Source organism: Prosopis cineraria, unplaced genomic scaffold (genome assembly GCF_029017545.1).
Source record: "Prosopis cineraria cultivar Desert tree isolate PC_DT_omini unplaced genomic scaffold, ASM2901754v1 PC3, whole genome shotgun sequence".
Taxonomy (NCBI): Eukaryota; Viridiplantae; Streptophyta; class Magnoliopsida; order Fabales; family Fabaceae; genus Prosopis; species Prosopis cineraria.
In genome coordinates this window covers 31506387-31571412 of record NW_026555334.1, presented here as the reverse complement: position 1 = coordinate 31571412, position 65026 = coordinate 31506387, and the positions used below count along the sequence as shown (strand labels likewise).

Here is a 65026-nt window from a genome sequence, read left to right as displayed (position 1 = left end):
TTACCATAGGTTTATCCATCATTATGCACATCTGGTATAATGTCCTCCTTCTTGACATTATTAAACTCATTCACACTCATCAACTAAGGAAATTAGAAGTTCTTAAACCTCTAACTTACCATAAAACACCATTATTAAAAATATATAAATTTATTCTTTAAAAAGGTTGACATCTCAAAAATATTTTGAAAAACATGCAAAAATATGTATTTATACACAACAGAAGCGCTTAAGAATGCATAAATACCAAATATTGCAAAAACAGGGGCAAAATAATCATGTTGGCCAAATTGAGCCATTTATCATGGCATGTAATAGAGCCACAAGCTCATGTTCTGTACCATGCATTGTAGCACATACACCATACACTGTGATGTACATGATAGTTTTTGCTACCATGACAATTTGTTTGATATCAACTTCCAATATGCATCATTTCCTTGTATGATATTTAATTAGAGTTATTCAAGCATCTATACAAAGTTTATTTTATTATCTAACTAATGACATAGGTTTTCACCTCAATCTAATTTTTCTTTTAAAAATTAGATACTCAAATGTAAAATATCTATTTTATATCATTTACACTCACCCGAGCATCCTAAGTCTAAACCTTGTGTCATTAGCCAATTTTAAGGGCTTGACCACATCTAATAGGATATTTTTCACTTGATTGACTAATCAAAACATCAAACATACAATTATACACAACTTTGGCCACTCAATTTCCCCTTTTCACCATAAGACCCTTTTCACACTCATACACACATATATTCACATATTTGGCCAAAAATGCCCACTCAATATTTCAAAAAAATATAATCATACACTTGCACTACTATTAACCTTTAGAATTTCATATTATTTCATCACATTTTCCTTAGATTTTAATCTATTTTGCCTCATTTGTAGATATTTTTATTACTCAAATTAAGAAAATGTGCATTTTACTTTGGATTTACATTCTTATCTTTAATTTAATATTTTCGGCCTAATTTTGTATTATTTTAATTTAAGATTTAATTAGATGCATTTCTAGAGCTTTGTTGATATTTTTAAAAGGCTTTTGGATGAAGAAATTATGTGCAAAAAGAATAAATTTTATTAATTGCGAAAACAGTTCAAAACTACCAAAGTCGTCAAAAAGTTGCGACTTTTGCCACTGTTAGAAAAATACTACATTTTATTTATTAGAAATTGATTGGCTAGAACATAAATATGCTGAAAACTCAACTCAAAATGCATTCTTCAAACTTTGAGCAACCATTGTGTGCTAGGGTTTGGGCATTGAAAGAGTTGAGTTTAAGAGAATAGGGTTTTAAAGATATTTGGAGCTATTATTCTTCGGTTTTTTTGTTCTTCTTTCCTTTCCTCTCTTATATTCTAATATGAGTTCAAATATTTTGTGTATTTGTTTCTTTTGGATGATTATGAGTAGCTAAACGCTTTCTTTTAGGGTTATTTGGAATCCTTGTATGGATTAATACTATATTCCTTCTCTATTTTTGTAATTAATGATGTATATGTGTTTATTTTACTCTTTTCTTAATACTTCTAAGTGATTGGCCAATATTTAGATGTTGGGTTCACTTAATTGATACTTGAGAGGACTAAGTTAAGTGTAGAAATTGGGTAAAATAGTGCAAAAACTTGATATTTGCATGTTGAATAAATAGTTTTACTAGTAAGATAGAGATATACTTGCTAACCTTGCATAGCCACATTAGCGTTGGGGTTAAAAATTGAGTTTTATTAATTGTAACAAGAGATTGAGAAATTAATTTAACTAAACGCTTGTTCATGACTTAAAAGAGCTTATCCAAATATTTTTAGAACTTTAAATTAATACTTATTTTCATTAAAAGCATTTAGAAGAGGAGATGATTTTGGTATTATGAGACACAAGGGAGATAAATAATCTTAGGTCCAAATTTATACTTAAAGTCTATGAATCAATTTGTTTTCTTTATTTTCTAATGTTAATTTAGTTCTTAAAATCATGTTCACCTAATTATATTTAGTTCAACTTGATTGAACTCGCTTATTTTTTTATCATTGTTTTTAAACAAATTCTCAAGAAAATGATACTTTACTCTTATTATATTACTTGCTACGACCCGTGTACTTGCAGTGAGTAATAACTAGTATCTCAACCCTTCTGATCACAGATCATATCATTTTACACATTTTCACACCCCAAGGATAAGATACGCATACAATCACACAAGTGCATCAAACATTATATATATATATATATATATATATGCATGCCTATGGCAGCTTATAAACATAATTATATTTAAAACAATTCAAATTCGTTACACAAGTCTCAAGGGCTATCAGTAGTCCCACTACTCTTGGCTTGATTATTTCCTTTTCTTGCTTTCAATCTGTAAAATAATAATCACAAGGTAAGACAAAATCTTAGTAACTAAAATAATTCGCATCTATCTATTAACAAGAATAACTATAAATAAGTAATTAAAGAAATAAAGTTCTCTAATTTATAATTTATTTTTATATATACTATCTATTAAATCATATTCCCATGCATGATCATCCTCTCCAACCAAACCTCCATATCATCCTGACTGAACCCACAAGCTCCACTAGATCAATTATATGCTCATTGATCCGAGTGTAACCTCAATGAGGTTAAATCACAATTGACTCTAAATTATGATAATTCAGGCTTTAGCCCTTATAGGATTACCAAATTATAAAGTTTATAAAAGAAATTTCTCAAAATTCTTTCAAAAGAATCCCAATCTCGACAATTCAAATTTCAAACATGATTTAATAAATTTAAATTAGAGTTTTGAAAATAAAGTGAAAGCTTGAAAATCAATTAGGACCCAAATAATGAGTTTTAAAACTCAAAAATAGATTTTGTGCAGAAAGTGTCATATGCGCCGTAGTGTAAGGCATCGTGCACCGCGACACATTGCACATAATTTGACAGCATTATTGCTGTCATTTGATAGCATGAGAAGCAAACTTTCGACGCATCTCAAATCTCCATCTGACGTCCAATTAAGGTGGTTTTGATGTCTACATGGAGCTTTCTCCTAGCTCTAGTTAATGGCACCAATTTCACATTTAAACTCATTTTCTATAAAAAGTTGGACATCAAAACCCATTATGACCACTTTTTCACAAAATCTCACAAATAATGTGTCCCAACTCAACCACACGTGTCAATAGCTTACACCAACCATCTGATCACACTCAATGGACTCTTGCAGACTCGTGCAACACACCACACACAATAAAAAAATGCTTACCTCATAAAATCACTACTCAACCCCGATTTTTACAATACATAAAGAAGGAGGAAATGTTGCACAAAATCAATAATTTCATTTCAAATTTTTTAAAATACATATGTTTCTACTTGCACAACTATTTTAGCCCTATCCACAGGTTTGCAACCAAAATTCACTAATCCAGGGCACAAAATACACTAATTATATACAAAATCATGCAAATAGTGCATCAAGCATGTCAAATAATCCTAATTGGCAAATACATTAACAAATACACATGAAAGTAACAAAAAAGAGGCATATAAAGGATTACTCCACAAATCTTAGGCCTCTGTATGTTTTCTCCGAGTCGAATCTGATGAGCTAAGTCTTGAAAGTATTACAAATTGAGAAGTGAGTACAACCACTCAGTAGCCAAGTTTCACTTAACTCATATAGTTGCATATCAATTGTAAATAGATGCAGTTAGGTAATTAAGCACAAATAACATACAACACTCGGCCATAGTTTACAAAACTAACAACTATGTGACCAGGCTTGCTAAAAAACACTTTATCAGGTTATTTGGCAAAACATAACACAAGGTTATAAAAATTACAACCATGTACCCTCAACACATGCCAGATCACAAAACTAATAACCATGTGGCCAGATTTATAAGCATGATCATATGCCAACCTTGTATCCTCTTATTACCTCCGACACAAAATCGGTGGCTATCACATGGCTACGCCCTTCACGTACTAACCCAGCCTTTCACTTGTGAGGAGCTATAAAGTTAGGGTAAACTCACTCACTTATGTAATCAAGTTTTCCCTAATACTAACATCCATGAGGTGTCATACCCCTAATCTAGCCTCCTCATAAATCGATAGAGACTAGTTAGGTTTGAGTCCCTCATATAACAAGTGGGATAGTCCTAAATTAACCATGAGACAAGGGCTACCTCTTGATTCCAATAGTCGATGCCAAGGTTAGTTTCCGATTCCAACAGTCACTACCAATACCATGTGAATTTTCAACCAATGATCATGTTATGCACATTTCTCACATAATATGCATTTTAACTATCAATTCAAAATACATGAACTCACATAACTCAATACCCCACAATTCAACACATAATATATCACAATTCTTCACCTATAGTAATAAATCATAATCAATCTTATAAAACACCAAGGGTGGTAAAATCAAGGTTTTTTTTTCCAAACACCATTTCACAAATCAAATACTTTACCAATATATATCATTAATTTAACTCATAATTTATATTTCACAAACACAATTAACATTCAACTATAAAGATTAAGTTTTTCCCGATTACCTCAAACCTTTAAGAGGTTAAAGGTTTACCCCTCACTATACCAACTTTCCAAAGCTTCAACAAGCTCGAATGGTGCCAAAAATGAACCTCTCTACATCTATACCTCAAGAATATCATTATTGTCTAACTCTTGAAGCTTTATCAACATATAACTCCACATACTCTATTTTTATCAACTCATAATCACTACACATTCATACTCAATGAGTTTATTAAATTTCGTAAATACACATTATCATTAACAAGACTTCAAACTATCATTAATGCACATTAACCTCTCCCAACTACCATATTTATGTTAATTTTTAGACATTAAATGCTTCCATGAACCAACTGCTTCCAAAATCATCAATGTGGTGTCCCATTACATTAAACAACTCCTATTATACTTATTTTAACCAATAGAATTGGACCCATACTCCTATGGACCGAGAATCTATCTTCCAACTCAAACCCTACCGTAAATCATCATAAATGAGGGAGAGAAAGAAAGAATGAGGCACCATAAACTTACCTTGGATGTTTGGGAGCTTCAAAACATCAACAATAAAAGCCAATGAGTGTGCCCTAGCAAAGCTCCAATGTTCTCTTCATTTTCTTCCTCTTCTATTTTTTGCACAGATATGATTTGATTTATTAAAAATTTTGCCCGTGCACCACGACGCATGCTGCCCTCCACCGCAGCGCATGGCATAGAGGAGGCTGTTGCATTTAAATTTGTCTATGTGCGGTATAACAAACTAATGATGCATCGTAACGTGTGGCACAGAGAACAATTCTTCCTCTTTCCTCACCTGGGTGGCCTGCCATCAATCTGGACCCACTTCTAGGTTAAAATCACAACAATTATGCCAAGTTAAGCCCCTCTAGCCATACATCTCATTAACTCACTAATTACCCTTATCAAGTTAATAAACCAAGGTTAAATTTTTTTGGATGTTACACCGAGCACACTTTTGATGGTAGAATCACCTAGTTAAAGACATTCTATCTCATTTTCAGACTATGAATTCTCCCTATTGCACACACGATCGAAGTATTATTACTCCAACACCACACCCTAATGGACACTAAGGAGCTTAAATCGTGTAATAAGTGCTCGAATGTCCTATGGAAACAGTCCCTTACATGTCACTGCACTGGATGTCTAGTATTAGCCTGATCATATGAATTTTTCTCACTCCATCAACTAAGGTAAACTCTCACCATTATGATCATGCCTTTTCACACGCATAATCACATTTCTCATATTTTAATCATATATTCACATATATATAAAATACATCACATTTACCTTTTCAGTTTTTCAAAACAATTTCCTTTAGTAATGTACTTTATAAAACAAATCCCTCTTTAAATCAAAATCATGCAAGGTTCTAAAACATGCTAGTAAATAAAATCATATATTAGTATACATATTTACTTGTAAATAGTTAATAGCTAATAGATAGAATGAATTATTTAATTTCACCTCAACCCTTCTATTTTTAGAAAGGGTTACTGATGGTACTCTTCAACAGCTTTCAATCATCCAAAGCAACTTGTGACCCACATTAATCTACACAACTTAACACTGTAAGTCAATTATCAAATTGACCACAAGTATTAATTATCATAATTAACCATGTCACACCCGAAAATGCGACGCGAACGGTGCGAGAGTGGAGGTTCCGGCCTTCGAAAGGAAGACCGGAGAAATAGGAGTTGCCACTAAAATTTTGAGGTAAATCTCAAAAAACTATTTAAAGGTGGATAAGGGTGGTCTGCGAAAATAAAAAATAAATTCAGGAGTCGGTTGAGTGTGGGGAAGGTGGTAGGCACCCTACAACACCCGTTCGTCAGAACGGTTACCTTAAGTTTGTTGTGCTATATTGATATGGTTTTAAAATTATTCTAATTATCTCTTTTACATTCATGTGTTTGATATAAAAATGCTAAAAATTAAGTGAGAAATATTTATTTATTTATTGGGAGGACTTGACTCAGAATCTGACTCTGAGGCCTATGTACCCTGCTGTGGGGATCAAAATCCACGTAGTTCAGGCTTGGAAGTTGGTGAAAATATTTTTTAAAGAGAAATTAATTAGAATAATTCACTAATTTGTAAATAAAATAATTTTTAAAATTTTGATGTGTGTTTTAAATTACAAAAAATGATTTAATTTTAATTATTTCCTCTATTTTTAAATTTTTGGAACAAAGAAAAGAGAAGAGTTTAAGAATTATTTTTTTTATATTTTATGATTGAAAATTTAATTGCAGTTCCTGTAGAGCCTTATTGGCTCATACAATAATGTAATCATTCTAAATATCTGCGAAGATTTCAAAATCTCTCATAATAAAAGAATTAAATTTATTTATATGTTAGTAATAATTTATTCAAGCATGCATATATACGTTTTTAGAGAATTTTAATTATCATACCTGTAAAGCCTTATTGACTTTTACGGTAATACCATTATCCTAAATATTTGCGGAGATTCAAAATCCTCACACCATAAAGGATTAAATATTATATATTTTAATGTATTTTAATACGTAATTGTATAATTCATATTTAAATAGAAATCTTAATTGCTATACCTGTGAAGTTTTATTGACTTTCACAGTAAGATAATTATTCTAAAGATCTATAGACATTCAAAAATCTTATATGACCAAAAGACATAATTGGTAAATATAATTATAATTTAAATTTATTAATTTAATTAATTAATATTATAAAAAATGTTTATTATTTTTTTTTACAAAATTCATATAATTTGAGAATTGTGATATCTGCGAGAATTTAGTATCCCACACGATGATGTATTTAATTTAAATCTCAACAAAGATTCTTGAAATCTCTCATTAGCCTTAAATATTTTATTAATTTAAATTATATATAAAAAAGAGTTAATTTTAATGATGGACCTTTGAAACCCATATTATTATATACAAAATTAATCCCCATACCTATGAAATCTTATTGATTTTCACGATATAGGATCATTTTAAATGCCTATGGAGATTCTTAAAATTTCACACAACAAATAGATAATCAAAATATTTACATTTGCAATCGGTGCATGAGATCAAGATTGGCTAAACGATTCATGTGATGAAAGCAATGGAAAGGATAGAGAAATAAATTATTTTGACATTTCACTATTCTTTTGACCAAGGGATATATTCTAAAAAATTCGTATTTAGCATAAACTTTAGCAAGATCATAACCATGATAGATACGGCTTCAAACCACAATCACCCAACAAATTATCAATGACATTCTCACAGGCTTCTTCTTTTTTATTTTTTTATTTTGTCAAACACCTCTCAAATACTCCCTTCGGTCCTATTTATAAGTCATTTCTACCAACCTCATCAATACCAATACAATAAAAGTACAAGGAATAAAAGTAAGTAAAATTTCAAATATTTCCCTATATAACAAATCTAAAAAGTAATGTCCTGTTATTTTTTCTTTCTCATTAAGGGTAATTTTGGAAATACCTCTCAAATATTACCTAAAAAGACGCACTGTGACTTATAAATGAAACCAAATACACTTTCTAAAATTGGACTTATAAATGGGGCCGGAAGGAGTATGTTCTAAATTCTACATGAAAATATTTAATTCCTAAATGTTTTAATGCCTAAACATATATCTGAATCAGTCCGCACTAATAATATCTATTAATGTATATATATATATATATATATGTTCAGTAATGAATTCAGATTAAGGGAAATAATATGATTTAAATATTACTGAGCAGCTTGTGATTAGAGGCTTGCATTTTTCTTTCTTTCAAGACAAGGCTTTCATCACCTCAGCCTCAAGCTTTAAACGTGTTTCAGGTTCTCTGTTGCTTGTAAAACATCTAGAACTCGTGTAACTGAGGGAAGAAGAAAATGGTGATCTTGTTCAGTCCACAAACCAACGTGTGCATGCATGCTACTGTTTATCCGTGTTCTTCTTCTCACTCTCTCGGTTCCAGTCCCTGTTCAGTCATCCTCCAACTTCGGCTCCGTCTCCACTCTCGGTTTTCTAGTCTGCTTTCTGTCTGTTTTTTTTCTTGTCCATTTTTCTCTTCTCCTTTTGCTCTCTTATTCTCGGTCCTTCTACTCTCTCTTTTTTGTCTGGTTTTTTTCTTCTTTCTCTCATTTTTCTCTTCTCCGCTTTAGTCGCCCAGTAGACTAGCTCTTCCTCGGCTACTGACTCGCTGGCTCTGGCAGTATCCTGTTGTTTCTTACCAACGGTTGAGTTTGAAGCTGAAGCTGTAAACAACTCCTTCAAAAACCGCGTGAACCCGTGCCAATAGACCCACTCGTGCTCTGTTTTGACGTGCCCCTTTTTGCATGGCTGTCTCTCTCTTTTTTCCATGCTCTCTCCCTCGTTTCCTCGGCTTTCCTCTCGTCCCCGTGCTCTATTTTTTTTCTTTTCCTCTGTGCCTCCTCTTTCCCATTTTCTCGTCAGTTCCTCTTCACTTTCATGCTCTATTTCGAATGCTGTCCATGCTCTGTTTTTTTTTTTCCTTCCTCGGTCTTCCTCTTCTCTCCTTCGTTCACTTTGCCTCTATTTCTCTTCTTCTTTTCTCTGTGTTTTTTTTTCTTCTCCCTCTTTCTCTCTTCTCTTCTTCTCCTTTTCTACTCTGTCTTCCAATTTTTTTCCTCCTTCTTCATGCTCCCCTTTTCATTTTCTCCTCCTCTTTTTTTATGCCTGTGCACGTTTTTATGCTCTGTTTTTCTCTCTGCTGTCACGTCTCTCTGTCTTACTTTTGCATGCGTTTTCTAACTCCTTTTCTTTGCGTGTGTGCTGTGTTTTCTGCTCCTTTTCTTTGCGTGTGTCCGGCTGTGTTCGTGTGTGTGTGAATTTGCTCTCTCTCTCTCTCTCTTCCTTTCTCGCTTTTTTTCTGCTGTGTTCATCCCTGCTCTTCGTCTCTTCTCTGTGCAACCGAATGAAGATAAGGATGTTGTACTTTTGTCCATTCTCTCTGCCCCTGTGATTCAGATGACTTGGGTGGCTTGCTTTGCCTGCTCTTTGCTTCTTCGCTGACTGGCATTCTCTACGCTAAGGAAAGTGCATCTATTCAGCTCTCTGTTCCTCTTGTCTGGTCCAGCAGAAAGTCCCCTCTACTTGCTTTCTTAGCGTGTCTAGCCGGCTGTGGTTCACCCTCCTATTGTATTAATTAATTTATTTTTTTTATGCTTAATGTCCCCTTTTTTGTTGTGTTAATTAAAATTTTGGACATTAAATTAAGAGAGAAAAAATTAATTATACAAGATTATATATATATTTAATGAAAAGCAACAAGATTTAGGCAAAGAAATTTTCTTTTTTTCTTTTTTTTAAAAAAGTTGATTCTCATAAAGTTGATTTTCAATATTTTGAATGATTGGAATAATTTGGGAGAGGTTTTAAAAAATTTATACAATATTTTTTTGATTTTGTTAAAATATTATCATAAAAAAGATTAAATTTTATTTTTGTATTTTTATATTTTTTTAGTTATTTATTATTATTTTTATTAAATTAAAAAAAATACCCGGACAAAATATAGTGTTCACAAACCACCTTAAGTCTTAACCATTTTTTAAGCCTTTTACCACTTCTATTAGCTTCAGTACAATTTTTACCAGCATTTTCATGCTTTTCAACTTCACAATTTAGGCTAAGTTAAGCCTATAACTTCAAAGCTTAACTATTAATCTCCAAATCAGTTGCAAAATATTAATTTAGCTTTTAAGAGTCTTTTCACTACTAAAAGGCAAGAAAACAACCCCTTAAAACTCCCTAATTTAATTTATTTATATTATTTATTTATATTTCAAACTAAGAGAAATTAAGGTAGAATAGGAGCATAACGCTATACAAAACTTACTCAGTACGTGGTAGATTGAAACTAACTCCTAACACTTTGAATTTCTTTGCCATAACATAGAACCACTATTTCTCCTCCTCTCTCATGTTTTCTCTTCCTCTCCCTTTTGATTCCACAAGTTGGCCACACCCTTTAAAGCCAAATTTTTGTGCCACACACTACTATGCATGTTGTGGCTCATGGCACATGAGAAAACTCTCACTGTAATTCACACGCTTTACTTTGGTTCATTATTCTTTCACTCAAGCCTAACCGTTCAACATTTCAATTTGCCATCCAAAATTCTAATTATTTAATTAATCTACTAATTTATTAATTTATTCGTAATTAGAAATCAGTTTCTGGATTAAGAATTTAAGATGTTATAGTTAGCAAGCTTACTTACTCAATTGTTACAAAAAGACAACTTTCATTAGATGATTGAGGCCAATTAGGTTTTGAAGTCCTAAAACAAGCTTTGTTATCTGTACTTATTCTTGCATTGCTAGATTTCTTCCAACCATTTATATTAGAGACTAATGCATTGAGTTTGGGATGGGTACTATCTTAAGTCAAGGTGGAGACCCTTTCACCTTCTCCAAGAAGCTTTCACTATGTTTACAGGTTAAATCCGCTTATATTCATGAATTGCATGCCATTACTAAGGCCATTTTAAAGTTTTGTCATTATTTGATTGGTCACAATTTCATCATCCACATCGATCATCATAGTCTTCAACATTTGGTGTCTCAAACCATTGAAACTCCTAAACAGCAAGCTTATCTACCTAAATTGCCTGGATATAACTTTTCTATTGAGTTTCGCTTGAACTAGTCAAACATTATTGTTGATGCCCTATCGCGTACTTCATTTGAGGCTCTATCTATGGTGTGTTTTGATACTATCACTAATATTTTGCAGTATATTCACCACTCTGATGAAATCCAATGGCTTATTTAAAAGTTTTCTGATAACCTATCTTCTTTGACCAAGTGCTAAAGCTAAAATGGTCTTCTTTTCTTAAAAAATAGAGTGTTTTTACCGACTGATGAACAAGAGATCATTTATATCATTTTTCAAGAGCTCCACTCATCTCTTACTATAGGTCATACTGGTTCCTCCATACCTTTTCTTGCATTGTGTTCTACTTCTTTTAGCCTATATGCGACGTGATATATGTCGACTAGTTTTACAATGTGTTGAGTGCCAATAGGCTAAATCTTTTACCTTATAACCTACAAGTATGCTTCATTTATTATCGATCCCTTCATAGATGTGGGACCAAATTGCCATAGATTTCATAACTAACCTTCCATCTTTTAAAGGCTACTCTATAATCATGGTGGTTATGAATCATTCATCTAAATGTGCCCAATTTTCTCCATTGCAAGCTACTTATTCTGCTGCCCATGTTGCTTTTTCATTTCTCCATATCATAGTCAAGCTTCAAGTTTCCAAAGGCTATTGTTATTGATAGAGATCATGTTTTTACAAGTTCTTTTTAGTAACATATTTTTAAACTCTAAGGTACCATGTTACATATGAGCTCCTCTTATCATCCACAAACAGATGGCCATGCTGAGGCTCTAAATTGGTGTCTTGAGTAGTATTTACATTGCCTTGTCATAGATAATCCACACTCTTGACTCATTTATCTTCTTTGGGTTGAATTTTCTTACGACACGGCCTTTCATTCTACTATTAGTATGTCACCATTTAACGCTTTATATAGCCATGAGCCTCTTTTTGTGTTGAAAGTTGGCTTCTCTAATGAAACCCCATGAGATATTCAATGCCAATTGGTTCTTCAAGATCATATTTAGCTCAGTTACAACTTAATATTTCTAAAGCTCAGGAGCATATGAAATGCTTTGCTGAATCATATCGGTTGGAGGTTGTATTTACAGTTAGTGATTGTGTTTGGCTGAAACTCTAACCTTATCGACAACAATATGTTCGTTTCCATTCATCCATCAAACTTAGGCCTCTTTAGTTTGGGCCTTTTGTTATCACTCAACATGTCGGTCCTGTTGCTTATAAACTAGATCTTCTAAAATAGGCTCATCTACATCCAGTGTTTCATGTTTCTCTTCTTAAGAAATTTGAAGGACTAGATGATAGTCACAACTCTATCTTCAACCACTATACTAGATTGACTCTTGGTTACTCTGATTGATGTTATGGGCGTTTGCATGTCAGGGCGTGCAATTCATGGGTTGCTCAGTTGCTAATACGTTGGGCTAGATGTGCCAAGCTGACTTGGGAATCATTTGAGTAGTTAGTGAGATACCCTACTTTCAACCTTATAGACAAGGTTGTCTTTGATGGGGATGGCAATGTCATAGTTGTGTAGCCCACTTCTGATATTGGGACAAGTAAGGAAGCTGGGTCTATTGTCCATAACCCAATAATAACATAAGGTCTAGTGCGACGAAGTGAACGAGTCTAAAGTAGCATGTGGAAGTTGAGCGAGAACTTGGGTATTTAAGATACATGCATTGAAGGCTTTTGGCATGCAAAATATGATATAGAATTTCCTCCTTTTATTCTCTCTACTTTATGTTATTCTTTATGTTATGCTTTTTGTTATCTTGTTTCTCTGTACCGGATTTCCATTTCAGTGATCATTTGATTTTAATAATATCCTATGCATAATTTTCATTCCTTGTTTTGATTGTAAGTCATATCACCCTCATCATCAACCAACTCAACTTTCTCAATGGCGTTTTTCTACCTTGCTCTACCAACCCTTGTCATCCTCTAAAGCTAACAAGAGAGCCCTTTCTAATTAAGTTTGTAGGCATGCATGACCAAATAAAGGAGGAATATTGAAGAAGGGGGTGATGCATGATAGGCTCAAGACCCACGTGATGGCAAGTTTCGTGGCAACGATAGTTACAAACCCGGCGGACATGTTAAAAATAAGAGTGATGAACATGAAGGTCGAGGAAGGTAGGAAGTTCCACATTCTGGCAAGATAGATTGTGCCGTGAAGACAGTGCTAGCAAAGGGTTTGATGACGCTTTATAAAGGATTTATACAAATAATTTACAATAAAAAAATTAAAAAATTCAAATATTGGCTCACTAATAGAAAAATGAATGGAGCAAATAACAAGGTGACAGAATAAAGAATCTTTAAAAAAATATAAATGACTCATAATTAAATTGAGAGTCTTTAGTTGGTTTTTCATATACAATTGAAGGATAAAAATAACTTTTAAATCTGTACATAATTATAGACCAAGCTATGCCTTATATTTAGGAATATTCTCTCGGAAAATATAAAGTTGCCATGATGATTTTTTCTTTTTTAAATCTTACCTAACGGATCTGCACGCACGCACCAAAAGAGAATATTGCCTAATTGCAAGATATGCACGACATATCCACAATCTCTTTTCTGACCCACATGTCTAACAGGATAATTTAGCAAGAAGCTATGGCAACTAGCAGTAATTATCCTGGACTACATACATGGGTTTGCTTAATTAAGAAAGCGATTACGATTGCAAAATAAAGAAGAGAAAGAATTTCAATTAAGGATCAAGAGATTTAATTATTGGTGAATCTTAAAAAATTCTAAAATTTTAATTTAATTTAAAAGAGAAAAGTCAAACTAATTTTAATGATGAAAAGATCAAAACACTCTTCAATTATTATACAAAATCATTAGTTATTAATTTTCTTATTTCATCTATTAATTTACTAATATTACATGTAAATTACATCTGTCTATTAGAAAATTAATAACATTAATTATTAATTGTTAACTTTACTTATTAATTTACAAACACCAATTGTAAATTATAAAATTTGTCAGTAATTTATAACTAATATTAGTAAATTAACAAATAAAGTTAACAATTTAATAATTGATCTTGCTGCTTATAATTGAACAAATGATATTAAGTCTTATATAATTTTTGACATGTCAACTCATGTAATTTATAACTCATATTAGTAAATTAATAAGTAAAATAAAAAAATTAACAACTAGTAATCATGCATAATAAATAAAAAATATTATAGTTTTTCACCATTAAAATTAGTTTGACTTTTCTCTCCTTGATGGAACTGAAGTTTTAAAATTTTTTAAAACTTACTGATAATTAAAACTCTTTTATGGTACTTAACCGAAATTCTCCCTAAAGAACGACTGAAATGGGACGACCTACAGGCCAGGTCCACATTAATTTGTGTAACGGGCTCCTTCTACAGATTATTATTTATAAAAAAAAAGTGTCACACGGACGCGCAAACCAATTAATCATAACCGCAAAATAACCAATATTTTCAATTATTATTTATAAAACAAATGTATCACATGGACGCGCAAACCAATTAATTATAACCACAAAATAACCAATATTTTCAATCTTCTTGCTCAAGTCCTAATTTAGTAGCCTGATCACGAAGGTTCGGGCATAAACCCAGCAAGCTTTCACACCCAACAACTTTCCATTAACGTCTCGTTGGAGGCTTGTTAATCATATACTGGTTTCAATTATATTGAAGACATTGTTATTCAAATGTTATTTCAAATTTTCTGGTATCGTATAAAATCAAGAGTTGATTTGAACATAATCAATCAAAATTCACACAGCCAATATTGAAACCTGCCCTTTAGTTACATTTTATCTCCATGGACTAATTAAAAAAAAAAACCAAAGAAAGGAAGAAAAATGAATAATTATCAACATACTGAAAATCAAATCACAAGACAAATAAAGAAATAAACTTGACGTTAATAATCAAGAAATTCAGTAACTTCAATACCCGACCGAGCTACAAATTAAGTGATCATATATTCATATATATAATTTACAAGCCCTTCAAAAGAGGACCAATTAAGGGATTTATATCGCCCAAAAAGTAATCGACTCTAAATCTCTCTGACATCAACAAAATGAAAAATTGAGTCTCTTTAAATTGAGTTTGGCTAGTGATGGTAGGGGGAAGCTTCAAGGATTCGATTCTTTCTCTTCTGGAGGAAACTCTGCAGCGATCTCTTCATAGAGAGACCACTACTTGGGCTGTACGAGGGCACTGTGTTTGGTGAAGACGGCTCCGATCCGTTTGGTGTCCTCGCTCTTCCTTTCATTTCTCTGTTAGCAAGCATTAAGATCGATCTGGCCTGCACGCATAATCAATTCACACAAACTTAGTAAATATTCTTTAATCTTCTGAATAACCTTATTGCAGCGTCGATATATGAATATTCCGCACCCAGAATGAAACAGTACTCTACTTGTTTAATAGAACGTTTGTATTTATTAAGTCCGTGTAGAATAATATTCATATATATTGACCCAGTCGCGGGCGATTTTAAGGTCAAATATTGAGTCTAGCAAGAGATTTCAATTTCCAAGTCGAAGCTTCCAAGTGATTGCCTAATCCACACCAATCAGGGAAATGTCTAAAGCCTTCGTTTCTTTTGTTTATTGTTGAATTGATTGACCCAGCAAACTTTTGTAAACTAACCTTGTCGGCAAAAGTTACATATTTTAATTATTTTCCAAAACTATTCTCTCCATAAGTTTGGTTTATAACCGTCATAAGTCATAACACGGCCACCATCATTTACATCATGTTTCCTATATGCCCCACCATATTCTCTCTCTGCCGACTTCCTGGTCTAACGAATCCAGTAATAAAGCGGTCGTATCGCTAGAAATCGATTACCTTCATCTAACAAACCATCCTAACAGTAATAATAATCTAATTGATAATGCATTCATTGTATTTGGATTGGACAGGTCGAGAACGCATAAATACGGATCAAAGTAAGCTAACCACGTGATCACAGTCTTTTCTCTCTGTTTTTCCCTCTCAGAGAGCTTACCATTTGAGTTTGAAGATTACCCAGATGAGTTTCTTAGTGTTACATTATTTGTCAGTTTGGAAATACGCACCCAGAAAACAGAGTCCGAGGCAAAAGAGATAAAAAAAGGTGAAGAAATGCATTAATAGATACCTGAAGCTCGGTGACATCGCAAATACACATCTTGCCGTCGTAGAAAATGGTGAGCTTCTGCAGATTCTGCTGCGGGCTTTCACTATCTTGTTCAGTCCTACAATTTCAATAGAAAAAAGTTTGAATCCAAAAGAAGAAAAAAAAAAAAAGGACAGCGGAACAGTGAGAGAAGAGGGAAGGACGGTTTCGTACATCTCATGGAGGTGAGAGGAATCGCCGGAAGGAAAAAGACGAAGCTCCAGGTTGCAATTCCGCCTCATGTTTGGAGTCCGGACAGCTTTTACAGAGCGAGAGGCGAAGAAGAAGAAATGATGACAACCACGACGACGAAGAGAAGTTGGTAGAGATTAGATAGAGGGAGGAATTTATATACATATGAAGGGGGGGGAGAGAGAGAGAGAGAGAGTCAGTGGGTGATGCGAAACGTGAAAACAGGAATGGAGCGAAAAAGAACGAAAAGGCACGTGATTCATGCTTTTTTTTTTGGAAATTTAAAATAAATTGTATCACATGCGGAGCTGTGTGACCGCCACGCCTTTCCCACATTGCTCATTCGGCGTCCATCCTTGTCTGTTTCCGCTTCCCGACTTCCCCGTTTCTCTCTCACCTTCTTTATTTTCCTCCTCTTTTTTTTTTTTTTTTCTTCGCTCTTCGCTATTATTTGTTTATATTTTGTTCGGTATGTGGCCGAATCAATGAATTTATTTTCAAGATCATCCATTTCAATCCCAAAATAAAACTTATCGGAAGTGACTCGCTATTCATGAATCACGTCTGTATCTAATTTTTTTATATTTCATGCAATTTATTTCACAATATTTTTAAGTTTCTTGTAAGTTTTTATTCTTTTTAATCTTTAATTTTTGCGTATAATTTCAATAGGCTTGAATATCATAGAAGTTATTATAATTTTTTTCAAAAATATTTAAGGCATTATCTCTCCCGCATGAAAAGAAAAAATATGTTTTTAAACAATCACTGCAATTTTTAGATCTTAATATTTTTTTTTTCATTTTTTACTCGACGTACGGAGTGAACGTTGATTTGGAGGATAACATTATACGCGCAGCATTGTATACTAATTGTCATTATTATTTTCTAATTGAAAATTTCTTTAATAACAACAAATCATATAATTTGCCAGACAAAAAAAGATGCTCCCTTAATAGTGACTAACTTTTTAACTAATTTTATCTTTTTTACATTTATTTTTATTAAATATCTTATAATAAATATAAATTTATTATTAATAAAAATATTTTTTAAAAAAGACAATAATTATATTTTAAAAAATAAAAAAATTTTATATTTTTAAATATATAATTTTTTAAAAAAATATATTATATTTTTAAATGGAGTGTATATGAATTTCATGTAAAATTGATGGTTCAGGGTCGAATGAGGACTGTTGCTAGTCAGCAAAGGTTGGGGAAAGACAGACAAGGACGCAGACGCAGTGGAGAAAGAATGTAGTCCATGGATGAGAGGGTAAAACTGGAAACAAAATGTGAGGGTGCATGAATACATCCCGTTGGAATAATCTCACCGATGTTTCCTCTATTTTAAATTATAAAATATTTTTAAAAAAAATTTATCATCTTAAAATATTTTATATTTTTAAAAAATTAAAATTTTATTAAATAAATTTATTTCAATATTACACTTTTTTTATTTAATATTAATTAAGTGTGAATTTAAGGTTATTAAATGAAAAATATTTTTAAAATTTTACATTTTTATTTTAAAAAATAAAATTTTTAAGTGTATTTAATAAAAATTATTGATATATAAAATTTTATTTAAAAATATTTTATAATTTAAGACAGAATGAATACTTTTTCTATTGGATCCATTCAATTGGGTTTAATTTTTAATACCTTATCATCCTAACATTTTGACTAATTCTCTCTCATCAATTACTTCTTTCTACCATATAATTACAAGTTACTTTCTCCCATTGCATTTATAAATTTAATATAGTATACTGAAATTAAAAAAATTATTGATTTTATCTAAAAATTTAATGAATTTTTAATTTTATTCATATTTATGAAAAGATGAGTGAGAAGCTCTACAAAAATTTCATTAATGAAAAAATTTAATAAGAGGTGAAAAAAGTTTATTGTTACCAAAAAAAAATTTGATGACATATATCATAAGGCCTAGAGGGAGTATTATTTATCTTCCAAAAAAAAAAACGTACTGCCTTCATCCTTAAATCAAGTGTACTAATAGTTAAATAATTTATTAACAGTTGGGAAAAGTCACTAATAGCAGATGTGTCTAAAAAGATTTTATAATGCTTCATCTTCATAGCCGTAGAAAGGGACAGAGGGAGTGTGAATATGATTACGCACGAGCGACCAGCTGCTGATCCCAAAAATAAAATAAAGTGATTGCATTTACCGACTTAAATTTAAACGGTTGGGTATTATTTATTAAAAGATAAATAAATAAATTATTCTTTAAATTTTAAATTTAATATCATAAAACTTAAATTTTATTCATTGTGTAAGTTGTCCATTCAATTTTTTAAAGTAGTATAATAAGGTATATTTTTAATCATTTAACTTTATACTCCCTCCATTCAAAAATATAAAATATTTTTTGAGAAATTAAATATTTAAAAGTGTAAAATATTTTTAATTTTTTGAGGTGTAATCATTGTAATTTTTTTAAAAGTACACTATTGATGAATAATTTTATATTTGCTATAAGATATTTAATAGAGGTAAATATGATGAGTCAAAAAGTAGGTCACTATTTTATTAAAAAATGAGATTTGGATAAAAATGATTTACATTTTTAAATAAAGAAAGTATAAAATTTCAATTTAAATCTTCAATTTTATACAGTATCTTTTTAGTCATTTAATTCTAACATTTTTAATTTTAAATAATTATTTTTTATTAATCATTGTTATTTTAAAAAATTAAATTTAATATGTCATTGTCAATATTTAAAAATATTTTTTTAATATTTAAAAATTTAATGTAAAAATTTATTAAAATAAATTTAACAGTATTAGGTTTAAAAAACTAAAACGATACTTTATAAAATTAAAAAATTTAAATAAAATATTGTGCGAAATAGAGGGTTAAAAATATGCTTTAACTTAAATAAGTATAATATGGCATCTACTGTTAACCATAATTGAGTTAGAAATTAAAGTCGTAACTGAATCACAGGGAATCTGATTTGGCCACTTGGGTTTGGTTCGAGTTCGACTCTTACTATTGACGTTTCTTTTGAAAAATGAAATAATCGTGTTTAATTACTTTAATATCTCAGGTGGTTTGCTTGGACGAACCGAAATTCATGGGAATGATTTCAAATATGGGTTTGAGTTAACTATTCCTCCCCGTGCCACTCGTGCTTTTTTTTTTTTTTTTTTTTTTTTGCCAGAAGCCACCGCATTCTAGGCTCTTGCTCCAAATAAAATTTCCATTATTCGGATTCATTCAATTCAAAAAAAGTTAACGACGTCCTCATCTTTTGATTATTTTTATGTTTCATTTAACCCGAGTTACTCATTACTAACAATGCAAACATATATATATATTTTTTTGGCCAACAAACCTAATTTAATGTTGAAAAAAACAGCTTCCTTTTACATCCCTTGTCAATTGTTGGATGTTCTTATATTTCCCGCAAGGAAGTTTCCTAGCAAGTTATTCCTCTAATTCTACTTTTAGGGCAACAACAAAAATTGATTTTGATCTTACTTAAAGGGCACTTCACTATTTTTTTATATTTATATTTACTTTTTACTCTTATTAAATATTAGAAAAAATTATTAAAAATAATTCTTCTGTTTTGTATTAAAGGATAGATGAAGAAATTTATTAAATGTGAAGACAAAATTAATGAGGTTTAAAAAATTTTTTAATTTTAATAAAACATATTAAAAATAATTTATAAATAGAAAGAGAGAAAATAATATATAAGTTGTTAGGTTAATTTCCTATTTCATAGGAAGTTACAATTATTTTTTAGAGAAATATTTTTTTTTCTCATTTAGTTTGGATGATGGAAGGAAATTACGTAGAATTTAATTCGGTCCTGCTCAAGAAATTACTAACCGAACAACACTTCCAGGAAAGTCCAGGTTTCCCTCCCATAGGAAGCTTAATTGAACATCAGGATTTTAATTTTTAAATGAGAACATAAATTAAATATGTTGGTGTGTATGTGAGTGCTGAATCGAACTCATGGAATTGACCAATGAAAGCATAACACTCACCAGCAAGAAACAAGGCCGATTGGCGTTAAAACCCCTAATTATCGTTAATTCGCACAATTAATCATCGTGTTTGGTTGAAATATTTGTGGTGTGAAACTATCGTATATTAAATTATAATTGAATGCCTCTAAATTAAAATTCAGATTAAAGATGATACGTGCGCTCGCCATCCGTTTACCAACCAGCACTAAGAGCCTTAACTTCTAAAGACATGTATTATTGGTGATGCCTTTGCAATGGATGAGTCACAAGAGATGCCTTAGGCCTTGTTTGGTATGATGGAAGAGTTTTTGATGGAATCGGAATTGAAATTGAAATCGGAACTAGAATTAAAATTAGAATTGGAATCAAAATAGAATTGAGTTATAAATATATGTTTAGTATGAAGATGAAATCTGAATATAATATTAATAAATATATATATTTAAAATAGATAAAGATCAAAATGCCCTTATAAAAAAATAAAAAACTCAACCATCATGATGGAGTATGTATGTAGGACATTTATGACAATTCCATGGAATTTTGGCAATTCCATCATGATGGAGATGAAATTGAATTCTGAATATTTTGACAGAATTGAAATCCATAAAGAATTGGATTCATGCATACCAAACTATTGAAAGCATGATTCTAATTTCAATTTCATTTCTTTTAAACCCAATTCTAATGTATCAAACATGATCTTAATGATCTTTATTAAGAAAGAGTGTTTTGTTAATAGTGGCCGGGGTAACTGGGACGATTAGTGGGCAAACACTCAAGTAATTAGTCTCTTTTTTTTTCCGGCCAAATACTTTAGCTTATAAACAATGCATTCAATGATGCCTGATACATTATTTTATGAGAGAGGAGTTAAATGTTTAATTTTAGATACCTAATGTATTTTTGTCAAAATAAATCAGAACACGTGATTTTAAATTTAAAATTAAGTTGTTGGTATTAATAATAATTAAAAAAAATAAAAAATGCACGAGAAAATCTGATCTTGACAGATATCCGAATCAGCAGAGACTTTGCTGAATAATTAGCATTTGACGGCACGGCTTATTAGAAGAAATTTGTGAGCTGTGACAATCTGACAAGCTTTAATCCTAAATTAATTAAGCCATGTGATTTTAAATACCGATTCGCGAAGGCACAAATAAATAAGTCATTAGTCATGGCAGCATGTATTTATAGCAAAATATTCCCCTGGCACGCAATATCATGTATTCAATCAATTGTTATTTAGAAGTTTATGGAAATTAAATTCTACACGGTTAGTTGATAAAAAAAAATTATACTGTTAGTTTTAGCATCCACAATCAATTGTCTTAAAATACATATGCTGATATGCACTTGCGTGGTTTAAAAAGGATGTTAAAATAATGTAATTTATGACTTATACATTTATGTGTGAAGATTTTAACTTTTCTTTATAGAGCGATCTGCATCATTTTATTTTATTTGTAATAAATGTTACAAAAAATGTAGAGATCACCTTAAATCTTTTAATTGCCAACTTGTGTATCCTACATATGGCATGTCACAATGATGTACTGAGTTGGCTCCGCAGGGACTCTTTCTTACGCTTTCATCGGACCCAAAATGAGCCAAACACAGTCATGTGCTCTTAAAAAGTACAAAGAATATAATAAAAAATATTGAAAAACGAATAGTATTGTGTTTGCAAAAGGGGCTGATGACTGATGTGATGATACATTGAAATGTTTGCGTTTGACTCTTGTACAGCACACAACCCCTTTTTGCGATTTGTCAGTGAGGCCTCATCTTTATCCCAACACCATTTCCACGAGTCTTTATTCCTTGGATAAATTAGCTTGAAAAACATTGCACCTGAAAATTGAACTTTTAAAAATTTGAGAACATAATCAATTCATATTAATATATAAAAAATTTATTATTAAAAAAATTTAAATTTAAAAATTTATAAAAAAATTATTATTAATATATAACAATATATTATTAATAAATATAACAAACTAACTATAATATAAAATATAATAAATATTAAACAGTTTGATTAGTTTGGTTTTATAATATCTACTATATCCATGAACGTCCCTTGTTTCTTCCCACTTTAGCTATACAGTAGATGCTCGTCCCACCAAACTCTGATACCGTATCCATTTTTGTTGGGAGTAAAAAACACGGGGGAAAATGATTTATTTTTGGTGTGAACAAGAGCGGGTTAAAAAAAGTGGACCCTCCATTTTGTCCAGTTCACTGTGCACGATCTGTCTCTGGAGTCTATCATAGTTCATTATGATTGAATAAAAATTCCATGGGATATCAATGGGGATTATGTCTAAACAAAATCAAAAAAAATATTTAAATTTAATACTCAATAGTATTTTAAACAAAGTTGCTTCTAATAAAAAAATATTTATAATAAAAATAACTCATCAAAAAAAATAATTTATTATGAGAGATTAATTTTTTTGGCTAAACCTAACCTCGATTACATTAAAGGCATGTTTGAGTCAAAACCATCTATTATCTTTGAATAAAAATAATAATTATTTATCATTATTCATATGATATGGGGACTGGGGAGTGGGATAGCTTTAGAGCTTAATCCCTAAAAAAATTTTTATTGTGACTTTTTTTATTATTTATTGATATGTTATTAAAGTTAAACGAAGCCCTTACTTTTTGTGCTTTTGTCGTACCAAAACGTCCTAAAGCTTCGTCAATAATATCGTCAGTATTACAAGCATTAATTTGGAATCAAGGAGCGCAAACATTTGTTACCGTGGGGCGCGCAGTGGAGGATCGCCCCCACAAGGAGCCGTGGTTTCGAAATAACGTGGCAGTGACTAGCAGTAGACACGTGGCTAAAATCCAGCCACCCACACATAGCACGGGTCTTTTTCTTCTATTTGGTTTTTGGTTTTTTTTTTTGGTCTCTGTTTCTGGACCATCTCTGCAATCATCACACGCGCATTTTGGTGGTCCACTGATTCTTGGCGTATTCCATGAGAATTCCGTGGCTCAATATTCTAATTCTGTTACGGAGAAATCAAAAGAAATTTATACAAGATTTCAGAATCTTACATGACATCATTAAATTGGTATAGAAATGGCGGTTGGTTTTAGATAAGCATTAACGTTATTGATTCAAAATTAAATTTCACATGCTCCATAATTAATCTAATCACTATCAAATCCTATGCATCCATTAAAAGAAAACTTTTTTTAAAAAAAAATTATTTTGCTATGCAATTACTAACAACAACTTTTATAACACTTTGTTGCTAATTTAATATTTTCCCACAAAATGATTTCTCAGTAAAAGACCATCGATTGATTTAAAAGATATTAAGGAAACATGTCTTATTTCTTTCGAACCACAATATAGATAATAATTAACAAATTAATTATTTATAAATAATGTTAGTTTAAATTTTAAATTTTTAAAAATATCCACACTTTTTTATGTATGTTATCATTAAATAACTCTATATAAGATTCTTGATAATAATAATTAAAATTCAAAAGCATAATTTTTAAAAAAGAGTGATAAATAAAGGAGGGGTATAGTTGGGCAAATAAATATAAAAGTTATCCAATACTTTATATTTTGAATTAGGTAAGATTTTTAAAAAATATCTTACGTTATATTTTGGAAGGAGCATTTCCAATTGAGAGGAGTAAATTTAGATTTCAAAAAAAATATAAAATGTCTATAAAATTAATGGAACCAACATGTGAAGAGATTTGAGCCAACCAAAAAGCAAAAAAAGCATGAAGGGTCAATGCGGCGCCGCTTGAGTATCAGATCAGTAGAACGGTTCACCAGCCTGCTTGAAAATGCAAATTCCAAATCTTCTTCTTTTCACTAATTATGATATCCAAAACACAACGAATGCTTGTGTGTGAAGCCCGGGATGTTACTTTGCACTGCGCTCGCAGGTCATGTCTGTAGGTTGCCGACGTTCTGGCCAAAATAGCTGAGTTGGAGGAGGAATGCCCTATTGTTTTTGATGAACTTCCTGATGTTTGTATTAACCTAAGCTTGAACCTTATTAGGTCTGTTAACTACTAATCAAGCTTTTGCTTGCCTTGTCATATTAAAAAAAAAAACCAAGGCTAATTATTAAATTGGTTAAGATACTAGTTTAAGGGCTTATGGTTAAAACTATAAGCAAATCATGATCAAGTTTAAATTGATCATAAACAAAATATTCTATTAAATTAGTCTAGATACTAATGTAACGATTTGATTAGGTAAGGTGACTCAAATTTTCATACAGTAATTTTAAATATATTTCAGACGGGGTTTTATGATAGACAATTTTTAAACCAAACAACCTTTTGTTGGATATATATATATATATAGAGAGAGAGAGAGAGAGAGAGAGAGAGAGAGTTCTCACTTTGTGAGATTTATTATCCAAATTGGCAACTGTCAATTTTGTAACTCTAATTATTCAAGGTAAAAGAAAAAAAAGTAATTTTTATACGCTTGCGGTTTACACGAAAGTCCTGTTTTTTCTTTTCATAATAAAGGGCGTGTGTGACATCTCTAGTCTCACCAAATCACGAGAAGACCACGACAGATTTATCAACAATCAGTTTTGGATCAACGCGTCACTCAACAACCTAGCAAGATTCACGTACAGTTATTTTTGCGCTTAGTTCCAAATTTTACTGTACATGTTCTGGGTGTACACGCGTACATTTTCAGTTTGCCAAATGGAATTGCTTGAGAGGAAGATGAATTCACGCGAGTTCAACTGGCAAGTGGTAACCACAAAATGTTCAACAAATAAAATTCACTGTGGAACATAAAGTGAAACGACATAGTTCTGATAAGGAAGCATTGCCGTGTGCACCACCTCAACCACAAAAGACACGGACGGCACAAGACCTGCGATCGAATTAAATATCCTCCTGTAACAGAACTACATCGTGCAGTGAACAGAAACAACTTCGAAAGTGAATGAAATGTGGAATGTCCAAAGAAGGACCTTGTTGATGATATTTGCTGCTAATGTTCACACCCAAGTAGGATGTTTCTTGCCGTTTCCATCAGATTACAGCAACATAAACACCACCCTACTTCTCAAATTTTAATCAACAGAATTATCATCTTCATCATCAACATTGTTACATCATAATCGTGTTCATCAACGCACCAAATTTCATTCACCAGCGTAGCAGCACAAGGAACAATAGGAAACCGTTGGAAATTGAAGTATTCAAAAGATATCCAGGCAATGCAAATTAATGAATTATACATAGACAACAAAAGCTCATTATCCATGTTCACGACCACGGCCACTTAGCATCCCTCCATTTGAACCACCGATTACTAGAATTTATATCAGCCAAGTTACCCTGGTCTGTTCCTCTTTGTTGAATGTGTTCATTTTCACCATTAGATACCACTGTGCCACAGCATTGAAGTTTTTGGTCACGCATTAAAGCTTCTTCCCTGTATCTGGGATCCGTATACCGAGGGTGCTGGACAAACCGCACATTTTTCCACCACAGTTTCAGGGCCTGCAGAAAGCAAAATTTAAGATATTATGAGCCTGCTTGTTTTCTATTTTTAAAAACTGTTTTTTGTTTTTGAAAACAGAAAAAATTTAAAACTTGCTTGGTTAAGTGTTTTCCATTTACTTGTTTGCAAATTGTTTTCATTTTTTTGTTTAAAAAAAAAATAGAAACAACTTCAACTTGTTTTCGTTTTATTTTTCTTATTTTTAAAATATATTACATTTAATTATTGAAAATTACAATTATGTTGACCAATTTTTATCATAAATCATCGTCATTAACTCTCCATAATAATCACTATCAGTTTTGTTTTTTAATTCTAAAACTTTTTTTAAATTAACATAACCAAACGAATTTTTATTTTATTTTGTTTTAAATAACAATTCAGGAAACTATATTACAAAATAGTTTTTAAAATCAAAAAATAAAAATAGAAACCAAACAGGCCCTACGATTCAATCAAGAAAAAGAAAAAGAAATAACCCTTTATCCCCTTCTGTTAAATTTCAATAATGGGAGAGGGGCACCATTATCTAACCTCAATTTCCTTCCCTTTCTTTTCTTACCTTAGATTTCATCTAATGATTCCTCTCCCAACCCAACTCCCTAACATACCCTAAATGACCTTTTCAGCGCGGACCTTCTCACTTCTCAGATGAAGATTCCTCTCAACATGGCTGTCAATTTGTTTTTATGTTTTTAGACCTGAAAACCGTGCAGACCGGATTTGCAATAAATACATGAAAGCTAGGTAACAGAAAGATGAGTTATGTCACTTACATGCCAATATATCCACACTGCAACTTTATGAGGCATCAGCCAGAAGAAAACTGAATGATCAGGCTCCGATAATGAGCCCAATTTTTTGGCTTTTAGAGAGGCCGTAAAGTAGCACCCAAGCTCTGGGTGATGAACTGAGATTGCGACAGTTAAATAGTCTCCAGGATCACTTGCTCTAATCTTCCAACTTCCAAGCATATCCTACAATAAATTGGGGATATGCTTACAATAACAGTAAGAGATAAAACATTTCTGAAGAGATGAATCGGGGATATGCTTACAATAATATTGAGTATTAACTAACAAATATAATAGATAAACCAAGAGATGAATGAGACATTTAGTGCATGTACACGAAGGTTCATCTATCAATCTAAAGTCTTCCTTTTATCCTGAAGCTTCATTTCTCTATATTTCCCTAACATTATATATTCAGCCATATCATCAATCATAACTCTATGCTCTGCATTTTCTGGAGACCGTTCTTCGTATCCTTGGATGCGAAGATCATTAATATTTTGTTTGTTGCAAAACCTTAATGATAATATCAGTTAATGCTCTTCAATAACTCCCGTCTGCCCCTAAACCCAAGACCTGGCAGAATGTAGACCAAGGCTAATATTCCCAAGCCCAGTCAACTTTAAGGAAAGGCTATCCCTCCGATACATGCATACATACAAACATACATACGATATCATTCTTTTCCAATCAAAATACTAAATGAAATTTCAAACTGGAAATTCCATGAATTGTATGGATCAAAATTTGTTTCTAACCACCTTGACATAACATCAAGCAGAATACTCTGGCTGAAGCAATAAGTAGCATTCACCTATCTGGCCAAACATGAACAAGAGAACTCAAGGGTTCAAACAGGAAGAAAACTTTAACCTCATTATCTGGCCAAACACTGATCTATAACTCACCCTGAAAGGTCATGGTGGGTGATTCAAAAGAGAATGGCTAGTTTTCTTTAGCTTCAAATTTGTTGAGTTAGTCTCTAACCAAGTCTGTAACTAAATTTGGTATGTATCTCATCATATATGTAAATTGTTCCTTGGGTAATGCATGAACTCACTTCTATTCCCATTTCACTCCCTTAGAAAGTGAATGTTCTGTTTCAAGAAACACCAAGAGAGGTGTTTTCTCTAGTCATTCATCGGTGGAAAAAGAATCTGGATATCAGCAGACTACAAAGATAGTTTAAGTTTGGGATGTTGATGACTGCAAAGTGCGAACAAAAGTTACTGAATAGCACGCAGCTATAAAATAAAATTAAAAAAAAAAAGAAAAAGATATTGAGATTACAGAGATACCAAGTAAGTAACCAACAATTTCCCAATCCACCAAAAAACTATGATGTAATTTGAAATTACAAATGCCAAAGCTTAGAAAGCATACCATAAATGGACTGACATGTAAGGCTTTGGCCACCAGATCAGACTCGGGATTAAAAATAAAAGATACCCTCTCCCCCCATGGCGTGTTGGTAACCTGAAACAAGAAACAAGCATTACTGTCAACAAAGTATGACCCGAGTGATAATTTGTGAGCTGCAACTAATACAGGCATATAGCCTCTTCACTACATATTATGAATAGTGAAATCATGAATAGAGTAGGTTAAAGCCATACATCTTTATTGTTTATCACATGAGATGATAGAAGTTTTTTGGGTGTACAGTAAGCGTAACCTCAGATCAGTGTTTTGAACCATCTAGTGTGATCAACTCTATAAACTGCATCTCACTACTACACATTTAACATATATTACATAACTACTTTTCTATCAATTAATTGATAAATTACGTCACATTCTCCAAAGAACCCACCACATTGTTAAAATGTAAGGACAGTCCACGCAAATGATGTCATGTATAACAATTATATGTTGTCATGAACATTATGTACCACAATAATTACACATAGTACAAATCCTGAAGTATAATATAGAGAAGTCTTTTAAATTGAGAAAGAGAGCACGTAAGCATGCACCTCAGCAATGCACTTCTTCAAACGTCTAGAAGAACCTTCAACATCATAACAATAATACAAACTCAGGGGATTTTGGTCATATCCCACACTCGGAGGTATTGTCAAGAGCAAACTGCATGGATTGATTCAGCAAGAAACAATTGCAAATGAAAACCTCAAAATAATTAATCAAATTCGTTAATCCAACGTGGGAACAGTAACAACTGCAGAAAAAACAGAGTAAGGCGCATTCCAAAGAAGTTGAAAACAAACTTAAGGTAAAATGAAACGTTATACGGGTCCAATAGATCAGCGAAAGAGAGTACATGGGGCCAGTGGTATCTGTAATTTGGCGGGCTTCATCTGCAGAGAGGTGATCGGGCGGCGGGTGAGGGGAATGGTCAAGGTCAAAGAGGGCGTAGCGAACATTGTAGTGGAAGGAGTGGTGGACGGGACGCCGGCGTTGGTGCCAGACAGTGCCTTGGTAGAGAGAAACGGGCGGAGATAGAGCAGTGGCAGAGGAAGAATGCCGGAACCGACGCAGAAAGGTCTGAAAGGGAAGGAGGATAGAGAGAAGGAGAGAAGTGAGGAGAGTAGAGAAGATGGAGCACAAGAGATAAAGTATTTCCATTTCTTTACTGTTCATTCAGTCTCCTCTCTCCCGCTTAACTTCTGCGGATAGGATAGGGCCATAGGGGACCGTTTGCTTCTGGTTATTTGCTTTTCTAAAGCCAACATGAATGGTCAGAATTCGCGAATCGAAAACAAAAGCCAATCCTCAGCAGCTCTGAAGGAGTATCCCTTACATTATATTTTAATTTCAAAGGGAGAACGAAAAATAAAATTCAGATCTAAAGCAGAGTCAACTGTCAAGAGTGAGTTGAAAAAAGGGGCATTTATGATCTTATGATGCGCGTATTTTTATTTTGTTTCCCTCTTTATTCTACTAGTAGTGCCGGGATGTGGCATTTAATATGTGCATTACAGAACCAACCATGACATTTTCTAAATTCTTTATAGCCGATTCAGCCTTCTAGAAAATTTTCTTCTTATCAATATATCTTCCAAATATTAATTATTATCACAAGGCCCTCATGAAACATGATATGAAGGCTGACGTTATGAACCATAGTCCCACGTCACAGCTTACGGGACCTATTAGCGACAAATAAAAAAAAAAATTAAAATGCGCCGGTGTAACAAATTATTCATTTATATACCTACAAATTTTGCAAAATCTGGAAAGAGGGACCCTTTTCATTAATTAGGGGCGTTTCTTCCCAAAACACAGTAAAGATATCCTAGAGAGACAATTACCCACCGTACTTCATTTTGTTCAATAAATAAATGGCTCCGGATCCCAGGTTGCCCTACAAAAGACGGAAGAAGAATACTAGCAACGCGAAGTTATAATACATAGACAAACAGGCACAATCATTTTGCTGATTAGTCAGTAGTTCCAAAATATCTGATTTCTTCTAAAGTGTTTCCTAAGATATTTTAATATCAGATCCCTGTAAGTCCATTGCCTTTGTGTCTTGAATTCCAGAAATGCTTCTGAGCTCAAGTGAAAGTCCCCTTTACCCAAGGCCTCGAACACAAATGGATCGGTTGATACCTGGGGATAATCATCTGGGTTCATTTTATTCAGAGCAAAGTCCAAGTTTTTTCCAATTCTTCTATCCAAGTATGCATCAACAACACAGCCATAAGTCACGAGATCAGGAACGACATTTTCATGCATCATATGCTCAATACTAAGATGGAGGTCCCAGAATAATTGCATTCTTGAAAAAGCTAGAGCACGAATATTAAAAGTTGTCACATCAGGGCAGAATCCAGCTTCAATCATTCTCAAAAATTCTCTCTGCAAGCTTTTCATTTTAAAATTAGCGGCATATGAAAGTAACAGAAGGTTCCATAAAAGGTTCCCCTCATTCTTCCTGCCAAGACCAACATCTCTCACGAACTCACCCAATTCGTAGAACTTCTTCTCCTTCATATATGCTAAGGCCATTGACCTGATTGCTTCCTTCTCTATTAAAATTCTAGATCTCTTAAGGCGGCCATATACATTTTCCATCTGTTCCAAAGAACCAAAAATACTATAGTACTTAAGAAAGGTATTACCAGTCAAAGCACCAATATAGAAGCCCCTTGAAACCATTTCCTTCAATGTATCGTCCATCAGTTTCAGTTGGCCTCCTTTTCCAAAGCAAGTGATAGCCAATGAGTAAACATCTGGTAGTATCTCGAATTTCCTTGAATTCGTATATTGCAGTACCTTCATCACTTCATCAAAACGCTCATGTTTCCCATAGGCATCAAATAATTTTGAAATTAATTGAAGACTAGGCACAAAAGAACTATTTATGAGTTGGCTCCATATAGCCTGTGCTTGAGGAAAGAGGCCATTATCTGCATAATAAAGCATTAATGCACATAGAGTAGGCAATTTAGGCAGAAAACCATCCACGGCCATTTCATGTGAAAGCCCTTCAGGTTGCTGAGACATTCTTTTCCTACTTGACTTTTCCCGCAAAGAAGGGCAATCTACATTGCCATCCCTACTCCTAAAACGACCTGGTTGCTTCCGCCGCCAGATCATCTCCTTCAAGCACAAACAAAAGAAAATGGCATTGGCATAAGCACCAAACTGTGGTTGTTAATATAAGTCTAATAGCAAGCGTGACTTGCCTTTTCTCATAGACACATACAAGACCCAATTTTTCGCTCCATACAAGACGGAATGGTGGTACAGCACATTTTCTAGCTCTGCCAGACTCAAGTATAAATAAAGCTCTTCTACAAACCAAAAAGGAAAAAAAAATACAATTTCCACCCAGTGGAAGATGTTATTGAAGAAGCAAACTATAACATAACTGGATTGCGTTAGTACCAGACATCAGGACTCACAGAGGGCCAATCAATGATTAAAAAATGTGATCAAATACAAACTTAAAATGGCATAAATTTAGATTCAAAATACTTTCTATTTTCAGTTAAAGCTAATACTTAGTGACCACTGGTCTTCAGATGGTTTCATCTTGAAAAATTAACAGGTTTAGCAAGGGAAAGGGCAAGGGCATGCTTTGCAAATTTGATATTTGACAATGCTAAAAGATGAAAGGAAACCACTCGTCTCAAGCACAAGCGTATAAACAGAAGAGGAAGAATACCTTGCGCTCTGGAGAACTCTCGGAATCATTCTTAAGAGAGGAAACCAGTGAACGACTTGATTTTGCAGATGAGATGGGGTAGATGGGGCACGAAGAGGTGAGAAAAGACTTCACTTCCATTACTTGGAAAGGATAGAATGGCTGATATTTTTTGCCTGTCCAGTTAATAGTGGCTCAGATTCTTGCATTTTTCTTTTTCTTCCAAAAAATAAAAGTATGTGATTTTATTTGGATAAATTTGTGTTCCTTCATTTCTAAAATGACAAGGCTTGACCTTTATTACTCTCTTCTTCCCTAAACAAAATCATCAACAACCTTCATGTCTCCACTCCTCAACTTTGTTCCCAGACTGAAAATTTTAGAAAATCTGAAATCCAATTCTTCTCTAGGTTCGTTCTTCTATTGTTTCTTTTATGAGTTTTCTAAGCGCCCCCTCAAAAATAAAAAATATATGTTCATTTTTCTTCAATTTTTATCTCATCAAATGTTATTTCAAAATGTTTATCCCTTTTTTATGTATATCAAATACTCCCTCTGTTCCAAATTATAAGACACTTTTAGATAAAATCACACATAGCAATAAAGCTCATTAAATATACTTTACAACCTTACTTTTTTAAAACAAAAACATAAAATTTTAAAAATACCATCCATTTCATACTCCATTTGTAAAAGAATATTAAAAGGAGAGAAAATATAAAAAGGATAATATTGAAAAAGAAACATCATTAATGAAACTTTATTTTTACCAAAGTGTTTTACATTTTGGGACGCTAAATCTGCCCCAAAAATGTCTTGTAATTTGGGATAGAGGTAGTATTATTTTTATACTGATTTTTTGTTCTCTTTTCTTTTCCATTTTACTTTCCATATTAAAAAAAAAAATCCGCTTACATACATAATTTGAGTTTTTCTTCATTGCATTCCTCTATCTTTACCCTAACATAATAATAAGCAATTCAGCCATATCATTGTAACTTTATGCCACCATTAATGAAGAACACTCTAGGTAACTCCTATCATTGAAGAAAAGATCATTGTCCGGCAGAAAACCTTGATGAGAATATCTGTTGGTGCCCTTCAATAATTCACGTTGCCTCCTTAAAATGTATCACTCTCTTACAATCAGTAGTTAACACCAATACCAACTGTCTTCCATGCATTATATGGATCAAACTTTGTCACTAATCACCCTGAGATACCCCATCAAGCAAAATACTCAGGCTGAAGCGATAGGCAAATCCCCTATCTGATAACACTGACAAGAGAAACCAAGGATTCAAAAAAACGTTTGGGGGGGGGGGGTTCAAGCTCATTAACTGGCCAAGCATCCATGTAACTTGTCATGATAGGTTAAAACACAAATACATTTTTTTCTAACTTCAATCAACTAGCTAAAAGTAAATATTTTATTTTGTTTCAAGAAAAACCAAGAGAGCTTTTTTTCCCTCTTAGTTATTTATCAGTTGAAAGCGAACTTGGATCTCAGAAGACAAGAAACATGGTCTAAGTTTAGGATAATTGACCACAAACAAGTTAACAAATAGAAGGCAGCAATAATGTTAAGAGAAAACATATTGAGATTATGGAGAAAACAAATAGCCAGAAATTTCCAAATCCACCATAGAATTCTCCTATGAATTCAAATTGTAAATGTAAGAGAAAAGATAAGAAAAAAAAACACCATTAATGGACGGATATGTCAGGCTTAGACCATCAGATCAGACTCTGGAGTAAAAATAAGAGGTACTCTCTCCACCCATGGCATGTTTGTAACCTGAAACAAGACAAAAGAATCAATGTCAGCAAAGTATGACCCCGTTGATATGGCAATAATTTGTGAATTGCAATTAATACAGCCTCTTCAGTGCATCATGTTCTGATTAGTGGAATCATAAGTAGAATAGGCTAAAGCCATCACATTCGTTGTTTGTCACATTAGATTATATGATGTTTTTTTGGCGATACAGTAAAGGTCACCCCAGGCTAGAGAGTTTCAATGATACAATTTGGACAACTCTACAAACTATATCTCACAAGAACTAAAAAGCAAGAGGGAAAGGGAGCTCTAGATTGAATGGTTATAAACTAGAATATATTTAATGTAACACTCGAATGCACTTTTCTACCAATTAACTGATAAGTTATATCACATTTTTCAGGGAACCCAAGATACTATTAAGAGGCAAGGATAAACCTCACTAAATAAATTCATTGTATAATGATGTTGGATACTAAGTGATATTGGATTTATACAGTTTTGAACCAAAGATATGGCATGAAACTAGCTCTGTATTTGGAAATGAGATGCTATAATCTTAACTGGGTATCATCACACCTATATATTTCTGCCAATTTAATAATTTCCTCATTGATGCTGGTCTTGTTAATCCTGTATCGACTCCAAAATTTTATGTGTCTTAAAGGGAGATTCTGCCATTGATGGTATAGATTTTCTTTAGGGTGAACCAGGCTGGTTATAAATTTTATTATATATCTATATGTGAATACGAGAATGACAATTTATTTAATTTCCTTCACATGACTGCCTCTGCTCATTGTCATCTTGAAAATGAGAGTAGAATAAGTATTAAACCCCTTTTGGATTACAAGTTAAATGTTGTAGCAAGTAGATGAAAAGGTATTTCTTTATTATCAGTTTATTGCATTTACCATTGTAGAATTTCACTACGTGTAAGGTGGTTACAGTTATAGACTTTCACTAAATACAAAATCAATGAAAGTAACAAGTCAAGTAGTCAACATATTACAAAGGAACAAGGCAATACAATACAACATACGAAACAACTTAAACAAGCATAACATTATGTTCATAAGTTCATGACTTGTTAAAAATTGGTGGATCCTAATTAAGCCAAGCATGAGTTTCCTAAAATATATTAGCACTGTAACTATCAACATCTTCTTGGGAAAAAGATTCCAAATCAAGCCCTCCAACGCCAGAGCATCCATGATTTTAACAAAGGCCAAAAGGCCAGACAAAATCTGGGAATTTACTTTTTCGTGAACCTTGCATGATTCAGCCATGTTGCAAACAACATATGCTCCCGCCATAATTTAAAGAAAGGTACAGGTAATTCATATTACAAATGGCAAGGCCTCGGCAATTTCACAAAGCTCAAGTGAAATAAAAGGATCAATTAAACGATATCCAGAAGGCATCGGCAATTTATTTCTCTGTTTAATTAATCAGCAACCATAAATCTGTCTCTTTGAACACTCAATGATAAATATGAGATGAATAAATACACCACAAAGCAATTTCCTTATTTGTTCAGTCAACCGAAAGACGAATCCCATTATGCAAGATTACACAATTCAATATATATATATACATATAGAACAGAAAAAGCTGTCAAATTTTACATAGAATAGAAAAACTACACTCAATATGACAGCACCAAACTAACTCAATATGGCTCGAATTCTGTACCTTGAACCTCGAAGTCGAAGGAAATGCCGAGAGGCGAGAAGTCGATTGGGGAATGGGGAGGCAAACGACGGAGGAATGACGGACTCGCGGTCCGAGGCTCGGAGCTCTAGAATCGCGAAGACTAAAGACGCGAAGTCGCGAACTGTCTGAACTCCAAACTGAACTCCGAAGTCTGCTAATCTGAAGTGAGGGAGAGCCGCGGTGGAAAAGGGTTAGAAATGAGGGAAGAGAGGGGGTTTTGAAGATGGGGGCATTATTATCTTTTAAGACATGAAGTAAGTAACAAAAATTATATATTTAATTTTATATACTTAATATTTGTTTATAATTAAATTAAGACACATAAATATTTTATAAGAAAATTTTGTTATTAATATTATTGATGTATTAAAGTTCACTTATCATAATTTAATTAAATAAAAATGTATTAAATATATAAAAATAATTACATAAGTCTATTCTTTAAATAAAAATAATACCATGATTTCATGTGGGTCACGTTTTCCTCTAAGAAAAGGAAATATGTTACACACCAAATTTTTTTTTTTAAATAACTTAACTTAACCATAGTTGTGTTATAGCCACCCAACACATTTTTATATCAATAATTTCAATATAAAATATTTTATAATTGGCTTCAACTCACACAATATAACATTTCAGATAAATATTTACCTCCCAAATGCCATTAGGCTGAATCACATTTGTCAATCCTTATACTCCCAACAAGTAAACTAAATCACATTTGTCCATCCTTATACTCCCAACAAGAAAAATAAATAATTTAGTCAATTTTCAACACAAGCCAGTTATTTGGCTTCATAATCATGCCATTTTAACCAAATATTAAAATTACAGTCATTCAAAATCTATCAAAAATAGAAATAGTTTGAAAGGCATGATTACATTTATATATTCATATAATTGTTAATAAACAAAAAGCCCTAATATGGGCAATATAACACATTATAAATCATAAATCAAATACCCAAAAGAGACAGTGGATCTATGCCACTAAGCCTCTAGGACTCCTCTACGTGTCACTTGTGGCTCTTCTCCTGAAAATTGTTAACCACATAATGAGACTCAAAAGTCTCAGTAATCAAAGCCAATTTATGATAGTATATACCAACAGTTAAGTGTGTGCTTATTAAGTGAGAATTAAAAATAATATAATTCTAACAAATATAAGAAATATTACAATACACACAAACAACCATCCTTATATCCCTCCATTAACCTCGAGCCGTAGCCCTCACTCGGTGCTAAATTACCCGGCCAAAGGTAAATTAGCCCAAGCCCTTACAAGCCACCTATTGAGCTCCAATAGGGGCGTACCACGTGGCACATAACTACAACAATAATAGTAAGTCTCCCAACACCTCCCACAATAATCAAACAAATTCATAATAATATTGCACAATTATACAATATTACAAAATTCATAATTTTCTCAATAATCACCCAATTAACATGAAGTAACACTAATCATAAATTAAAAGCATGGTTACCTTTGTGGCTTTTTCAATAAATTATTCCTTACAATTTCTCTCCTACCATAATTTTCACCAATAATACAATCTATAAATAACATATTATTTATAAATATTAGTTTCAATTTTTGAAACTAATAAAATAATTCTAATAATAGAATTAAAAATATAACATAATTTCTAATCTCAATCTTAATACAAATCTAGAGTCAACACTATTAAGTAAAATTTTTAACTCTTCTTTTAATTATCAATAAATATTAATAATCTAAAAATCAGCTTCTAAACTAATTTCCATTATCAAAATTTTCTTTTTATTTCATAAATTCGTACCTAAAATATCCAAAAATTAAAAATTGAGTCTCTAGCTTAGAATCATAATCCTATAGCCATAATAATTCATTTTTCATCCCAAATAATCATCTAAACCTCAATAAATCAACATATATTTTCAGATCTAGTTTAGAATTTGATCCTTAAGCCACAAATTCAAAGATCATCAACAAATTTATATTCTAGAACATTTATTATACTACTAACAACCTCAAAAATCATATTTATTCAACATAAATTCATCTCTCTTCCAAATCTTAAATTTTCTACCACCATAAAATAAAAAACCAAAGAGGAAGAATGACTAAGAAAATTGTTTAGAACACTTACTTAGTCTTGAAAAGCTTAAAATCACACCCTAAATATCCTATTAAAAACTCTTACCTTAAAAACTCAGATCTCTTGCACCGGCGAAACTAGACGCTCTCTCAGCCTCAGCTCGCGCATAGGGAAGAATGAAGAAACGAAAGAAACGGGTGAGTTTTTATAAAAATTCAGTGGGTCCCACATTTTTTTTATTATTTCTTCTTTCCTCTCTCTTCTTTCTTTTTTTTATTATTTTATATGTAATCATTACGCGGCCGCCGAAAGCAAACCCGTTCTTCTTCTTCTTCTTCTTCCCTTTTTTTAATACCTTTTCTTTTTTTATTATAATAATAATTTAATAATATTTTTTATTATTTATTATTATTTTTTAATTAATTTTTTTAATTTTAATTTAGAATTATATCTTAAGTTAGATTTAATAATCATCTCCTACTAATTTGCTTACCTCTAAATATTTTTTTTAATTTTTATTAACCCAAATTAACTATTAAAATTTAAATTGAGATGTTACAAAATAGGTATGCAAGATGTATTGACCCTCAATTATCAAAGTCCCGTTTGGCCAACAAAAAAAAATTATCAAAGTCCCGCATTTGAATCCACTCGAACCACAAAAGAAATAGATATTGTGTAGGTATCTCTATTTGATTTAAAAAAAATAAAAAAAAAAGAATCCTCTCCTATCATGAATATCAATTTTTTTAACATAAGTCTCTCTTTTTCTTTGTTTTTTTTTACGTAAATTTTGGAGGTAGAATTGCTTATAGATACTTATAATACAATTAAATATGTGTTTGGATTAAAAAATTTACAACTAAGATTAATATTCAACTAAGATTAACAAACTAAAATTAAAAAGAAAAGTTAGCAAATATAGCATAAGTTATGTTTGAATACCTTTTTTTTAGAAGCCAGTTACACCAATTGAAATTTCTTTGAATGATTTTATTTAAAAGCCAGTTGAAATATATAATGACAATAATAAACATAAATTTACTTGTATATATTTTTGTGACTAAAAATGTGAAACAAATTATAAATTAAATGCTAATTTTTAATCCATGTTCTCACATATTATTATAATTATGTTTTGTTGGCGGCACCGGCGGGAGACGTGAACGGCGAACTATGAGCTGCTTGAATCGTGTCCGGAAGAACACTGTCCTTAAGAACTATTTCGACACACCGAAATGACGGACCAGCAGTTTCCTAGGATTAAACAAGTACTTCCTGTGGCGGAGTAAGGGAATAGAACAAGAGAGACTAAAAAGCAAACACAGACAACAAACACAGGAGCAGAAGGCAGAGGGAGGAGAGAATTGCCCCAAAAACTCAAGAGGCTTATGGTCGCTCTGTCTGCACCCATGGCTATATATAGCCCGAAGGTGGAGACATGAACGTTGGGGAGTTACCACCGGATTAAAGGCTCGGTTACACTGTCATAAATACTGTTTAAACACTTGTCTGGAAACATTGGGGGGTTACGTAAACGTAAAATACATTTAACCTCTTGTCTGAAAACGTTGGGAAGACAAAACATTTAGAAAATTAATCTGGTTAATGGTCAAAAAACGTTCTTGGTTTGATTTCAAACTTCAGACAGCAAAAAACTGAGCTTTTTCGGCAAGCCAAAAATAATTATTTATTTTGTAAAAATAATTCGGTAAAAGGAACCCATTACCTCTTGAACTTGTGCGCGGGGGGCGAATCGGCTGATTTCAACTGCGATTGCCCTGAGTTGGCCTGTCTCATATGCACAAGGCCACTTCTCCTCCAAACTCATTTTACTAACTCACTTCATTCCTTAGTATATATGCACTAGGAGATTCCTTCTTTTAATCAATATGAGACTTTGACACACACACACACTTTTGACACACATACAACATGTTTTAATGTTGTAATTTAGAACATTCATATTTAGAAAAATCGTAGCGTGTATTATAATATAAAAAAATTATAGTATAATATTATAATTAATTTTTTCATCTTTTTAAATGTCCTTTCTTCATCCTCATTCACTGTTGTTACCCTGCATCCCTCCTCTTTAATTAACTCCTCTTCTTTCCTAAATTAATTAGGTATTATTTGTAAAATATAAAAATATTAAATAAATTAATAAAAAAATAAAATTTAAAACTAAAAAAGATATTGAAAACCATTATTTATAATTATTAAAAAAGATAAAAGATTTATATGTTGTAGATAATGTATATAATTAAATATATTTAATAATTTTTTTTAGACACAAGTAGAGAATAAAGACAATTACATATTTTAAGGAACAAAGAGCGAAAAAAAAGTGAAAGATGAAACGGTAATTGGAAAATAAAAAAGAAAAGAAAACCATGAAAGAAGAAGAAAATAGATGAACCTACCATTAATGCTGTAAGCTAGTTCCTCCAGCTTTTTGTCTAACAAGCTTTTGGAGGCAAAAGCTATTTTCAAAATTTCTTAAACCAAACAAGATTTGGATGATATTTTTTATTCAACTTGAGTTTGGGTTTTATTCAAACATGTACCAAAAATCATGAGAAGTCCATTAATTTATTAATAGATGTTTTGTGTTATGTGAAATTTTGAGAGAAGTTGGCAACTTTATTTTTAATTTATTTATAGACAAGGTAATAGATCTTCATATATTTATTAGCTCAGTTAACACATACATTGACACTAATTTTTTAGTTATTTGATCTACTGCGCCTAATTGTTTTGAGGTGGTGGATGAAGACGTAGGAATGTTTTATGTATTTAGACTTGTTTTTGTTGTTTTCCTTTCAGATTTAGTTGATTAATATATTTCTCAGTTTCCACTTGAGAGAGAGAAAGTACATGAAGAGTATCCACACCAGAAGCTAATACTAAATAGTCAATATTGTGATATAAATAATAATAGTTTGGCTCCTTAAATATCATTTCAACATTTGATTTTTAAAGGTGTGCAAAAAAAACATTACTTAAAAAAATGACTCCTTAAATAATACTCAAATTCTTTCAGGTATTAATCTTACAACTATTGATTATAAAGATATTTTAAGCAACAACAAAAAAAGTGAATATCATTGACAATGTGGGTTTTTTTAATTAAAAAAAACACCGAACTGCAAAGAAAAGTGGAGATGCATTTCACTGGGATTCCAACTTGAAAATTTAAATCCTTTTAAGTTAATATTCATGAATGTGTGCGAAAGTTTTTCTCTTTTAATGTTTTATCTTATTTTATTATTTTTATAAGATGTAAAATCTGTTGGCGACACCTGAACAACGAACCGGCAGTTCCTCAAGATTAAACAAGCACTTCCTGCAATGGAGCAAGGGAATAGAACAACAGAGACTAAGAGTAAACATAGACGAATAGACGAACAGAAGACAAAAGGAGGAAAGAATTGCCCCAAAAACTCAAGAGGCCGGTACCCTGTTATGTCCGCACCCATGGCTATATATAGCCCCAGGAAGGAGACATAAATGTTGGCTCATAATCACCAGATTAAAGCTTCGGTTACATTCTCATAAATCATGTTTAAGCACTTGCTGGGGGTTACGTAAACATAAATCTCATTTAAGCCTTTGTCTAGAAACGTTGGCAGACAAAACATTTAAAATATTAACTTCACAAAATCGGTTTATCTGGAGACGTTGGCAGACAAAACATTAATTCAAAAAATTAGTTTTCAGAAGAGGTTTAATGCTGAAAAACTACCAAGGCTTCAAGTTCAAATTCAAAATAGCAAAATCAGAGGTTTTCAAGTAAGCTAAAAATAATTATTTATTTAATTATTTTTGTAAAAATAACCCGGTAAAAGGAACTCATTGCTTCTTGAACTCGCGCGCAAGGGGGTGAATCGACTGATTTCAACTGTGATCGTCCTGAGTTGGCCTGTCTCATGTGCACGAGGCTACTTCTCCTCCAAGCCCATTTTACTAGCCCACTTCATTCCTTAGTATATATACACTAGAAGATTCCTTCTTTTAGTTAATGTGAGACTTTGACACACATACACACTTTTGATACACATACAAAAATCCCCCACATGTGTTAAAAGGATCTATGTTCGTCTGTGTTTATTCACACGAAGGATATTCACTTCGAATTTGGTATCCATTGACTTGAATCAAACCTAGACTAATAAAACTTAGCACACAAAAAAGTTGGTGTAACTTCGTTATTGAACCAACAGATCTTGAGCATGTGCTAGACGTCTTATTAATCGGATTATACCCCCACAGTCTCTGCTATTAACGATGGTTTTGCACATTATCAGCCATGCGCACGCCTGGTTTTAACAAATGCTCTAGAGATTTTGCCATAATCTTATAAGAGCGGCTCCACTCTACATTTGTATAGGTGTTTTTATCAAGTGTATCTGCAATGAATACACCATTCATAAGGACTATGAAAACATTAAGAGCTTTTGCTTAATCTCCATTCAATACATTCTAGCACTTTCTTAAGCCATAAGAAAGGACAAAGTTCAGTGCTAGCAGAACTAACAAGTGACTTGTTCTTACCCATTGAACCTTCATCATGGGATCTCCAATCACAAAGATTGGGTTGCCATCACCGTTAATTTCAAATAGGTTTAAGTCCCATTCTCCTCGACATTTCAATAATAAATTTCTTCTCTAGGGGTTTAGTCAATGGATCTACCAGATTTAACTCTGATCTCACATAATCGATTGAGATGACCCCATCTTTGAGCAGCTGCCTTATAATATTATGTCTCAATAGAATATGTCTACTTTTGCCATTGAAGGTCATATTTTTAGCCGTTGCTATTGCAGACTGGCTATCACAATGTAAAGATACTGATAGTGTGGGCTTTTCACCTATTGGAATACTTGTTAAGAAGTTTTTCAACCACTCAGCCTCAGTCCTAGCTAGCTCCATGGCAATGAACTCAAAATCCTTTGAGGATTTTGTGTTAATTGTCTGTTTTGCAGACTTTCAGGTTATTGCACCACCACCAAGAGTGAATATGTAACCACTAGTGGATTTTGTCTCTTCTGAATTTGAAATCCAGTTAGCATCACTGTATCCTTCCAATACAGCGAGAAATCCACTATACGATATACCATAATTCATGGTACCTTTCAGATATCTCAAGACTCTCACCAGAGCCTCCCAGTGTTTACTGCCTGGACAGTGGGTATATCTGCTCAATCTACCTACAGCATAAGCTATATCAGGCCTAGTAAAGTACATCAAATGCAACAGACTTCCAATAATTTGTGCATACTCAGATTGAGCAACTGGATCACCCTTGTGCTTTCTTAATTACACACTCGAATCATAAGGAGTATTTAGAGGAGCATTTTCAAGATGTCCAAATTTTTTGAGAATTTTCTCAACATAATGTTCTTGGAAAAGCAAGATTTTATTTTCATTCCTTATGATTTTTACACCCAAGATTACTTTGGCTTCACCCATATCTTTCATATCAAAATTTGAAGAAAGAAATTTTTTTGTTTCATTAACAACACACATATTAGAGCCAAAAATTAGCATATCATCCACGTACAAGCATATAATCACACAATCATTATTCACAAGCTTTGTATAAACACATCTTTCTACTTCAACAGTAGAAAATCCACCAATTGTCAAAACTTGATCAAGTTTCTCATACCATTGCTTAGGCGCTTGTTTTAAGCCATACAAAGACTTGACAAGTTTACAAACTTTATTTTCTTGCCCAGGAATCACACATCCCTCAGGCTGTACCATGTGAATTTCTTCTTCCAAATCACCATTTAAAAAAGCAGTTTTAACATTCATTTGGTGAACAAAAAGTTTGTAAATTGAAGCTAAAGCAATAAGAACTCTTATAGAAGAGATTCTAGTCATAGGAGAAAATGTGTCAAAATAATATATATTTTCTTTTTGAGTAAAACCCTTAGCCACAAGCCTTGCTTATACTTATCAATTCAACCGTTTGGAAAATATTTTTTCTTAAAAATCCATTTATACCCTATAGCCTTAGCTCCTTAGGGCAAATTTGATAAAACCTAAGTTTTATTTTTCCTTAAAGAATCAATTTCAATTTCTATTGCTTCTTTCCAAAATTTGGCATCAGGAGAAGAAATAGCTTTATAAAAATTTAACGGTTCATCTTGTACTAAATAAGTGTAAAAATCATCTCCAAAACTTGTTTCTTTCCTTTGCTTTTTACTTCTCCTTAAAACCAAATCCTCATTTAAATTTTGTTCAAACTTTGAATTCTCAACAAGTTTAGAAATATGCTTAATTTTCAAGGAAAAAATATGTTCAAAAAATTCAGTATCTTTAGTCTCTACAATTGTATTTTGGTCTAAAATATCACTTTTTAAAACTAAAAAGCGATATACTGCACTTTGTTCAGCATACCCAATAAACATACAATCAAAAGTTTTAAAACTAATTTTTCTCTTTTTAGAGTCAGGTAATAAAACTTTTGCAAGACACCCCACACTTTCAAATATTTTAAATTTGGGTTAAACCCTTTCCATAACTCATAAGGTGTTTTCTTTATTTTCTTATGAGGTATTCTATTTTGTAAAAAACATGCAGACAAAATAGCTTCACCTTACAAGTTATCAGGTGCAGAAGAACTCACAAGCAAAGCATTCATTGTTTCTTTTAAAGTTCTATTTTTTCTTTCGGCAACAGCATTAGACTCGAGAGAATAAAGAAGTGTGATCTCATGTATAATTCCTTCTTTTTCACAAAAATTATTTAACAAAACATATTCTCCACCTCTATCAGATCTAACCCTTTTAATCCTTTTGTTTAACTGATTCTCAACCTCTGCTTTATATAAAAAAAATTTTTCAAAAGCCTGATCTTTATTTCTCAACAAGTATACCTTAGTATATCTTGAAAAATTGTCAATAAAAGTGATATAATATTTTTTACCACCTCTAGTTATGATTTATTTTAAGTCACCTAAATTTGTGTGAATTAAAGATAGTAATTCAGATTCTCTTTGACTAGAAAAGTGAGGTTTTTTACTTTGTTTAGTTTCTGCACATACTTCACATTTTTCAAAATTATTGTTTTTAATTTCAGAAAGTAGTCCAAGTTGTCGCATCCTATTTATATAACCTTTACTAGCGTGACCTAGTCTAGCATGCCATAGATTAAAGGAATCAACCATATAAACAGGCATATACTCAGAAGATTCAGTCTTATTCATTTCATCAACATTCAAAATAAACAGTCTCTGATTATAATACCCTTTGCCTACAAACACATTATTTTTTATCGTTACAATCTTGTCAGATTTAAATGACACTTTAACCCCAGCTTTCCCTAAAAGAGCAACTAACACTAAGCTCTAACTTCAGGCACATGCAGAATATTGTTCAAAGCCAGAATCTTTCCTTATGTGAGCTTTAAGACCACTTTCCCTTTTCCTTGAACTTTAGCAGTTCGGGAATCAACAAGGTAAACATGGTCTTCCCCTTCCTTTATATGATTATAGGAGGTAAATATCTCTTGGCTGGCACATATGTGCCTGGTAGCCCCGAAGTTTACCACCCATTTCTTCACATCAGAAATCAAGAGAGCTTGTGACACCACTGCAGCAATGATGTCATCATCACTATCACCATCTCATTGTACCAAATTTACATTTGGCTTCTGAGGCTTATCACAGTTTGCTCTCTTCCTACATTGTGCTGCATAGTGTCCTGGTTTACCACAGATAAAACAATCTCCTTTCTTCTTAAAAAGGGATTAAAAGCATTGGGTTTGTAATCAAATTTCCTATTCTTCTTATTTGTAGGTTTAGAATCATACCTCTTGTTGTGAGGCTTTGTCTCCACCAGGTTGGCTTTGGATGTCATTTCTTTAGTTCGGGCTACACGTATTGCCTTGCGATTTGTGTCTTCGATGATGATGTGAGTGATTAGGTCAGTCAAGGACAGCTGCTTTTGTTTGTGTTTCAACTACTGTTTGTAATCAGACCAAGATTCTGGCAATTTCTCAATCAGAATCCCAACAACGAACTCGTCTGGAAGGCCAATGTTTTCAGCACGAAGCTCCTCCAGTAGCTTATGATATTCGTTGATTTGCTCATTCACATCCTTGTTCTGGGTCATCTCCCATTTGTAGTAGTTGCCCACAATGAACTTTTGTTTACCGGCATTCTCAACAGTGTACCTTATCACCAAGGACTCCCATATCTTATAAGCTTCCTTGTAGACATAGTAGACATCAAACAAATCATTAGATAAAGTGCTAATCATAGTGTGTCGGCATACCTTGTTTGCATGAGTCCATACAACTCTTTGGGCCTGATCAGTATCAGTAAGAGGCTTAGATTGAGTAAGAGCAGTGGCCACACCATGCATGTCAAGAACGGTGCAGACTCGTTCCTGCCACCATTTGAAGTTCCTGCCGTTAAAGACTTCTATCTTTGATATGTCTAGGAATGGCCTCGGTAGGGGGACAGCAACAGCGACGGGGACGTACTGACCTCCAGCCGAACCACTGGGCACACCTTCAGGAGCGACATTCTCAGCACTGTTGGTCGCCATTGGGTTGGGTAGTTCTTAAGATTGTTGGTGACACTGGCGGCAAACGTGAACAGCAAACTTCAAACTGCTTGAGTCGTGCCCAGAAGGATACTGTCCTTAAGAACTATTCCGGCACACCTGGACGACGGACCGGCAGTTCCTCCGAATTAAACAAGCACTTTCTGCAGCGGAGCAAGGGAACAAAACAACAGAGACTAAGAGCAAACACAGACGAATAGACAAACAGAAGACAGAAGGAGGAGAGAATTGCCCCAAAAACTCAAGAGGCTGGTACCGTGTTTTGTCCATACCTAAGGCTATATATAGCCCGAGGAAGGAGACATGAATGTTGGCTCATAATCATCGAATTAAAGCTTCAGTTACATTCTCATAAATCATGTTTAAGCACTTGTCTGGGGGTTATGCAGATGTAAATCTCAGTTAAGCCTCTGTCTAGAAACATTGGCAGGCAAAACATTTAAAATATTAACTTCACAAAATCGGTTTATTTGGAGATGTTGGCAGACAAAAAATTAACTCACAAAATTGATTTTCAGAAGAGGTTTAATGTTGAAAAATTGCCAAGGCTTCAATTTCAAATTCGAAACAGTAAAAGTAGAGGTTTTCAGGTAAGCTAAAAATAATTATTTATTTAATTATTTTTGTAAAAATAACCCAGTAAAAGGAACCCATTGCCTCTTGAACTGGCGCATAGGGGGGCGAATCGATTGATTTCAACTGTGATTGCCCTAAGTTGGCCTGTCTCATGTGCGCGAGGCCACTTCTCCTCCAAGCCCAATTTACTAGCCCACTTCATTTCTTAGTATATATACACTAGGAGATTCATTTTTTTAGTCAATGTGGGACTTCGACACACACACTTTTGACACACATACAACAAAATCTTCCCTCTATTATTTAAAAAAACTAAATGAAAAAATTAATCATTTAGTTTCTATAGTTTTGGCTCAGTTATAACTCATTCTCTGAACTTTAATTCATTATAACTCAATTTTTAAAATTTTGACTCAATTATAAATCAATCTCTAAATTTTGCCCCTTATAATTTAGTCCCTGAAGTTTCAATCTCTTAAATATTGATCCCTAGATTTTAAAAAATAAAATTATAAAAATTAAAAATATTTATTACTAATATCTTAAATTACTAAACTCTTTTAATATTTATAAATATTAAAAGTTCCAATTTTTTTTAATTTTTTAATTTTATTTTTTTAAAATATAGGGATCAATATTTAAGAAGTTGAACTAAATTGTAAGAGACAAAGTTTAGGAATTGATTTACAACCAAGTCAAAACTTCAGAAATTGAGTTATAATAAGTCAAAATTTAGGGATTGAATTACAACTGGATCAAAATTACAAAAACTAAATAATTAATTTTTCTAAACAAAATTCATTAAATTCACACATTCTTAATTTCAGCATATCCATTATCCAATTTTTTTATTTTTTGGCCTGACATCCATTCTCCAATTTGGCACTTGATTCCTCCTCTTCCTCTCCCAAATTTAACATTCATTCTCCACGTGCTTAAATCCTAATTTCAAACGTGTACTTAATATCTTCGTCAGAGTCAAAGCCGCTGAGATGATCATTTGAACACAGGATCTCGCCATTCGCTTTTAATTTTATGTAGTTTTATATCACATGCTCTCTCCGTCCTTGTATATATAAAAAGTTTTTCAGTTTTTTTTATTTTTAAATATAAAAATTATTAGCATATTTTTAAAAAATGGACTATTATATCCTTATTATATTGAAAAGAAAAAAGATAAATACTCTCATTAATTTACTTTAAAAAAAGAGATTCATTTTTAGGAGAATGACAATTAAGGATCTTCTAAGAACATTAATTTCAATTACGGATCATAAAATTTTAAAATTTTAATTAAGGACCATGGTCCTTAATTGTGATAAAAAAATGTAGTTTGTGAGATAGAATTCACTATTACTACTTGAAAATTTACTAACCCAACTTGAGAAAATTTGTAACGTATATTATGAAATCATGAAACCTCACTTGAAAATTAATTGTTTAACAAAAAATGCTATTTGAGAATTTACTAATTCGACTTGAAAAAATTTCTAACGTATATTGTGAAAACATAAAACTTCACTTGGGAATTGATTGTTTAATAAAAAAAAATCAATTTAGACAAGTCACTTTTTATTAAACAATTGATTCTCAAGTAGGGTTTCATTTTTTCACAATATACGTTAGAAATTTTTTCAAATCTAGTTAGTGAATTTTTAAGTGGCATTTTTTGTTAAACATTCCATTCTCAAGTGGGATTTCATGTTTTCACAATATACATTAGTAATTTTTTTAAGTTAGGTTAGTGAATTCTCAAGTTGCGTTAGTGAATCTCATCTCACAAATTATATTTTTTTTATCACAATTAAGGATCATGATCCTTAACTGAAATTTCAAAATTTCATGGTCCGTAATTAAGATTAATATTCTTAGAAGGTTCTTAATTGTCATTCTCCCTTCATTTTTTATTTATAATAATTAAAAATAAAATTAAAATGTTGTTGTGCTTTTAGTTAGATAACTAACTTTTATTGATTTGCGTAATATGATTAAAAACATTTTATAAATATGGACGGAGAGAGTAATTAAGAGTTTTGAAAGTTGAGAAAATATTTACCAACCCAAAATGATGTTGGCTTCCAACCGGAAGAAAAAATTTTTACATACTCCCTTCCTTAAAAAATATAATACATTTTTTGAGAGATTAAATATTAAAAAATATATGGTATTTTTTTAATCTTTTAAGATATAATTATTATCTTTTTTTAAATGCTCCTATTAAATAAATTATTTTATATTTATTTTAGAGTCAAATACTTTATTAAATAAAAGTAAATATAAAAAAATAAAGTTCATTAAAAATAAGTAAATATTTCATTGGGAAGTAAAATTTAATTAAAAATATTTTATATTTTTTAAAAAGTATTTATTAGTTGCCTTTAACAAGTTATGTTTCATAACCCTACTCCAACTATAAATGCCATCGCTTATATTTCTGTGGGGCTTATTTTAATAAGCTACTCAGATTAGCTTCTCTAAATAATTATATATATATATATATATATATGATTTTTTTATATTTTAATTATTTTTAAAAATCTTAAACAAATACCTTAAACTTTGTATAAAATAATTATTAAAAAAAAACTAAACAAACAGGCCGTAAAGTTGCTTTGTTGTTGTTGGCCTAAATGATCCTGACTCTAACCAACAACTTGAGCAGCGTCTGCATGTGCTGTGGGCCCTCAAACTATTTTCTCGATCTAAACAATTTTAAACCAAAGAGGCATAAATAAAATAATATTAATTAATGATGGAAAATAAAATTTGATATCATTTCATTTTTGTGTATTTTACCTGAAAATTAATCATTATCTATTCGTTTGATAATATTCATTCTTTTGGCTTGTAATTATGCTACAGAGTCACAATTTTGCCACTTAAATTAGACTATCAGCTTTGTGGCAAACTTAAGTTTTGAATATAAAAGAATTTTGAGAGAGTTATTTTGATTCAAATTAGAAGAAACAAAGCGCGTATATTTCATTCTTTCAACCATGTACTTTGTTAATTTAGAAGGGTCACTTCTAACCCTAATTACTCCTGTTAAATCATAATAAAAAATATTGATAACTATTTCATAATTTTTTTAAAAAAATAAAATCCTAATCTCTGAAAATTTTTACCTATCTTTTCAGTTATACTCTGATTAAATATTTTATACAAGTATTTTAATAATAATAGTTGAAATTTTAATGCATTATTTTAAAAACAATTACAAAAACTACCCATGCTCTATATTTTTTTTTTAATCCAACATGATCTCTAGAATATGTTAGATATTGTGGTCTATATGTAGTATATGACAACATTTTAGAGCCCTATCTAGTCCTAAACATAGGATAAAGATGTAGTAATTATTTTTACTCAATATTAAACCTTCTTAGTTGCACCATGCAATTTTATAGAAAGGTAAAATTAGAAAGTCAAACATTTTTATAAATTGAAGGATATTGATTATTATTTCTCAAGAATTATGAAATTTGTTAACTTTTTTCTACAGTTAAGACATGAGTGAGTAGGAAGTAAGAATGATCAAATAATACCAGGTAGAAATTCAAGGATTAAATTTGGGGGAAAAACAATTTATGACATATTTTAAAAGAATAACCGTTTTTCTTTAAAACTTTGACGATGTAGTTTTTGTTTCTTATATTGAACCTGGAAGAGAGTAATTAGCATTTACCAGATAAATTGAAATCATAACCTGATTAACCACGTTAAATTGTTAACAACAATAGTTTATTTTATTGTAAACGATGAAATGAGTAAAAAAGACAATAACAACAACAAACGTACTCGTAACAGAGGCCATCGGTGTTGGCAATCTCAATTTTGGTTGGGCGATGGAACCTATGCGGCTTGCCTTGTCACAATTTCGCGAACAACTGGGAGGGAGGGGAAAGTTAATGTAACCCAACGCTATAAAGACCTGAGAGTCCCTCAGGCCACAGCTCAGCAATCTCGATTCTCAATTGCTCCGCCCATTCTCTCCCTCTGCTATTTAGTTCTTTTCTATAAAATTCCCATCGCTCCTTTCTCTCCTCATTTCCATCTTCGATCCCCTTTCTGATTTAATGGCGACCCTTCTTCAGGGTGTGGCTGTTGCTTCCGCTTTCTCTGCTTCAAGCTCACCTGACTCCAAGAAATTTGGGCTCTTTTCTCCAAGATCCCACTCAGGTTTGCTTCCTGTCTCTTTTTTATCTCCCGTTGTGCCTTTATTTTCGCCGTCCTTCTTGCTGGATGGCCCTTGTGGATTTAGTTATTGGTTCTACTGGACTCTCTTTTGCAGAGTGACAGAGACAGTGCCTTCTGGGATACATAAATCTTTGGAATTCTAGGATTATGATTCCAATTCTGTTCCTTTTCTCTCATTTCTAAGTATAGTCTGTCTTTGGGCATGTATCGTGTCATTCACTCTAATGTTGATTCTTACACTCTGGTTTAACGTGCTACTGATTCAGGGAGGAAATCTGGCATTTTTGCAGTCAGATCTGATGCGAGTTTGAACCTCAATGAGGGAGCTCGTAAGGCCGAACGCTTGATTGCCAATGCAGTTGCAGTAAGTTATCTTTCCCCCATTACTTTCCGAGTTTGGTTTTCTCCTCCTCCGTTCCAAATCTATTTATCAGCCCAACGCGAATGGGTTTTCATGCTGGCGTCGCGTCCCTAATTTTTTTGTGGGTTTTCTATAGACTAAAGGAGATGGTTCTGCGGCTTCTACATCATCGAAACCTGGGTAGGTTTCTAACTGTAACCACTTACTGTTCTATCTCATCCACTGCTGTATATCTCTGTATATCTGGCTTCAGCTTTGTCTTTTCCAGTTCCTGCTTAATCATTTTAGTCGATGATATCTTGTGATATAAATTATTAGATGGAAGCTATGTTGGTTTTGTATACTAGTGATAAATTGAGCTTTACATGCAGTCCAATGCAACTCAAATTGATGATACTGTTCCAGTTTTCACTCTAACGTTTCATCAAACAGTTATCGGAGATGTTTTCTGCTATGCACACAGCACACTTAGAATGTTTGGATTATCAATGGAAGAATAAAACATTGTAAATGAAAAATGTAAAAAGTGCAAATCAGCTAGTGAAGGAGGGGGGAAACTAGCAACCTTATCAATCCTTCAACATTTCATGTTTTTTCTTCTATAATTGAAATTGAAATGTAAATAATAAATAACTTCGGATAACTGTTTAACACTTGAAATATATTGTTCAAAGGAACTTGTGCTTCTGGCAGCATATTTTCTGTCTGCTTGGAAATGCTTCCTGAAGCATGAGATAGATCCGGTGTACAGCAATTTGATTTTCTAATTCACACTTTTTACTTGTTTGTTTGTTAAGGAACCAAGTAATATATTTAATATATTTTGTTAACTGCAACGAAGCGCAACTTACATCCATCGCAGTTTGATTGTTGAATTCCAAGATAATGTCTGTTTTTTAATTTATGAAATCTCCAATGCATCAACTAAATTCTTGATCTGAAAAACTGCAAGGAGGAAAGAAAACCTGAGCTTTGTTATGAACTAATACGTTTGGGGTTTGTTTAATTTAGTTTCCTGCGTAGACCCACACGTTTGAAACATGAGCAAGATGCTGTAGGACAAATATTGGCAAGTTAAAACTGCAATTTAATAGACCCCTCGTTGAGCTATGAAGTGGCAGATTTCTTGAAAGATTCTAGGTGCTGGAGGGTAGTATTGTACATCTAATGCAAATGCTTGCTTTGGGTCTGGAAAAATTTTATTTTGCCACTCCTTTGCCCTTATAAGATATTATGCTCAGATAAACTACTGTCTGTTAGTTCCCATTTTTTGCCAATAAAAATTTCTATAGTAATTTGTTTTCTTAACAGTTTCCCTATGTAACCTGTCCTGTGAAAAAGCTGATAGCCTCTGTGAAATGGCAGCAGTTAGACTGTTGTTAAATATGGCATTGCTTATTGTTGTCATCATCAGTATCTTGGTGATAGAAAACACATTTGATAGAAAAATCTCAGTTTCATTTAGTCCAATTGTCTGGCCTATTATTTCAGGTTTCTACTATGTCTTGTTCTTTATTTGTGTATTTACATGCTTCATAAGAATTCTCAACTCTCTTGTAAGTTAAAATAAAAACAAACAGCAATCAAGTGCCATCCGCTGCCATATTTTATTATAATATCTGTCTATGTATCAGATCTTGGAAAAATTGTTTTATGACAGTGGCAGGGAGACATGAGAATTAATTGCTATTAATTAATTCTTAAGCAAATAGCAAATTTATAATATTTTATGTTCCTTATGGGGCTGATGGATAGCTGCAACAAATTATTTGAATAAATGTGGGGCAATGATGTGGGATCAAAACCTTTGGGACATTCTTTAAGGCATGATCTATAGTGTAGACATGAATGGTTGATGTTGCTTGAACTTAGAACTATGCTTTGACTCTAAGTTTTCTCCTAGTTTGCTGTGCGTGCCAGCTTTGGTGGTAGGGCCTATTTTCTGCCATTAACCAGATGCATATTTGTTTTCAGACATGAACTTCTCCTTTTTGAAGCCTTACGTGAAGGTTTGGAAGAAGAAATGGAAAGGGATCCCACTGTATGCGTCATGGGTGAAGATGTAGGTCACTATGGAGGATCTTACAAGGTGACTAAAGACCTGGCCAAAAAGTTTGGTGACTTGAGGGTTCTGGACACCCCTATTGCTGAGAACTCCTTCACAGGGATGGGTATTGGGGCTGCCATGACTGGTCTGAGGCCAGTTGTGGAGGGCATGAACATGGGATTTCTTCTTCTGGCATTTAACCAGATTTCCAACAATTGTGGCATGCTCCATTACACTTCCGGAGGTCAGTTCAAAATACCAATTGTTATCCGTGGACCCGGTGGAGTTGGGCGTCAATTAGGGGCGGAACACTCCCAGAGACTGGAGTCATATTTTCAGTCAATCCCTGGAATCCAGATGGTGGCTTGCTCAACCCCTTACAATGCCAAGGGTTTGATGAAAGCTGCTATTCGTAGCGAGAATCCTGTGATACTGTTTGAGCATGTTCTGCTTTATAACCTCAAGGAGAGAATTCCAGATGAAGAGTATGTATTGTCGCTTGAAGAAGCTGAGATGGTCAGGCCAGGGGAGCATCTAACCATATTGACCTATTCCAGGATGAGGTATCATGTAATGCAAGCTGCCAAGACATTGGTGAATAAGGGGTATGATCCTGAAGTAATTGATATCAGATCTTTGAAACCATTTGATCTCTACACAATAGGGAATTCAATCAAGAAGACACACCGTGTGCTAATCGTGGAAGAGTGCATGAGGACAGGTGGAATTGGTGCTAGTTTGACCGCTGCCATCAACGAAAATTTCCATGATTATTTGGATGCTCCTGTTGTATGTTTATCCTCTCAGGATGTGCCAACCCCATATGCTGGGACATTGGAGGAATGGACTGTCGTTCAACCTGCGCAGATTGTGACAGCAGTTGAGAAGCTCTGCGAGTAATTGCTACAATTATACGAGCAGAACCTTCATTATGGTTTTCTTCTCTTCTCCTTTTCTGAAACTGTTAGTTTAGCATCGGAGTTTCATTTAGTTCTGCATCATTGATATATAGTGTGTAAGAACTTGGTAAGCACAATAGTTTGTGATTGCCTATAATTCTTGTTATTTATTTGAGTGCTTTTGCATTCAATTCAAAGATTCACATTCACAGGCAAGTGCGGGGCAATGTTGATCCAACATAGTGAAAGTGACTGCACACTCAGACAGTTATTTCATAGGGCGGTATCTCTATTTTTTTTTTTTTTTGGGTATCCAAGTTCCAAAAATGCTAAATGCACGGAAGTTATCCCCAAGGTCTCAAAAGTCAAATCTGCTCCATCTTACAAGTTTTATTGACTACTATTATTTTTTTTAACCTTGTCCGGTTTTTCTGGCATTGAGGATATGTTTGGTAATGTGGGAATTTTAATTTTAATGTAGAATTCTTTACTTTTGTTTCAAAATTTTGCATTCCCAGCAAATTACTGTGTATTGTGTTTAGTCAGAATTTTCGTACAATGTTTGGGGATAGTGCAAATGTCGTGGATAACAAGTTTACTAGGAAATTAAAATTTCATAAAAAGGTTTTACAAATATTGCAATGAACGAACATTTTTTTTTAAAAAAAAAATCTAGCATGAACTTTTTAAGAATCATCACTTGAAAATTTCTGATGTCAAATACATCCTCAGTTTTCGACCGAGAAAAAAACACTCAAAGTTGGTGGCAAATTGACAATATGTATTGTAAATGCTTCGTGCCTCGTCAGTGTCAATTACTTGTGTGTTTATTGTTTTCAAAAAGTAGAGTTTCGAGTTTTTGATTATTATTAGATCAAAAGACTAATGTTCTTAGATGATTGTGCGCACGGACGCGAGATATTGAGATGTTTGCTTACCCATACCAACCGATTTAGATAGTCTTAACCTTTAGCCTTTTACACAAGGGCAGGTGTGGGGTGTGATGTGAATCACTGAATTGTATGAAAAGTTTAAAAAATGAACCGTGTGAATGGTAGAGGTTGTTAGAAAATTTCATCCTTAAACTATATCTTTAAGAGTTTTTAGGATTTCAAATTCATTTTTTATATAATATTTTCTTACAAACATTTGAAATGATTAATGTCGCTCATACCATTAACAAAAGTTAACTTTAACTATTAGTAAATTAGAAAATGACAAAAAAAAGCCTTAAAAGTTATTTAAAAAAGGACCAAGAAAATTACAAAAAAGTACCAAAAATTATAAACAAGAACCCAAAACATAACAAAAAAGAATCAATAAATTCTTGATTATTTTGTATAATTTTTTGATTAACGAATGATCAAAGTTAATATTTATTAATGATAAATGACACATTATACTATTTTAAAATATTGAAAGAAAATATTATATCAAAAACAAGTTTAGAGTCCTAAATACTTTTGAAGTCATAGTTTAGAGACCAGTTTTCCATTTAACTCTAGATTTTTTAATCAAAAAGTATCTACATTTATTTCATTTTTTTTTAACAAAATTCAATTCTTAAATATCTAAAGAATTGGATTTCAAAGACAATAAAGAATTCATCCATTTTTCCTTTCCTCCATCTGACAAAGACAAAAGGTCAGAACTCCAGGCCCATGAAAAATAAAATCCAATAGACAATTTTCTTGTTTCATTATTGGGGTCAAACTTTCTAGTCTCTCACTCTGGAGAGAGGGCCTGTATTTCTTCTCTTCTCTTTCTTTTTTTTTTTGTGGTACTTGGTCAGGTTCACGAAATCAACTAAGCTAATGTAATAATTAAGAATGCTTTAAACTAGATATCCTTAAATTACAACAAGAATATTATTTTAACCAAGTAGCTGTGCAAATTAACACCGATAGTAAAATTAGTTAACTTACTAGTTCTAAAAACACTTGCAAGAAAAACATACATGATACTTTATTTTTAGAAGTTTCGGATTTAAGCCTTTTTTTTTTAAAGTATTTTTCGGTCAAATAAGTATTTAGAGTTTATGATTTAGTGTTTTAGTAATTTGGGATGAGGATTTTACAATAATTAAAAATATTTTAAGGTATCAAGAAATTAATTATCTTTTCCATGATTCATAAGTTCATTTGGGTAATTCATTCTTTATTTTTGGATTAATCAAACTGCAAATCAACACAAGTAATATATGAAAGACTTAAATTTGTGAAGCATGTGAAGATAAAGGGAGTGCAACATGATTGAACAAAACCTGAGTGAGATTGGAGGTCATGGCGGCAGGCAGGCAACAAGACATGCTTGGACATGTTTTGTGGATGAATGAACTTGTATATGTGCATGTCTTCCATGTGCATGTGTTGGTGGAAGTGGAACCCAAAACAACTAATTTGATCTGATTTCCCCATATCACTTTGAAAATATGCTGTTGCTGGCCAACTTGTGAGGAAGAGCCCCCTTCCATTGTATTGGGGCTCTGTTTGCTGCTAAATTAATTAATGGCCAATCAAATCTCTTCTCATGTGGAAGGAATAATATCTTCAAATTTTGATCAATTTGATTTGGCATGCATGGATATTAAAATATATATAAGTTCATGGTTCACGAATAGTGCAATATGTTATATAATTTTTATATTATATACAAATTCCTAAAACAACCACGATCAATTCATTTCGTAAGCGTGCATCTCTTTTAGCCTCAATTTTTCTATACCAATTAGCCATTGATCGAAGTTTGAAATTTTTTTTTTAATCAATTTTTGAAATCGGTGTATACGTAAACGAATCAATATGACTTATAAACAGCTGAAAAGGATTTTGTTAGATACGGAATTCTCCACCTTTGAATCATTTAGTTTCGAGATCATATGTGGATCCTAATACTTTACGTAACTCTCACCAAAGTCTAACCTCCATGAGCTCTCCATTGATTCCCCAGTAAGAAAATATGATAATTAATAAAGTAAGCCAATTAACATGAGCATTTTTGAGATGTTATAATAAGCCTTTATTTAAAAACATATGTGTATTTGCGATACATTTTTATTATTTAACATGTACATAAACACGAAGAGTCCTGTATTAGAAAGAAAAAGAATTGTATCAATGAAAATTGAATATAATGAAAGGGGCTGATTCCTCATAATATCATGAACTAATATTTAAATCTCTACACTTAATAATAGACCTTGCCTCAAATATAATTACTTCTAAATAGGAGGATATCTAGTTATGAGCAATTTAAAACAAAAAAAAGAATCACGAATTGTTCCTAAGTAATTGCAGCTAGCTAAGTTATAAAACAAACTGATACACAGTCCTCTTGTTTCTGAACATTATTTTCTTTGAAAAATGCTAAAAATATTGCATCAAGTGGCATATCTGTTTCTTCGGAATTGCATCAAATTGAATATATATATATATATATATATAAATGCGTGTGATATGGATTTTGATTAACAAATATAATCCTCCGAAAAATGAGGAAATATAAATAATGCAATATATTTCCCGCTGTCCCGGCCCACGCATAATGCTTGATTGATTCTCGTTAATTAAACTCAATAAACAAATCCTTGAACGTTATAAGATGCATGCACACGACTATACAAGTTAAACTGAAAAATTCTTTTACATGTGCATCTTGTATCCGTGCATGCAAAAAGGTTCATGCTGAATGTTATTAATCGGCAATCTAATTAACTGCAAGTGTTTGGCGCTTACGAGATAAGCTATATAAAATGTTTACTCTATCGTTAAAAACTACTTAAATGCATGAACCTGCTTTACGCAATCATGAAGACTCTATGTCTATAGATAACTATATATATGTATCTAGCTAGGATTCTCATTATATATGTATATATACTGCACATTCAGCAGAAAATCCTTTCAGATACGATTTGTCTCTATTCTTGTCCTTTTTGGTCTCAAGTTCGTCACTACAGAACAGGTCGTCCCAACATTGATCCATATATGAAAATCACATTCTTCTCTGTTTCATGTAATTTCTCTGAAGAATTCTCAGGTAAAACTGATTTATGCCCCAAACCGACACGTTTTGCAAAAACTTGGCAGTCGTCGTTTCTGTCACTAAATTAATTAACCAGCAAACAAATAATGTGACAATGTTCAAGTTATTTGAAACAAGAAGATATTTTTATTTATTGTTGTGACCAAAAGTGTCATTATATATCAGCAGCTTAATACATGCCAAGTTGGTTTCTGAGTTGTAATCTTTTAAATTGGTCGGTGGAAAAGGCATGGTCCAGAGTGGAAACAATTGGAAACAAGGACTATTGGTTCATGTCGTTCCACATTTCTTGGCTGCCAAACTTATAATTTGGATCAAAATCTTCCCATGTGGAACACTTGTGGCTTCATATGGCAACTTGGTTTTAGATATTATCATATAAGATAAAATAGCTTAATGTCTAAACTTTTGGCTCTGATTAGCTACCAAGTGTTTCTCGATTCGCTTTGTATTCGGTATTCTTTCTGTGTCACACAATATCCCACCATTTGGGCTTCACAATTTCCCTCTTGTTGATGTTAAATAAATATGGCCTTCAAGAAATGTCCCCTTATATACAAAAGTTTGATATACTATTATATGTACATTTACATATATATATATATATATATATAGACATGTAACTACACATAACATACCATTCCGTCATCAAAATTTATACACTATTACACAAAATACATTTTTTCATCCTTAAAATATTTTTCTATGAGACTGTTAAATCAAATTCATGATCATCACTTAACTGAAGATCTAGATAAAGAATCAACATGAAAACCAAAGTGATGCTGAGGGGACAAATTATCAAATGATCAATATATATATATATATATATAAAATTTATAAAAAAGTTAGTCTTATTCATAAGCCATACAAGATCCTCGGCATGTAATTAATATACAAGGCCTGTATATCTGGTTCACCACATTACATTTATTTACATATATATATATATATTGATTGTGGAAAGCGTGTGCCTCCATCTTTAAACTGTTTGGATTCACACGCATGGTCGTCTTTCGTCACAGCTCTCAGTAGTACTATAAATATCGATGCTTTGGTCGCTTATCTCCATCTAGGACTCCTCATTCACGTACGTAACCCTATGCTGCTTTAGTGCTTACGCAACACAATTTTATTGTACAAAAAATGCTTCTTCGAGTCAAATGTCAATACGTCAGGCATGGGATTAAGCTTTATCTAATCATTTCTTCACAGTGAGCAAATCTCAGGTCGTGAGCGTGTTTAAATCACACACACACACACACACACAGAGATTTGTTATATCTTAGCCAATGATGATATGCTGCCACTTCATGATAAATATAATAATAGAAAGTGATGATAGGTGACTACTTTTTTATAAGATAACAACATCAAGTGAGTGTATCCGTTGATGCTTGGCTCAATTGATAAGAAAATTACACTAGTTTAATAAAAAAATCTCAAGTTTTCGAGTCTTAAAATGCACCAACATTTATGGTAGAACTTTCACCTGAAAGGGTCCCATCCCAACCTAACCTAGGTCAATCCTCGTCGTCATTAAATCTCTCAAGCTTGATATGGGATATGTCCAAAATACCGAATGCCCACCTCCACCCCCACCCCCAAAAAAAATCACTTTGCAATGCAAATTGATGCAGCCAGCTGCGTCTCACTTGACTTTTGGGCATAGCTTTACCGGAATTCAGACCGGAGGACTTGAGTTGGGCCGCCATGCTTTGGATCCTTTACTCTATCACTTATACAACTCTAGAAAACTTATACAACTCTAGAAATCTCTTGTAATGCCTCAATCCATGCATATATGACAAAATTTGTCGTCAACCTAGCTAGCTGTGACGCAATAAGAGTGCATTTATCAATTATAAACTCATCATCTCACTAGAATTTGACAAAAATGATGCCGCCCTTTGCTTGAGAGCTGCATATGCAATTAATGATCACTTTTCATCGTAACTTCATAATCAAGGAAAGTTTCTTTTTGTTGTCCAAAAAAAGGAGAGTTTTTTTTTTCAAAAAAAAAAAATACACCCACGGAGGGTCAGAGATGTATATATTAAGCTGATCAGAAATTGACGAAGCGAATCGAACCATGCAGTGATATCATATTTTCTTCTTGCACTAAACACTAAAAGTTCTGCTACGACATCCACGCACCTTATCGCCAGGAATAACTTGTCTTTGGTATGGAACAATTTCTTGTTTATTTAATGAGATGACATCACATATACTTCAGTAGGCAAGTTTCTTTTACTTAAAATTTATCCTTTTTATACCTCGATGTTTGCAGATCTCTGTTTTTCATTGTATGTGGACTTGTTTGATTTCAGCCATCTAAAAGTAACATATGCTTCGGAACTTCCGATGAAGTAGAATGGTGATTACGCATGAATGCTAGCTTTTGAGATTAGAGAATGAGATTGATTTCAATGGATCGAGGGTATATATGGCTAAAAAAAAATTTTTTGTGCACCGAATAATAGGGAATTCTGGTTAAAACTTTATGACATAGGGTACAACATTAGCAATAAATGACGATATGGCCTACCATACCTTTGATGGCAAAAATGCTTCTTACAAAATCAGTAATTAATGAACCTGGTTTGTCATCATGGACTACTTCAGCCGAGATATGAAGATTCGATTTTTGCATGTATGACACTGTACGTGACTTGACTGTTGGCTGACACGTACTTGTTGATCTCGTATAACGCATAGCCCGCATGTTTCATTCTCCGAGTCTGTGGGAGTATCCATGGCTTGCAACGTAGCATAGTGCTATATGTGCCACCTACTATATATGCCTTTAATCTCTCCGCTCTCGATCGACACAATTTTATGTGGTAATCATGAAGATGCATAAGATGAAGTACTCTTTTTGTATATCACTTTTAAAAATTTTTTTTATTTTAAAATATAAGATATTTTGAATGAGTTAAGATTTTGTTAAATGCATTAATTTTGATATTACTCTTTTTCTCTGTATAATTAAAATGCATCTCATTTCTTTTTAATATATTAAATGATGAGTATTTTTAAAAGTTTATATTTTTGTTTTGAAAAGATAAGATTATTAAATATATTTAATGAGATTTATTAATTTATAAAATTTTCTCTAAAAATATTTTATAATTTAAGACGGAAGTAGTAAAAGACATGATTTAGTGCCGGTATCTTTAATGACAGGCTCCTTTAGAATGAGATTACTACGTGTCTCCATAATAGATCGCTTAATTAATGCTAACTAATTAAATGCATGAACACGAATTGATTTACCACCAGCTACTAATTAAGCACCGCCTAAAAGGATCTCGGTCATGAAACAAAGACACTAATCATGCATTATTCTATTGTTTTTGTTCCAGAAGTATCATCGACGGAATCGTAGACACCATAAAAAAAAAAAAAACGTAGGCACATGATCTCAAAATCAGTGAAATGTTACGTTTTTTTTTTCCTTTGTGCTAACTCCTTTGGAAATACGTCTAGAACAAAGATACATATTTTAATGGACAAGTGGCTGAATTTTCGATTTTCCACCAGAACTTAAATACGTTGGCATGCAAATGAGGTAGCTACGTACGGCCGGCCATGTGTTAGGGTGTTCGCCAACGTATGCAGTGTTTCGTGTGGAGTCACATGGTTTCGTGATCTCACATGTAAAATCTCTTGTATTTTCGTTTCAAGAAATCAAAGAAGCTTAGTACAGTGAACTTGGACACAGTGTTTTGCACTACTGTGCTCTTGCTTGTTTTTTCGAGTCTAAGCCATGTGAATATATGCGGAATTCTGGACGCTCTTAAATTGCCCTAGTTAAGGAGATTATCCTTAAGTTAAGTATCATGCATGCTTCTATTGACCTCATCACGATCGAGCCATTGATAGCTTAACGTGATTAAATATGACATTTAGAATAACAATTTTCGTTGATATAAATATAATTAAACAAATCCCCTCACAAGTGCCCACCAAAATAGTTAAAAGAATTAAGTGTTATTAAATAAAAGGAAGTGGATATATATATAATTGTGTGTTTGGGTGTAGAAGAAGCAGATTTGCAGTGGCACGATAAAATAAATCAACTCCAAAAACTTTTCAGATCAAATTAAGCATGTAGTAGGATCAAGATCATTTTTGTATGTGCACCTAATGATTATCCATAAACTATGCTAAGAATAATGGGGCAAACAGCTAGAGTTAGGTCGCTGAGGATTGATGGACATATAATAGTATTATTATTTGACCGACCACAAGCCAAGCATACATTTGGGAATTCTTTTTGGTTAAATTAATCCTTTGGTGTTTTGTCAATGTCCATTAATCCAATAAACATAAATATGTTTATAATTAAGATTCCGGGACTTCACTTTTCTGCTCGGACTTAAAAAGAAACTGTTATTAATTGATCTATCCAACCATATGCAGTGCAAATGGACACAAAAAGAGTGGCCACTTTCTGCGCTTTTAAGAACTCAACACACAGCTGAAAATAATAATATATATACATCCATGAGACGAACAAGAAATTCCACAACCTCTAAAATTATCTGGAAATTGTGGTGAAGAATTGATAATCATCAGTAATTAATATTAGCTTTCACTCTCCAAAATCGATCATCACTGTCAATGTAAAATACAAAATCTATATATAATAAATTTTACTATTTTAAATGCTGAACTCTATTTATATAACAAAAATTGATAATAAATGTGAGAATAGTGCAAGTATAGGATTTTGGTGACGTTTTGAGAAAAATATAGGAAGTGGAAAGTGAGACTTGGTGCTGTCAAATTTTATGTGGGGTTTGGCTATATATATTTGTATATTATTGGTGGAAGGATTTAGTTATATTATTTATAAAAAGGTTTCAGCGAGCAGTTTTCACTAAGTTTCAAGCATTTAATTTGACTCCATCTCTTCGGATTTTCGTCTCTTAGTCCACATGTCACGTGAACTTCACGTGAATTCCATGTCTCTTAGCGAGGTTCCATTTCCATAATTTGAGATTGTGCTGATGGTCATCTGCGGACTGCGCCATCTTTTTTTTTTTTTTTTATTTATATCAATACCGTGCTTGACAAGGCATCAGAAAAAAGAATTTTTTTTTCTATGTCGATAAAAATTGATAAAAATTATCATATTTTTGTCATTAACAAAGAAGTAATTAGAACAATGATTTTTCTATTTTTGATTCACAGATACATAATCTTATAAATGATATTTTACGTCTACATAATTACCTTTTATTTTATTTTTATTCTATTTAATTCATTATACCAAATTATTTCATAATTAATTAAAATAAAAAAACAAAAAACACAGTATGCAAGCATGTGCGTGTAAAACAAAACTAAATATAACTAGACTCTCGGTCCATATTTTACCCTACTGTCTATATATAGGAAGCCTGCAGATTTTGTCACTTACTTTTAAAGAATGCATTTTTTTTTTCACATAATAATGAAGCATTTTTTTTTTAATGGAAATATGATCACTTTCATTCAACTTATAAACAAAGGAACAACAACGGAGTAATTACAAGCCAAAACAATTAACTCTCATCATTGTCGTCTCAAGTAATAAAGGCGGGGAACTACAAAAATCATTAATTATTAGCTCATGAGCTACTCCCTTCATCTTTATATATAAAATATTTTTAACTGAATTGCGCAAATCAATAAAAGTTACTTATTTAATTAAAAGTATAGCAATATTTTAATTTTACCCCTAATTATTATAAATAAAAAATGAACATCTTTTTTCAAAGTAAATTAATGAGAATACTTATCTTTTTCTCTTTTCAATTTAATAAGAGTATAATAGTTCATTTATTAAAAAAATATGCCAACAACTTATATTTAAGAATAAAAAAAGGTTTTAGAAGACATCTTATATATAGGAAAGGAAGGAGTAACTAATAAACTTATTACTAGTTGAGCTAAAAGTATTTTTATGCGCAAAATTAATTGTTACACCCCAATCCTTGCATATATGGGAAAAACATAATGGTTTGAGAGTAGAAAATGAACTTTCCAACAAGGAAAAGAAAGGGATATGCAGCAGAAAATGACGAATTAATGCTTCTGCAAGTAGAAGCAGAAATTGTCAAATTGCAGATAATATTATCTGCATGGTTGCGTCTATCCGCTTCATTGATATTGTCTTGTCCAGACCTTTTGGATTGATTGAAATTACAGAATAAAAGGCCATAGTTTATGAAAATGGATTGAAATAATTACAGAGTAACCCCACATTCAGATACTGGCAAAACTTCCTATTAATACGATTAAAGATGAATAAATGCCAGGTGCAACCTAACTGATCATGCTTATCGCCCAATAACATAAAAGGAGATTTTATTATTATTATTATTATTATTATTCTTCCTCCTCCCACTCAACTGTACAAGTTGGCTCACCTTATCTGCTTTGCTTACATTAAAAAAAAAAGGATTGGTCAAATTTTCAAAGTGAAGGAAAAGAGAAGAAAAGGTAATCAAGAAACACGATTGAAAATGCTAATTAATGCACTTTAGCAGTGCAGGTGCAACTTAGGAAAAACGCAAAAGGAGCGAGTGAATAAAAGAAGGATGGGAAGTTAAGGAGTAATTAAAGTGGAGGGGCATGTTATAGGATTAATTAATTAGGAGGAGTATTAATTGGGG

The 65026-nt window shown here is 32.4% G+C and overlaps 4 protein-coding genes across 10 annotated transcripts; 1 reads left to right on the top strand and 3 right to left on the bottom strand.

Moving 5' to 3' along the window:
• Positions 1-15163: 15163 nt before the first annotated feature.
• LOC129305159 (protein TIFY 5A) lies at positions 15164-16756 on the bottom strand. Its single transcript, XM_054945122.1, has 3 exons — positions 16605-16756; positions 16413-16509; positions 15164-15572 (listed from the first exon to the last, which is right to left on the bottom strand). Exons 1-3 carry the CDS (start codon positions 16670-16672, stop codon positions 15378-15380), a joined length of 360 nt encoding a protein of 119 aa, XP_054801097.1. The 5' UTR covers positions 16673-16756; the 3' UTR covers positions 15164-15377.
• An 8848-nt stretch (positions 16757-25604) lies between these two features.
• On the bottom strand, positions 25605-29988 carry LOC129305319 (uncharacterized). Of its 2 annotated transcripts, XR_008591978.1 has the most exons (6): positions 29243-29988; positions 28938-29049; positions 28345-28437; positions 26944-27144; positions 26730-26868; positions 26032-26166 (listed from the first exon to the last, which is right to left on the bottom strand). XR_008591978.1 is itself a non-coding variant. In XM_054945365.1 (5 exons), exons 1-5 carry the CDS (start codon positions 29560-29562, stop codon positions 25930-25932), a joined length of 963 nt encoding a protein of 320 aa, XP_054801340.1. In that variant the 5' UTR covers positions 29563-29832; the 3' UTR covers positions 25605-25929. The 2 variants fall into 2 exon arrangements, 1 of the variants encoding a protein (XP_054801340.1); XM_054945365.1 differs by lacking the exon at positions 26730-26868 and having other exon boundaries at positions 25605-26166; positions 29243-29832.
• Positions 29989-30143: 155 nt separating this feature from the next.
• On the bottom strand, positions 30144-35794 carry LOC129305317 (pentatricopeptide repeat-containing protein At3g42630). 6 transcript variants are annotated; one of them, XM_054945360.1, is made up of 5 exons: positions 35550-35794; positions 33780-33872; positions 33149-33353; positions 32096-32250; positions 30144-31527 (listed from the first exon to the last, which is right to left on the bottom strand). In XM_054945360.1, exons 4-5 carry the CDS (start codon positions 32213-32215, stop codon positions 30367-30369), a joined length of 1281 nt encoding a protein of 426 aa, XP_054801335.1. In that variant the 5' UTR covers positions 32216-32250; positions 33149-33353; positions 33780-33872; positions 35550-35794; the 3' UTR covers positions 30144-30366. The 6 variants fall into 6 exon arrangements, with proteins under 6 accessions (XP_054801335.1, XP_054801334.1, XP_054801336.1 ...); XM_054945359.1 differs by having other exon boundaries at positions 32096-33353; XM_054945361.1 differs by having other exon boundaries at positions 32096-33288.
• A 14844-nt stretch (positions 35795-50638) lies between these two features.
• LOC129304521 (pyruvate dehydrogenase E1 component subunit beta-3, chloroplastic-like) lies at positions 50639-54593 on the top strand. The gene is made up of 4 exons (XM_054944208.1): positions 50639-50992; positions 51277-51374; positions 51508-51551; positions 53346-54593. Exons 1-4 carry the CDS (start codon positions 50890-50892, stop codon positions 54316-54318), a joined length of 1218 nt encoding a protein of 405 aa, XP_054800183.1. The 5' UTR covers positions 50639-50889; the 3' UTR covers positions 54319-54593.
• The last annotated feature ends 10433 nt before the right edge of the window (positions 54594-65026 follow it).

Bases quoted from the DNA above. Each gene is read 5' to 3' on its own strand.
- LOC129305319 (XM_054945365.1), bottom strand. From the start codon at position 29,562: ATGAACAGTAAAGAAATGGAAATACTTTATCTCTTGTGCTCCATCTTC. The intron at 28,438-28,937 runs GTGCATGCTTAC...TTCTTGTTTCAG, and splicing joins TGAAGAAGTGCATTGCTGAG to GTTACCAACACGCCATGGGG. The intron at 26,167-26,943 runs GTAAGTGACATA...TGCTTTCTGCAG, and splicing joins CAGTGTGGATATATTGGCAT to GCCCTGAAACTGTGGTGGAA.
- LOC129304521 (XM_054944208.1), top strand. From the start codon at position 50,890: ATGGCGACCCTTCTTCAGGGTGTGGCTGTTGCTTCCGCTTTCTCTGCT. The intron at 50,993-51,276 runs GTTTGCTTCCTG...CTACTGATTCAG, and splicing joins TTCTCCAAGATCCCACTCAG to GGAGGAAATCTGGCATTTTT. The intron at 51,375-51,507 runs GTAAGTTATCTT...GGTTTTCTATAG, and splicing joins TGATTGCCAATGCAGTTGCA to ACTAAAGGAGATGGTTCTGC.
- LOC129305159 (XM_054945122.1), bottom strand. From the start codon at position 16,672: ATGAGGCGGAATTGCAACCTGGAGCTTCGTCTTTTTCCTTCCGGCGAT. The intron at 16,510-16,604 runs GTACGAAACCGT...TTGAAATTGTAG, and splicing joins TCCTCTCACCTCCATGAGAT to GACTGAACAAGATAGTGAAA. The intron at 15,573-16,412 runs GTATCTATTAAT...TTATGCGTGCAG, and splicing joins GCGATGTCACCGAGCTTCAG to GCCAGATCGATCTTAATGCT.
- LOC129305317 (XM_054945359.1), bottom strand. From the start codon at position 32,215: ATGGAAGTGAAGTCTTTTCTCACCTCTTCGTGCCCCATCTACCCCATC. The intron at 31,528-32,095 runs GTATTCTTCCTC...TTGTGCTTGAAG, and splicing joins AGAGTTCTCCAGAGCGCAAG to GAGATGATCTGGCGGCGGAA.